The 72,089-nt window shown below is 49.0% G+C and overlaps 1 long non-coding RNA gene across 1 annotated transcript; it reads left to right on the top strand.

Moving 5' to 3' along the window:
• Window positions 1-16,041: 16,041 nt before the first annotated feature.
• On the top strand, window positions 16,042-46,749 carry LOC138249669 (uncharacterized). The gene is made up of 4 exons (XR_011194833.1): window positions 16,042-16,171; window positions 35,653-35,757; window positions 41,414-41,512; window positions 46,518-46,749. It is a non-coding gene; the product is annotated as an uncharacterized lncRNA (long non-coding RNA).
• The last annotated feature ends 25,340 nt before the right edge of the window (window positions 46,750-72,089 follow it).

Genomic DNA, 72,089 nt, shown 5'->3' with positions numbered 1-72,089 from the left:
TATTAGGTGATGTACATCTCTGTAATGAGAAGGGGTGTGGTCTAATGACATCAACACCCTATATCAGGTGTGCATAATTATTAGGCAACTTCCTTTCCTTTATCAAAATGGGTCAAAAGAAGGACTTGACAGGCTCAGAAAAGTCAAAAATAGTGAGATATCTTGCAGAGGGATGCAGCACTCTTAAAATTGCAAAGCTTCTGAAGCGTGATCATCGAACAATCAAGCGTTTCATTCAAAATAGTCAACAGGGTCGCAAGAAGCGTGTGGAAAAACCAAGGCGCAAAATAACTGCCCATGAACTGAGAAAAGTCAAGCGTGCAGCTGCCACGATGCCACTTGCCACCAGTTTGGCCATATTTCAGAGCTGCAACATCACTGGAGTGCCCAAAAGCACAAGGTGTGCAATACTCAGAGACATGGCCAAGGTAAGAAAGGCTGAAAGACGACCACCACTGAACAAGACACACAAGCTGAAACGTCAAGACTGGGCCAAGAAATATCTCAAGACTGATTTTTATAAGGTTTTATGGACTGATGAAATGAGAGTGAGTCTTGATGGGCCAGATGGATGGGCCCGTGGCTGGATTGGTAAAGGGCAGAGAGCTCCAGTCCGACTTAGACGCCAGCAAGGTGGAGGTGGAGTACTGGTTTGGGCTGGTATCATCAAAGATGAGCTTGTGGGGCCTTTTCGGGTTGAGGATGGAGTCAAGCTCAACTCCCAGTCCTACTGCCAGTTCCTGGAAGACACCTTCTTCAAGCAGTGGTACAGGAAGAAGTCTGCATCCTTCAAGAAAAACATGATTTTCATGCAGGACAATGCTCCATCACACGCGTCCAAGTACTCCACAGCGTGGCTGGCAAGAAAGGGTATAAAAGAAGGAAATCTAATGACATGGCCTCCTTGTTCACCTGATCTGAACCCCATTGAGAACCTGTGGTCCATCATCAAATGTGAGATTTACAAGGAGGGAAAACAGTACACCTCTCTGAACAGTGTCTGGGAGGCTGTGGTTGCTGCTGCACGCAATGTTGATGGTGAACAGATCAAAACACTGACAGAATCCATGGATGGCAGGCTTTTGAGTGTCCTTGCAAAGAAAGGTGGCTATATTGGTCACTGATTTGTTTTTGTTTTGTTTTTCAATGTCAGAAATGTATATTTGTGAATGTTGAGATGTTATATTGGTTTCACTGGTAATAATAAATAATTGAAATGGGTATATATTTTTTTTTGTTAAGTTGCCTAATAATTATGCACAGTAATAGTCACCTGCACACACAGATATCCCCCTAACATAGCTAAAACTAAAAACAAACTAAAAACTACTTCCAAAAATATTCAGCTTTGATATTAATGAGTTTTTTGGGTTCATTGAGAACATGGTTGTTGTTCAATAATAAAATGAATCCTCAAAAATACAACTTGCCTAATAATTCTGCACTCCCTGTATTGTTTTGGATTTTAATACCAGCAAAGAAAAAAAAAATTGGAAGTGCGCACCATCTTAGTACACAGCCACTGGCTATCTCTATGTTTAGTAAATCAAATATGGCAATGATGTCCTTGGGAGGACAGTCACCCATGCCTTAGTCACGAGCAAGCCCGACAACAGCAACGCCCTCTACATCGGCACCTCAACTAGGAACATGAAAAAACTTCAACTCATCCAGAACACCACCGCCAGACTCATTCTGGACCTCCCTCACAGAGAACACATCTCCCAACATCTGAGGACCCTTCACTGGCTACCGGTCGAGAAGCGAATCACCTTCAAGCTTCTCACCCACACGTACAAGGCCATACACAATGCAGGACCAGCCTATCTGAACCACCGCATCTCCTTCCACACCCCCACCAGATCCCTCTGCTCCGCCCAGATGACCCTGGCCACCGGAACCTCGCATTTGCAAAACCACCGCCAGAGGACGATCTTTCACCTACACTGCAGCAAAGAGCTGGAACACCCTCCCCCTGCATCTCAGACAAAGCCCGTCACTCACCATCTTCAGGAAGAACCTCAAGGTGTGGCTCTTTGGATGAGGCCTCTCCCCTCCCTCCTGCGCCTTGAGACCCTCACGGGTGAGTAGCCAGGCTTTACAAATATTGATTGATTGATTGATATTCTGGTTAACGAGATTGTAGGAGGCTGGCCTGGCTTATAGTGTGTACCCTGTGGTACTTACACCCTGTGCCAGGTCCAGTTATCCCTTATTAGTAGAAGAGGTGTTTCTAGCAGCTTAGGCTGATAGAAGATAGCTATGGCAAAGCAGCTTAGGCTGAACTAGGAGACATGCAAAGCTCCTACTATACCACTTATATCATATGCACAATATCATAAGAAAACACAATACTCAGAGTTACTAAAAATAAAGGTACTTTATTTTTATGACAATATGCCACAAGTATCTCAGTGAGTACCCTCCGTAAGAAGGTAAGTAATATACACAAGTTATATGTACACAAACCCAAAACAGGTAAGTAAGAGTAAGAAAAGTAATGCAAACAGTGTGGCATTACAATAGGTTGCAATAGACAAACATAGGTCTAGGGGCAACACAAACCATATACTCCAAAAGTGGAATGCGAATCACGACTGGATCCCAGACCTATGGGAGCTTGTAGAGGGTCACTGGGACTGTAAGAAAACTGTCAGGGTGTCCAAGATACCTCACCCCAAGACCCCGAAAAGTATGAGTAAAGTACACCTACTACCCCAAAAGGACACAATAGTCGTGATGGGGGATTCTGCAAGAACAACAAACACCAGCAAGGCACTGAAGGTGGATTCCTGTACCTGAGGACCTGCAAGGCAAGGGGACTAAGTCCAAGAGTCGCGATAGTGTCCAGGAGGGGCAGGAGCCCAGAAAACCCTGGATGAAGGTGCAAAGAAGCTGCCTCAAAAATGAAGAAGCTTGGATTTCTGCAACAACGAAGAGGACTAGGAACTTCTCCTTTGGATGGAAGATGTCTTACGTCGCGATGAAGGTTGTAGAAGTGTTCCCACGCAGAAATACCACAAACAAGCCTTGCTAGCTGCAAGGGTTGCGGTAGAGGTTTTTGGGTGCTGGTGGGGACCAGGAAGGACCAGGATGTAGCCCCTTGGAAGAGGAGACAGAAGGGGCACTCAGCAACTCAGAGAGCCCCCACAGAAGCAGGCAGCACCCATAGAAGTTCCTGAACAGGCACTTAGAATGTTTGTGAACTGGAGTCCACGCAGAGTTACAAAGGAGGGTCCCACGATGTTGGAGGCCAACTCAGAGGGTTGAGCAATGCAAGACGGAGTGCTGGGGACCCAGGCTTGGCTGTGCACAAAGGAAATCCTGGAAGAGTGCACAGGAGCCGGAGCACCTGCAAATCATGCAGAACACAGGTTTGCAGTCTAGCGTGGGAAGGCAAGGACTTACCTCCACCAAACTTGGACTGAAGGATCACTGGACTGTGGGAGTCACTAGGATAGAGTTCCTGTGTTCCAGGGACCACGCTCATCAGGATGAGAGGGGACCCAGAGGACCGGTGATGCAGTCTTTTGGTGCCTGCGCTAGCAGGGGGAAGATTCTGTCGACCCACAGGAGATTTCTTCTTGGCTTCCAGTGCAGGGTGAAGGCAGGTGACTCCCAGAGCATGCACCACCAGGAAACAGTCGAGAAAGCCGGCAGGATGAGGCGCTACAATGTTGCTGGTAGTCATCTTGCTACTTTGTTGCAGTTTTGCAGGCGTCCTGGAGCAGTCAGCGGTCGATCCTTGGTAGAAGTCGAAGAGGGAGATGCAGAGGAACTTTGGTGAGCTCTTGCATTCATTATCTGAAGAATTCCCCAAAGCAGAGACCCTAAATAGCCAGAAAAGGAGGTTTGGCTACCAAGAAAGGAAGATTGGCCACCAAGAAAGGTAAGAGCCTATCAGAGGGGGTCTCTGATGTCACCTGCTTTCACTGGCCACTTAGAGCAGTCCAGTGTGCCCCCAACACTTCTGTTTCCAAGATGGCAGAGGTCTGGGATACACTGGAGGAGCTCTGGGCACCTCCCCTGGGAGGTACTGGTCAGGGGAGTGGTCACTCCCCTTTCCTTTGTCCAGTTTCGCACCAGAGCAGGGCTGGGGGATCCCTGAACCGGTGTAGACTGGCTTATGCAGAGATGGGCACTATCTGTGATCATCAAAGCATTTCCAGAGGCTGGGGGAGGCTACTCCTCCCCAGCCCTTCACACCTATTTCCAAAGGGAGAGGGTGTAACACCCTCTCTTAGAGGAAATCCTTTGTTCTGCCTTCCTGGGCTGCCCAGACCCCAGGAGGGCAGAATCCTGTCTGAGGGGTTGGCAGCAGCAGCAGCTGCAGTGGAAACCCCGGAAAGGCAGTTTGGCAGTACCCGGGTGTGAGAAGGTAGCCTCTTTCTAGCCTTGTTACCCCCACTTTTGGCCTGTTTGTCAGTGTATGTCAGGGTGTTTGTCACTGTTTTCACTGTCTCACTGGGATCCTGATAGCCAGGCCTCAGTGCTCATAGTGAAAACACCATGTTTTCAGTATGGTTGTTATGTGTCACTGGGATCCTGCTGGTCAGGACCCCAGTGCTCATAGGTTTGTGGCCTATATGTATGTGTCACTGGGACCCTGTCACACAGGGCCCCAGTGCTCATAGGTGTGCATGTGTATGTTCCCTGTGTGGTGCCTAACTGTCTCACTGAGGCTCTGCTAACCAGAACCTCAGTGGTTATGCGCTCTCATTACTTTCAAATTGTCACTGACAGGCTAGTGACCATTTTTACCAATTTACATTGGCTTACTGGAACACCCTTATAATTCCCTAGTATATGGTACTGAGGTACCCAGGGTATTGGGGTTCCAGGAGATCCCTATGGGCTGCAGCATTTCTTTTGCCACCCATAGGGAGCTCTGACAATTCTTACACAGGCCTGCCACTGCAGCCTGAGTGAAATAACATCCACGTTATTTCACAGCCATTTTTCACTGCACTTAAGTAACTTATAAGTCACCTATATGTCTAACCTTTACCTGGTAAAGGTTAGGTGCAAAGTTACTTAGTGTGAGGGCATCCTGGCACTAGCCAAGGTGCCCCTACATTGTTCAGAGCCAATTTACTGAACTTTGTGAGTGCGGGGACACCATTACACGCGTGCACTACATATAGGTCACTACCTATATGTAGCTTCACCATGGTAACTCCGAATATGGCCATGTAACATGTCTATGATCATGGAATTGCCCCCTCTATGCCATCCTGGCATTGTTGGTACAATTCCATGATCCCAGTGGTCTGTAGCACAGACCCTGGTACTGCCAGACTGCCCTTCCTGGGGTTTCACTGCAGCTGCTGCTGCTGCCAACCCCTCAGACAGGCAGCTGCCCTCCTGGGGTCCAGCCAGGCCTGGCCCAGGATGGCAGAACAAAGAACTTCCTCTGAGAGAGGGTGTGACACCCTCTCCCTTTGGGAAATGGTGTGAAGGCAGGGGAGGAGTAGCCTCCCCCAGCCTCTGGAAATGCTTTGTTGGGCACAGATGTGCCCAATTCTGCATAAGCCAGTCTACACCGGTTCAGGGACCCCTTAGCCCCTGCTCTGGCGCGAAACTGGACAAAGGAAAGGGGAGTGACCACTCCCCTGACCTGCACCTCCCCTGGGAGGTGTCCAGAGCTCCTCCAGTGTGCTCCAGACCTCTGCCATCTTGGAAACAGAGGTGCTGCTGGCACACTGGACTGCTCTGAGTGGCCAGTGCCACCAGGTGACGTCAGAGACTCCTTGTGATAGGCTCCTTCAGGTGTTAGTAGCCTTTCCTCTCTCCTGGGTAGCCAAACCCTATTTTCTGGCTATTTAGGGTCTCTGTCTCTGGGGAAACTTCAGATAACGAATGCTTGAGCTCAGCCGAGTTCCTCTGCATCTCCCTCTTCACCTTCTGATAAGGAATCGACCGCTGACCGCGCTGGAAGCCTGCAAACCTGCAACATAGTAGCAAAGACGACTACTGCAACTCTGTAACGCTGATCCTGCCGCCTTCTCGACTGTTTTCCTGCTTGTGCATGCTGTGGGGGTAGTCTGCCTCCTCTCTGCACCAGAAGCTCCGAAGAAATCTCCCGTGGGTCGACGGAATCTTCCCCCTGCAACCGCAGGCACCAAAAAGCTGCATTACCGGTCCCTTGGGTCTCCTCTCAGCACGACGAGCGAGGTCCCTCGAATCCAGCGACACCGTCCATGTGACCCCCACAGTCCAGTGACTCTTCAGCCCAAGTTTGGTGGAGGTAAGTCCTTGCCTCACCTCGCTGGGCTGCATTGCTGGGAACCGCGACTTTGCAAGCTACTCCGGCCCCTGTGCACTTCCGGCGGAAATCCTTTGTGCACAGCCAAGCCTGGGTCCACGGCACTCTAACCTGCATTGCACGACTTTCTAAGTTGGTCTCCGGCGACGTGGGACTCCTTTGTGCAATTTCGGCGAGCACCGTTTCACGCATCCTCGTAGTGCCTGTTTCTGGCACTTCTCCGGGTGCTACCTGCTTCAGTGAGGGCTCTTTGTCTTGCTCGACGTCCCCTCTCTCTGCAGGTCCAATTTGCGACCTCCTGGTCCCTCCTGGGCCCCAGCAGCGTACAAAAACGCCAAACGCACGATTTGCGTGTAGCAAGGCTTGTTGGCGTCCATCCGGCGGGAAAACACTTCTGCACGACTCTCCAAGGCGTGGGGGATCCATCCTCCAAAGGGGAAGTCTCTAGCCCTTGTCGTTCCTGCAGTATTCACAGTTCTTCAGCCTAGTAAGAGCTTCTTTGCACCAACCGCTGGCATTTCTTGGGCATCTGCCCATCTCCGAGCTGCTTGTGACTTTTGGACTTGGTCCCCTTGTTCCACAGGTACCCTCAGTCAGGAATCCATCGTTGTTGCATTGCTGATTTGTGTTTTCCTTGCATTTTCCCTCTAACACGACTATTTTGTCCTTAGGGGAACTTTAGTGCACTTTGCACTCACTTTTCAGGGTCTTGGGGAGGGTTATTTTTCTAACTCTCACTATTTTCTAATAGTCCCAGCGATCCTCTACAAGGTCACATAGGTTTGGGGTCCATTCGTGGTTCGCATTCCACTTTTGGAGTATATGGTTTGTGTTGCCCCTATCCCTATGTTTCCCCATTGCATCCTATTGTAACTATACATTGTTTGCACTGTTTTCTAAGACTATACTGCATATTTTTGCTATTGTGTATATATATCTTGTGTATATTTCCTATCCTCTCACTGAGGGTACACTCTAAGATACTTTGGCATATTGTCATAAAAATAAAGTACCTTTATTTTTAGTATAACTGTGTATTGTGTTTTCTTATGATATTGTGCATATGACACTAGGGCCCATATTTATACTTTTCGACGCTAAACTGCGCTAACGCAGTTTAGCGTCAAAAAGTTTTGCGCCGTCTAACGCCATTCTGAAGCGCCAAGCGGGCGCCGTATTTATGGAATGGCGTTAGACGGCGCAATCAGACCGGCGCTGCCTGGTTTGCGTGGGAAAAAACCACGTAGACCAGACAGCGCCGGCGTAGGGGGAAAATGGCGCATGGGCGTCTTAAAATGGGGCAAGTCAGGTTACGTCGAAAAAATCGTCTTAACCCGACTTGCGCCATTTTTTAACGACGCCCATCCCCCATCAACATGACTCCTATCATTGTAAAGATAGGAGTCATGCCCCCTTGCCCAATGGCCATGCCCAGGGGACTTCTGTCCCCTGGGCATGGTCATTGGGCATAGTGGCATGTAGGGGGGCACAAATAAGGCCCCCCTATGCCACCAAAAAAAAATATAAAAAATAAAAAATTATACTTACCTGAACTTACCTGAATGTCCCTGGGGTGGGTCCCTCCATCCTTGGGTGTCCTCCTGGGGTGGGCAAGGGTGGCAGGGGGGGTCCCTGGGGGCATGGGAGGGCACCTGTGGGCTCATTTTGAGCCCACAGGCCCCTTAACGCCTGCCCTGAGCAGGCGTTAAAAAGTGGCGCAAATGCGCCGTTTTTAGCCACGCCAACTCCCGGGCGTCTCTTTTGCCCGGGAGTATAAATACCACGTAAAGTCCTGGGAGTCATTTTTTAGACGGGAACGCCTCCCTTGCATATCATTAACGCAAGGAAGGGGTTCACGCAAAAAAATGACGCACATTCCGGGAACTTTGGCGCTATTCGCCTCTAACGCCATAGTATAAATTTGGCGTTAGTTGGCGTTAGTTTTGCGTCGAAATTGCGTCAAAAAAAACGACGCAATTTCGGCGCAAACGGAGTATAAATATGGCCCTAGGTGGTACTGTAGTAGCTTCACACGTCTCCTAGTTCAGCCTAAGCTGCTCTGCTAAGCTACCATTATCTATCAGCCTAAGCTGCTAGACACCCTATACACTAATAAGGGATAACTGGGCCTGGTGCAAGGTGCAAGTACCCCTTGGTACTCACTACAAGCCAGTCCAGCCTCCTACATTGGTTGTGCAGTGGTGGGATAAGTGCTTGAGACTACTTACCACTCTTGTCATTGTACTTTTCATAAGAGAAAAATATACAAAACAAGGTCAGTGTATATACACATAGCCAAAAAGTTTTGCATTTCCTCTTTTCACTCTTTTCTAAGTCCTGAAAAGTACTCCTAAACTTTCAAAAAGTTCTTAAAAGTTTTAAAAGTTTTTTTCTGTCTTTCCAAAAAGTTCTGAAAACTTTTTTCTCTTTTTCTATCACTTTAACTCTCTCTAAAAAAATGTCTGGCACAGGCCAAAGTGTTGATCTGTCCAAACTTGCATATGACAACCTTAGCTGGAAAAGAGCAAGGAGTCTCTTTATAGAGAGAGGTTTGAGTGTAGGGAAGAATCCTGCCTTGGAACTGTTAATTAACATGCTTAGAGAACAGGATAAGGCCAGAGGTGGCCCATCTGTTGAAAAAGTACCTAATAGTTCCCAATCTGATTCAGGGACTCCCCCAGGAAAAGATTCAGGAAAGAAACTTCCTAGCCTGCCCATTACTAGACAATCTAGCATAGATGGTAATGATGATGAGCCACACCAAAGAAATAGTGTTGTCTCACATCATAGCAAAAGCATTTATTCTCACCATACTGGTAGTAATGTTTCTGAAAACCAAGCTGTTAAGTTGGCTTCTGTAAGGGACAGGTCTCCTTCTGTTCATTCCCATCATAGCTCTGTTTCTAGAAATGTCCCTCCCACCAACCCTGATGACAGAATGTTAGAGAGGGAACTCAATAAGTTGAGGGTGGAACAAACCAGACTGAAGCTTAAAAAGCAACAGCTGGATTTGGATAGACAGTCTTTTGAATTAGAGAAGGAAAGACAGAAGTTGGGTTTAGATACCCATGGTGGCAGCAGCAGTATTCCCCATAGTCATCCTGCAAAAGAGCATGATTCCAGGAATCTGCACAAGATAGTTCCCCCTTATAAGGAGGGGGATGACATTAACAAGTGGTTTGCTGCACTTGAGAGGGCCTGTGTTGTACAGGATGTCCCTCAAAGGCAGTGGGCTGCTATCCTATGGCTATCATTTAGTGGAAAAGGTAGGGATAGGCTCCTTACTGTGAAAGAAAATGATGCCAATAATTTCCAAGTTCTTAAGAATGCACTCCTGGATGGTTATGGCTTAACCACTGAACAGTACAGGATAAAGTTCAGAGAGACCAAAAAGGAGTCTTCACAAGACTGGGTTGATTTCATTGACCATTCAGTGAAGGCCTTGGAGGGGTGGTTACATGGCAGTAAAGTTACTGATTATGAAAGCCTGTATAACACAATCCTGAGAGAGCATATACTTAATAATTGTGTGTCTGATTTGTTGCACCAGTACCTGGTAGACTCTGATCTGACCTCTCCCCAAGAATTGGGAAAGAAGGCAGACAAATGGGTCAGAACAAGGGTGAACAGAAAAGTTCATACAGGGGGTGACAAAGATGGCAATAAGAAGAAAGATGGTGAAAAATCTCAAGATAAGCATGGGGATAAGGGTAAAACCAAAGATCCCACTTCAAATCTTAAACACTCTTCAGAGGGTGGGGATAAAACAAATTCTTCCTCTTCTTCCCAACCTGCACACATTAAAAAGCCTTGGTGCTTTGTGTGTAAAAACAGAGGCCATAGGCCTGGGGATAAGTCCTGTCCAGGTAAACCCCCTGAGCCTACCACCACTAATACATCAAGCTCTAGTGCCCCTAGCAGTAGTGGTACTAGTGGTGGGACTGCTGGCAACAGTCAAGCAAAGGGTGTAGTTGGGTTCACTTATGGGTCCATAGTGGAAACTGATGTAATCAGTCCCAAGACAGTTTCTGTCACACCTAGTGGCATTGGCCTTGCCACACTGGCTGCTTGTCCCCTTACAATGGATAAGTACAGGCAGACAGTTTCAATAAATGGTGTTGAGGCCTTGGCCTACAGGGACACAGGTGCCAGTTTCACTTTGGTGACTGAAAACCTAGTGCATCCTGAACAACACATCATTGGACAACAGTATAAGATTATTGATGTCCATAACTCCACTAAGTTTCTTCCCTTAGCTATAATTCAGTTTAGTTGGGGTGGAGTTACTGGCTCTAAGCAGGTGGTGGTATCACCTAGCTTACCTGTAGACTGTCTCTTAGGTAATGACCTAGAGGCCTCAGGTTGGGCTGATGTAGAGTTGTATGCCCATGCAGCCATGCTGGGCATCCCTGAGGAATTGTTCCCTCTCATTTCAAGTGAAATGAAAAAGCAAAGGAGAGAAGGCCTGAAAACTCAGGATCCCTCTCCATCAACAGGTAAAAAGGGTATCACAGTATCCCCGAACCACCCTACCATTCAGGATACTATTCCTGTGGTGGGAGAAACCTCTCCTGGGGTGGCACCTGTTCCAAGGGAATCATCAGCTGGCAAAGCTGGACTCCCTGAGGTGGAAGTACCTCTCTGTGGGATAACTAACATTGGTGAGAAAAACAGCACCATTTTAGTTAACATGGAGCATCCCTCCAACCCTCCCAGAGAAACTTTAGTGCAGAAACCCTGCACTACCTCACAACACTTAGGACAGCATCCCTGCCCTAGTGTGGAGCTCATAGGACAGCATCCCTGCCCTGCTCCAACTCAAGAGAAACAGCATCCCTGTTCTCTCTTCCAGCCAGATGGACAAAGTTTTTGCCCAGCTATGGCTTTTCTGAGACAGCATCCCTGTCTGGCATTTCCATCACTACAAATAGGTTCAGTGGACAATTCCCACTGCTCTAAACTAAAACTTACTGATAGAAACTCTGAAAATACATCTTCACATTGTTGCTTAGCTAAAAAACTTCAAACAGGGTGGTTTACATCCCCACAGGGAAGTAACCATATAGTGGATGATAAAGGGAGTAACCAGTCTATTGCAGAGCTACTCTCTACTTATCACCACTTAGACAATAAAGTCTCAACTGGCCAAGGTTAGCCTTATTGTCCTTCGTTTGGGGGGGGGTTGTGTGAGAAGGTAGCCTCTTTCTAGCCTTGTTACCCCCACTTTTGGCCTGTTTGTGAGTGTATGTCAGGGTGTTTGTCACTGTTTTCACTGTCTCACTGGGATCCTGATAGCCAGGCCTCAGTGCTCATAGTGAAAACACCATGTTTTCAGTATGGTTGTTATGTGTCACTGGGATCCTGCTGGTCAGGACCCCAGTGCTCATAGGTTTGTGGCCTATATGTATGTGTCACTGGGACCCTGTCACACAGGGCCCCAGTGCTCATAGGTGTGCATGTGTATGTTCCCTGTGTGGTGCCTAACTGTCTCACTGAGGCTCTGCTAACCAGAACCTCAGTGGTTATGCGCTCTCATTACTTTCAAATTGTCACTGACAGGCTAGTGACCATTTTTACCAATTTACATTGGCTTACTGGAACACCCTTATAATTCCCTTGTATATGGTACTGAGGTACCCAGGGTATTGGGGTTCCAGGAGATCCCTATGGGCTGCAGCATTTCTTTTGCCACCCATAGGGAGCTCTGACAATTCTTACACAGGCCTGCCACTGCAGCCTGAGTGAAATAACATCCACGTTATTTCACAGCCATTTTTCACTGCACTTAAGTAACTTATAAGTCACCTATATGTCTAACCTTTACCTGGTAAAGGTTAGGTGCAAAGTTACTTAGTGTGAGGGCACCCTGGCACTAGCCAAGGTGCCCCTACATTGTTCAGAGCCAATTTACTGAACTTTGTGAGTGCGGGGACACCATTACACGCGTGCACTACATATAGGTCACTACCTATATGTAGCTTCACCATGGTAACTCCGAATATGGCCATGTAACATGTCTATGATCATGGAATTGCCCCCTCTATGCCATCCTGGCATTGTTGGTACAATTCCATGATCCCAGTGGTCTGTAGCACAGACCCTGGTACTGCCAGACTGCCCTTCCTGGGGTTTCACTGCAGCTGCTGCCAACCCCTCAGACAGGCAGCTGCCCTCCTGGGGTCCAGCCAGGCCTGGCCCAGGATGGCAGAACAAAGAACTTCCTCTGAGAGAGGGTGTGACACCCTCTCCCTTTGGAAAATGGTGTGAAGGCAGGGGAGGAGTAGCCTCCCCCAGCCTCTGGAAATGCTTTGTTGGGCACAGATGTGCCCAATTCTGCATAAGCCAGTCTACACCGGTTCAGGGACCCCTTAGCCCCTGCTCTGGCGCGAAACTGGACAAAGGAAAGGGGAGTGACCACTCCCCTGACCTGCACCTCCCCTGGGAGATGTCCAGAGCTCCTCCAGTGTGCTCCAGACCTCTGCCATCTTGGAAACAGAGGTGCTGCTGGCACACTGGACTGCTCTGAGTGGCCAGTGCCACCAGGTGACGTCAGAGACTCCTTGTGATAGGCTCCTTCAGGTGTTAGTAGCCTTTCCTCTCTCCTGGGTAGCCAAACCCTCTTTTCTGGCTATTTAGGGTCTCTGTCTCTGGGGAAACTTCAGATAACGAATGCATGAGCTCAGCCGAGTTCCTCTGCATCTCCCTCTTCACCTTCTGATAAGGAATCGACCGCTGACCGCGCTGGAAGCCTGCAAACCTGCAACATAGTAGCAAAGACGACTACTGCAACTCTGTAACGCTGATCCTGCCGCCTTCTCGACTGTTTTCCTGCTTGTGCATGCTGTGGGGGTAGTCTGCCTCCTCTCTGCACCAGAAGCTCCGAAGAAATCTCCCGTGGGTCGACGGAATCTTCCCCCTGCAACCGCAGGCACCAAAAAGCTGCATTACCGGTCCCTTGGGTCTCCTCTCAGCACGACGAGCGAGGTCCCTCGAATCCAGCGACACCGTCCATGTGACCCCCACAGTCCAGTGACTCTTCAGCCCAAGTTTGGTGGAGGTAAGTCCTTGCCTCACCTCGCTGGGCTGCATTGCTGGGAACCGCGACTTTGCAAGCTACTCCGGCCCCTGTGCACTTCCGGCGGAAATCCTTCGTGCACAGCCAAGCCTGGGTCCACGGCACTCTAACCTGCATTGCACGACTTTCTAAGTTGGTCTCCGGCGACGTGGGACTCCTTTGTGCAACTTCGGCGAGCACCGTTTCACGCATCCTCGTAGTGCCTGTTTCTGGCACTTCTCCGGGTGCTACCTGCTTCAGTGAGGGCTCTTTGTCTTGCTCGACGTCCCCTCTCTCTGCAGGTCCAATTTGCGACCTCCTGGTCCCTCCTGGGCCCCAGCAGTATCCAAAAACGCCAAACGCACGATTTGCGTGTAGCAAGGCTTGTTGGCGTCCATCCGGCGGGAAAACACTTCTGCACGACTATCCAAGGCGTGGGGGATCCATCCTCCAAAGGGGAAGTCTCTAGCCCTTGTCGTTCCTGCAGTATTCACAGTTCTTCAGCCTAGTAAGAGCTTCTTTGCACCAACCGCTGGCATTTCTTGGGCATCTGCCCATCTCCGAGCTGCTTGTGACTTTTGGACTTGGTCCCCTTGTTCCACAGGTACCCTCAGTCAGGAATCCATCGTTGTTGCATTGCTGATTTGTGTTTTCCTTGCATTTTCCCTCTAACACGACTATTTTGTCCTTAGGGGAACTTTAGTGCACTTTGCACTCACTTTTCAGGGTCTTGGGGAGGGTTATTTTTCTAACTCTCACTATTTTCTAATAGTCCCAGCGACCCTCTACAAGGTCACATAGGTTTGGGGTCCATTTGTGGTTCGCATTCCACTTTTGGAGTATATGGTTTGTGTTGCCCCTATCCCTATGTTTCCCCATTGCATCCTATTGTAACTATACATTGTTTGCACTGTTTTCTAAGACTATACTGCATATTTTTGCTATTGTGTATATATATCTTGTGTATATTTCCTATCCTCTCACTGAGGGTACACTCTAAGATACTTTGGCATATTGTCATAAAAATAAAGTACCTTTATTTTTAGTATAACTGTGTATTGTGTTTTCTTATGATATTGTGCATATGACACTAGGTGGTACTGTAGTAGCTTCACACGTCTCCTAGTTCAGCCTAAGCTGCTCTGCTAAGCTACCATTATCTATCAGCCTAAGCTGCTAGACACCCTATACACTAATAAGGGATAACTGGGCCTGGTGCAAGGTGCAAGTACCCCTTGGTACTCACTACAAGCCAGTCCAGCCTCCTACACCGGGTACTGTGCTAGAGACCCGGGGGATCATGGAATTGTCACCCCAATACAATAATGGTATTGGGGTGACAATTCCATGATCTTAGACATGTTACATGGCCATGTTCGGAGTTACCATTGTGACGCTATACATAGGTAGTGACCTATGTATAGTGCACGCGTGTAATGGTGTCCCCGCACTCACAAAGTTCGGGGAATTTTCCCTGAACGATGTGGGGGCACATTGGCTAGTGCCAGGGTGCCCACACACTAAGTAACTTGGCACCCAACCTTCACCCAGTGAAGGTTAGACATATAGGTGACTTATAAGTTACTTATTTGTAGTGAAAAAATGACTGTGAAATAACGTGACGTTATTTCACTCAGGCTGCAATGGCAGGCCTGTGTAAGAATTGTCTGAGCTCCCTATGGGTGGCAAAAGAAATGCTGCAGCCCATAGGGATCTCTTGGAATCCCAATACCCTGGGTACCTAAGTACCATATACAAGGGGATTATATGGGTGTACCAGTGTGTCAATGAGAATTGGTAAATTTAGTCACTAGCCTGCAGTGACAAATTTAGAAAGCTGAGAGAGCATAAACACTGAGGTTCTGGTTAGCAGAGCCTCAGTGATACAGTTAGGCACCACACAGGGAACACATATAGGCCACAAACTTATGAGCACTGGGGTCCTGGCTAGCAGGATCCCAGAGACACATAACAAACACACTTATAACATAGGGTTTTCACTATGAGCACTGGGCCCTGGCTAGCAGGATCCCAGTGAGACAGTGAAAACACCCTGATATATACTCACAAACAGGCCATATGTGGGGGTAACAAGGCTAGAAAGAGGCTACCTTCCTACAGATATGTCTCGTACAATATTATGAGTACGACCTTCTTGCAGTCTCTAGTCTGACAGAGAACCATCGAAAGATGTGAGATGATCTGAGACAGAGGAAAGAGAAGCTTGATGAGATTGAGAAGAGTGGCATCAGACTGAGGAGGAGGAGGAGGAAGGGAGTAGGAGTCAAGAAAGTGGGATTTAGCAATGAGCCGAGGGCCTGGGCAGCTTAGACAAGTTTGGAGGAAAGGGAATGGGCCAAGCGTTTCAAGAGAGGCGTCAATACTGGGCTTCTCTCCAAATTACGAAATTCAGCCTGTTTCTACAGACGACCGAATGTGCCTGATTGCAAGGGACATTTATTTACGGCAGACGCCAAGGATCACACGTGGTACTAGGCGCTAGGATACTGCTCTTTTATTGCAACAGAAACACCTGTACAAAATTGGAAACCGTGAATTAATATGAAGAAATACTGCTCAGGGGAACAGCCAATGCTGCTGGAAACTGTTACTCTTGCAACACCTGGCCCTGGAGTGATATCACTCATGCAATGACTGTAAACAGCTAAGAGGGAGTCACCAACAACTCAAGCTGTGAAGGCCCCACCCAAGGGATCTATAAAATCCCTGCAAAGGTATACCCAGAGATTATTCACCCCTCTCCAGCACCACCATGAAGGCTGCAGGTTGCCTCCTCCTCCTCTTCACTGTGGTTGCCCTCTGGGCCGCGGAAGTTTTATCAGCACCTCAAGGTAAGAGACAGCATTGTTACTACGTTTTAGCACTTCAGACTGGAGGAGGGGGGAATGTTGCTTATATGACACAATAGGTCATCAGGACCAACTACAGGAGGCGAGGGGAGAGAGTGCGAGAAAGAGAGAGGAAGGGATATGGAGAAAGAGTCCCTGAGAGAGGGAGAAATGAATTGGACAGAGAGAGAGGAGATAGAGAGGCAGAGGTGGATAGGCAGACAGAGAGAGCCCTTCCTGCCTTACAAAAACCCGCCACAATCAGCATAATTCTTGGCAAAGCCAAAAGGCCTACCACCAACGCCAGACTTTGTTTGAGTTTGACGCTAGCGAAGGCAGAGTTATTTTAGTAAAATGACACAAATAATATAGTTATTCAGAGGGGTTGTCAGCCCGCGCTCTCTAGGCATCTCTCTGTTTTACTGTCACTCACATTACGTTCTACCTCGGAATGGGGAAGAGTCATTCCACTTCAGCTATTGGCTTACCTCGTTGTAACTGACAGCATTCTTCCCGAGCCCAGTGTGCACTTGTGCAAGTCATAATTGACCCAATGTGCGCTCTTTTCAAAGTCACTCCACCACTTTCCGTTTTTCATTTTATTTTTGCGAGGTCCGAACAAGTCCCTCACGACTACTACTGGGCTGCTTGCGTCACTTCACGTACATACATAGGGTCATATTTATAAACCCCTAGCGCCACCTTGTGCCACATTAGGGTATGTTTTTTTTACACTAATGTAGCCCAACGAGGCTAAAATCTTTGCACCATATTTACAAAGTGCCACTTTGTAACCCTTTGCGCTACATTATGCCTTCGCCAGAAATCTAACAGATTTCCTTGTATCATTTTTCACAGCTATATTTTGGCGCTACTCCTGCAGAGTACATCAATAGCATCAATAAAAATTCTCTTTCTGTGAGTGATGCAGAATGAGTCACACAAAGAACAAGGAAGTGACACAGAGAGATAAAGATATCCCTCCTTTGTCATGCCAGGGTCTGGAAGGCACTGCATTGTGGCACAATCCCAGAGTGAAATGACGTCAGTAAATCTGGTATGGCATCAGACTCAATGGGTGAATGCATGGTAGCGCCCATGCTCCACCCATGGAAAGCATCCCTGACGCAAGGTAGCGCAAAGCAGCGCATTGCACAGCCTTGTGTCACTTTTTATTTACTGACCCACACAAAGCCATGGAACGTTGGTTTGTGTCGCTTAGTGAATCCCAGACGTGAGTTGCCTCTTGAGTACCCGAGGTGTAAAAAGATGGCACAAGTCCTTAGTAAACTTGGGCCTTGAGTGCGACCTTGAGTGATGTGCCTGGTGCCCACGTCAAGTGCTTTGATTCCTTCGACTCCAGTGCGAACTGCAAACCAAGGGCTCATCAGCCGTGGACGGCGCCACCCTGGTGCTCACACACGTCACACGGACACGCAGGGCTGGCATCGTCTATCATGTGCGATGAAACTCACGGATTGCAGACTTCCTTCGTAACTTTGAAGTCAGCCAGCTCCTTCTGGTTCACCTAAACCGTAGGTTACGCCCTCTCTGCAGGTATGCAGGGGGTGTCATTATGTTTTTGTGTTTTTATTGCGGGAGGCTGTGGTAGGAACTGAAGCTGTTTCTAGGCCAGCTCTAAAGAGTCAGGTGCTCCAACTGAAGTGGATTTGGCAACGCGCTCCTTCCTGAAAGGTGTTATGGATCAGCTGGCTTCTATGAGCTTGTTATTCTTGTCAGACGTGTTGTTATGGTACCATTCAGAGTTCTGTGTGGCGGTGCGCGGATGTGAATGTTTCATGTAAGTACGGGTGATGTATGTACAAACTCCCTCCAAGCGAGGTGATCCCAGAACTTGTATCCTCAGTGCCTGTCAGTCCGCTGCTCTTCACCGCCCTCTAGGTGGCGCTCTGGGCCCGGGGACCAGCTGCCCTCTCCTCGGGCCTCGCTTGCAGTGTGGCAGGGCACCGCCGACCCTCCAGCTTGGCTGTGCTCGCAGAGGATGTGTTGGGGTGTCTGCACCTCTGGGGGAGTGGAAGTTTGCCGAGCCGTGTGTCAGGGAAAGGTGGCCGCTCAGCAAACGATTCAGCTTCGGGAAATAATTCAGTGACAGCTGATTTAGTGTAAAAGGTCATTTATTAGGACAGGATTGCATAAGTAACATAACCATTAACCTTTAAACGTAACCGTAACTTTAGTAAAGCCCTCCCATTAACATCTCCTCGCTCATCCTTCCCCTTCAAACCCTTATCTCGTTTCCATTCCCCTACGCACTCACCTTTTCCTTTCATGCCCCATTTGGTTCGCGCGTACCCCCACTCAGAGCCTTCACCTGCTTGTTTATTCCCTGGAAGGGTGGCCAAGCCCGCATCTGACTCACCACCCTCCCCCATCTACTACTCGCTCGCCCTTGCAACCTGCCCTAACTGACAATTACCCTCCCCCTTTGCTAATTGACTCTAACTTCCGTCCTTGCCAATCGCTCTTCTAATTGCCGGGTGGGTGGGAGGCCAAACTAAAACGCGCGATGGGAGCGCGGAAAGAGGCCGGTCCCTCCACCCCCAACCCCTTTTATTCCCTCCCCTTAAACCCACCCCCACTTACCTTTTCCCCCAATCCCTGTCCTCTTCGCCGTCACTTCCTTCCCGAATCGTCCCGCGGGAAGACTAGAGCGTTGCTCTTACTTCCCGCGGGCCCCTCCATCGGGAAATAATTCAGTGACAGCTGATTTAGTGTAAAAGGTCATTTATTAGGACAGGATTGCATAAGTAACATAACCATTAACCTTTAAACGTAACCGTAACTTTAGTAAAGCCCTCCCATTAACATCTCCTCGCTCATCCTTCCCCTTCAAACCCTTATCTCGTTTCCATTCCCCTACGCACTCCCCTTTTCCTTTCATGCCCCATTTGGTTCGCGCGTACCCCCACTCAGAGCCTTCACCTGCTTGTTTATTCCCTGGAAGGGTGGCCAAGCCCGCATCTGACTCACCACCCTCCCCCATCTACTGCCAACCAGCAGAAACCCATTTGGCGTTTTGCTGCCCCACCCCCCCCTAAGGCCACGCTACTGCGACCAGTACTCCTCATTTCTTGTTTGTAATCCACAAGTTCTCTCTCCCCAACTCTTCAACCAGCAGTCTCAGATCTGTCAGATAGTATGCATTTCCCAGTGTGCACAGGTGAACACCATTGTCTCCGAACAGTGCAACCTCCAGCTCAGTAATGTTCTCATGTTTCAATATTTTGCTCCCTTTTCCCCAGCAAAACCTTCCTTGCTCTGGTAAGTTTCCTTCGAGCCCGCTCCATGGCTCCATACTTTACTGCCCCTCTCCACACTCTACGTGGAACAAATTCTGGCCATACCACGCATGTACCATGCAATTTTTTCTTGAGACTCTCCAAATCCCTCTGCATGTGTTGCAGTAGCGTGAGTCCTGACAATTTTACGAGATCATTCTCTCCCAAATGTATGATAAACAAATCTGGACATCACCAGTTCAATAAGTTAGCAGTGATGAAAAGAAACGGGTTACCCCACCGCCTTCCGTTCTTTCCCCACCATAGCACCTCGTGCCACCTGCTGGACCGTCCAGGGCCCGACCATATATCTGTTCCTCCGCGAACTTCGCTGCCCAGTGGACAAATGAATGGCCGACCAGCCATGTACCCGTCTTGCCCTGCGATGGACCAACGCATCTCCTGCAATGGAAAAACAACTGTAACATGTGTCTTTTAACCTAACGAAAAACCCCTACCCTTTCTCCAAAACCCCCTACTGCTGTCTCTCCCCCACCTTTCAGGGTCTAACCTAACGTCCACAAAACCTTGATCGCTAGCGGCTTATCGCCCTGATCTTTTCCCAGTCCCCACCCCAACTGCGCAGCAGCCGTGGCTGCCCCAAACCTAACTGAAATGCGTGCCAAAAACCCATGGCCCGACAGCCCACCCGTCCCAACGCCATCCTTAACACTCGTAAAAGCTGAAAGCTAGTGAGCTTGGACCCTGATCTGTGCACAAAAAACCCCGGCTTCCTTGTTTGACATCCGTGAGGATTGAAACTTGCTCCCTTCCGTGACTAGGAAGGCCAATACATCGCTCCCTTTCTCTAACCTTACCCACTTTCCTTTACCTAGCTAATCGGTTTTTGATTGTCTAAAACCATGATCCCCACTCGATCGCCGTGCACACCTCTCTGTAACGTATCCCAACTTCTGCCCCCACACCCAACAATTCTGACACTCAAAAAGCTTCAAACATCCACACCATGCATAAGCGGAAAAGCGCTAGTTCGTATTCGTCTGCGCAACATACCGGCAGTATGTGTAACAACTTCAGTAACCAATCAAAATCAATGGGTTCCCTGGCCGTTCTAACCTCTACCGCTCTGATTCTGCCCCAACCTTTTAACATTCTTCCCAACAGATCATTTCTTGCTGGGTTGTGATCAAAACAAATTCCCCTAAAAGCTCCCCCCGCCAGTTTACCCCGATAGTGGCCGCTGATAAACCTCTACAAATCATGCACAGCGCAAAACGCAACGCCCGATGCTCTAGCTGTTTGTCACTCTGTCCCCCAAAAATTTCCTGTAAACCGCTCAAAAAACTAATAATACCCAGCCCGGCCAAACAGTAACATCTCCGAGTGGATTCCGCTAAAACATCTCCACCAGTCCCGTGATCATCATGCCCCCCAATTCCCAAATGTCTGCCGGGACCGCTGTCTTGGGCCACGCCTCTGCACACCATCTGCCATCCCAGAAAATCCCAAAACCATGCGCTCCTGCTGCATCTGAAAATATCTGTACCTGCCATACTGTCTCCTTTGCAGAAACACATGAATACACTGTAGAATTGTTTCAGAAATGTTTCCCCCGCCCTAACATCTTCTCTGAGTCCCATTGACACTCTTATTCTGTGGTGTGGCAAAAATGCGCCTGACACGGACAAACCTAGTCGCCTGCAAAAACATCCCCCCCCCCTAACTGCCCTACAAGCAAAGTTAAAGTACCCCGACAGCTTCTGGGCTGTTCTCAAATCAATTTTTTGTGCCTCCTTCACCATGACCAAGAAAACCAGCATCTCCGTTACTTTCTGTGCCGGTAATCGGGCCGTCCTTGTACTGGAGTCTAACTCAATACCCAGAAGGTGAGAACTGAATGAGGGACCTTCGGTCTTTTTGGGTGCCAACGGCAATCCCCTCTGCTGTGCCATGTCCTGAAAAATTTTCCAGCCGTCCGGCATTACCCGGCATCCTTCCTTCCTACAAAAGGAAGTCATCCAAGTAATGGGTCACCGCATAATGCCCCACTGCTCTTTGACAAAAACCCCACTGCATGAAGGTGCTAAACGCTTCGAACAAGGCGTATGAAATCGCACAACCCATGGGCAGGACCCTGTCCGCATAGATTGCTCCTTCAAACTGCATCCCCAGCCAATCAAAAAAACCCTTGGATGTATCGGCAATAACCTGAAAGCTGAATGTATATCGCATTTTGCCTGTTCTGCCCCATGTCCACACGCCCTGACCAATTTTTATAGCATCATCCACAGATGCATACACCGCTCTGGTGTCTTCCGCTGCAATGAAATCATTAACAGATGTGCCCTCCGGCCTTGAGCGGTGATGTTCCAACCTGAATTCACCGGGGCCTTCTTCGGCACGACTCCCAATGGGGGTATCCTCAAATTCTGACCTGGCCACTCATAACATGGGCCCGCAATTCTGCCCAATGACAGTTCCTTGTCCAACTTTCTTCTTTTACCACCTGTGGTATTTCCTTTGCAGACCGCAAGTTGTCTGCCCAGCATCATCCCCCGTGGGCCTTGGTGACTAACCCTGAAACCTTCTTGAAAAACTTTCTGCTAACTTACAAACAGTTGCCCTATCCGTGTATATACACAGCCGTGGTAAGATAAAGTCTAACCTAAATGACGTAGGCCACTTTTGGAGCAGTAGCGCCCTGTGTCCCTCTGCCTTTTGCCGCCCTCCATTGTTCGGAGGGACTGGAGAGTGAAAAGCATTGTGTGACCGGGTGACTGTTCCCGCACTTGGAGCAGACATGTTTAAATTTGCAAGGGTGTCTGTAGCATAAAACCTTGTTGAAATTCCAGCACGCTCCTGCCGTGTTAAGTGTTGTTCTTTGTCCCACACCCACCCCCCCACCGGGGCGTGACGTTCCTGAAACGGCTTATGTGCCACTAGTAACCCCCTGGCCTTATGTGTCCATGCTGCAGATTGTGATGATGCCATCCACTGCCTCCATAATTCTGGGTCTACGTCCCCCCATGGCTCATCTGGGTTAATGCTCATTCCAGCTCTGAACCCCCAAAAATGCATCTGCGCTTTCCTAATAATGTCCATGTATTTAAATAGCGCTATAGCCCTGTCAGGGTATTTCTTGCAATAAATGCTTGCAAAGATTAAACGCTGATGTCCAATTGTCCATCTTAATTGGCACCCTCGGCCTAAGGGCCAACTCCCATTCCTCTTCCTTAGCCCCTTCTGTGGCTTGTATGTCCCTATGTAATAGTTTTAAAAAACTTCTACGTACTCGTGTCTCCATATTCTGGCCTTGTTTTCCCCACTATGTGTGGGCCCAATGGCATAGCCAGACCCATCTAGGGTAGCCTCCTCTTGCGTTCTCCCCCTTCCTTTTCTTCCGTGCCTGACTTCTCTCCGCTGCCTTGTCCCCGCCCTAAGTTGTACCTCTGGCTTGCAGCTCTGTGCCTTTTTCCCCCTTTCTTATCTTTACCTGTTAGCGTGTCAAATATCGAACCTTCTCCTACCCCCACGGACTTGCAAATTGGAGTGTCGTCCCCTTTTGCACCGTCCCTCAAACCGACCACCATTGCCCTTTACCTCTGCAATGTGCAGCCACCGGCCACGAAACCTTTCGGCCCGTGCTTGTTCTTGCCTTCTTTCCTGTGGACCACTGCTGTTGTCCCGCTCCTGAAAAATAGAAACGGAGAGAGGGGTTGCGCCGCTCCTGCGTCCTCTTTCTCTCCCCCTTGTGCTGTGTACCTCTGTTTCCTTGATCTCCCCCTCTTCCCATTCTTCCAGATCCTCTTAATTAGTCAAATTCCCGCACATTCCTCTTCACACACATCCATCCGTTTTTCAACACTCCCACTCCTCATCATGTAGTTATTAGACATGTCATTGTGACCCACATGGCGTCCGCCATCTCTGTGTTGTCCCCGATCCTGCGGAGTAGAGAAGGCCGCCGGAGACCCCTCTAGCGCTTCTGACCAACGTGCTGGGGCCGTATTGCGCCCCGTTGGTATCGCCTTCTTTCTGCCAACCTCTTGCGTTGGCATTGACCTTCCACGCGCCGCATGGCCGTATGCGCCACTGGCTCCCATCGCGCTGCCTAAACCACCATCCTCCCTGACTTCTTGTCCCCCTCGGCTCCGGACCCATGCCCAGCTGCCGCTCACGCCCTTAGGTAAAGAGAAATCCCAGGGCGTAGTTCCTAACCTGCCTGTGCCCCCCTGCTGCAGGCCACAAAGGGCGTGCTGAGAAATGATACGTGGGCCCTGCGTAACCTGGCGCCTCCCGTGGGGTCCTGCGGGAGGCCTGGCAAGTGGGGGTCCCTATAGTGTTTTGGTTTTGCCTGGTGTGATAACATCCTTGTACAAAATTGTAATTAATAATTGTTTTTTTTTTTTTTTGCGGGGGGGGGGGGCTGTATTGTCCCTAAATCACTTAATTGTGCCTTAAAGGGCGGTGGCTAGGGCCCCACCCTGTAATGATGTGGGCTCCCCACCTAGATAATTGTAGTAGCCCAGCCTGAGTCTATGGCGTAGCATTATATCCATAGATATTTTATTTCTATTTATTTCTTCATATTTCCCTTTTTTTTTTTTTTTTTTTTTTTTTTTTTTTAGGCCCCCACGTGGTCAGAGCCAGTAATAATGTAATAATGTTTTTTTTTTTTTTTTTAAACTCTTCCAAGCCGGATACGAACCGGTGACCTAAAGATTTCTGTTCCTCCACTACAGTCCTCCGCTCTACCAAATGAGCTATCGGAGGATTGGGCATGAACAAGTGAAGATACCCTCATACCCCTTCCCCACCCTGGGCCCCCACCCTACCTGCACCTCAACAGATCCCTCAGCGAAGAGCCCCAGGGACCGGCCTCTCCAAACTAAAACGCGCGATGGGAGCGCGGAAAGAGGCCGGTCCCTCCACCCCCAACCCCTTTTATTCCCTCCCCTTAAACCCACCCCCACTTACCTTTTCCCCCAATCCCTGTCCTCTTCGCCGTCACTTCCTTCCCGAATCGTCCCGCGGGAAGACTAGAGCGTTGCTCTTACTTCCCGCGGGCCCCTCCATTCGGGAAAAAAACTCCCAGAACTAGAGTTTATTTTTCAAATACGAAAAATCTAAACCTCTGACTCCCCCGAGCTTTTTCTCCCAGTGTGGGCGTCATCTATATTTCAGGACCTTCAGAGTTTCCCTCCTCCTGTTGCAAAATCAAGATATGGATTTTAAAGCAACCCTCCCTGTGTGTTAATGACGAGGCAGCCAATCACAGGCAGACCACCACATGCACCACATGCTGCTGGTCCTTCCCCCGTGAAGGAAGGGCTTCATGTCTCACGGGAACACCAAAGCTAGAGCTGTAAGGTCTTGTAGAAGAAGGACTGAGAGGGCTCTGGCTCCACCCACCACTTGCCCTCCTTCCCAGATAATTCGATTGGGCAGAAGTTGTGTTCTTCTAGAAAAGAGTGCGTGTTTCAATCCTATTGGTTCCTGAGAGGTTTTCCATCATCTGACATGGCCAGAGTATTCCAATGCAATAGCGCAGTAGTGTGCAAGGGAATCCACGCATGACACTCTGGATTTCCGTCCCTTGACAGGAGCGTGAGTCACTCGGTTAATTGAACATGAGGCTGCTCTTTAGACACTACACCACACGGGTGCTCTTTAGACATTACACCACAAGGGAGCTCTTAGACACTACACCACAAGGGAGCTCTTAGACACTACACCACAAGGGAGCTCTTAGACACTACACCACAAGGGTGCTCTTTAGACATTACACCACTCAGGAGCTCTTTAGACACTGCACCACAAGGGAGCTCTTAGACACTACACCACACGGGAGGTCTTCAGACATTACACCACACAGGAGCTCTTTAGACACTACACCACACGGGAGGTCTTCAGACATTACACCACACAGGAGCTCTTTAGACATTACACCACAAGGGAGCTCTTTAGACACTAAACCACACGGTGCTCTTTAGACATTACACCACAAGGGTGTTCTTAGATACTGCACCACAAGGGAGCTCTTTAGACAGTGCAGCACACAGGTGCTCTTTAGACACTGCACCACACGAGTGCTCTTTAGACATTACACCACAAGGGTGTTCTTAGATACTGCACCACACGGGTGCTCTTTAGACATTACACCACAAGGGAGCTCTTTAGACACTAAACCACACGGGTGCTCTTTAGACATTACACCACAAGGGTGTTCTTAGATACTGCACCACAAGGGTGCTCTTTAGACACTGCACCACACGGGTGCTCTTTAGACATTACACCACAAGGGAGCTCTTTAGACACTACACCACAAGGGTGTTCTTTAGACATTACACCACAAGGAAGCTCTTTAGACATTACACCACACGGGTGCTCTTTAGACATTACACCACAAGGGTGCTCTTCAGACACTGCACCACAAGGGTGTTCTTTAACACTGCACCACACAGGTGCTCTTTAGACATTACACCACAAGGGTGTTCTTTAGACATTGCACCACACGGGTGTTCTTTATAAACTGCACCACAAGGGAGCTCTTTAGACACTGCACCACACGGGTCCTCTTTATAAACTGCGCCACATAGATGATCTTTAGACACTGACACACATTGGTACTCTTAAGACACTGCATCACATGGGTGCTCTTTATACGCTGCACCACATGAGATGCTCTCTAGATACTGCACCACACCAGAATTCTCTTTAGACATTACACCACAAGGAAGCTCTTTAGACACTGCACCACACGGGTGCTCTTTAGACATTACACCACAAGGGTGTTCTTAGATACTGCACCACAAGGGTGCTCTTTAGACACTGCACCACACGGGTGCTCTTTAGACATTACACCACAAGGGTGTTCTTAGATACTGCACCACAAGGGTGCTCTTTAGACACTGCACCACACGGGTGCTCTTTAGACATTACACCACAAGGGAGCTCTTTAGACACTAAACCACAAGGGTGTTCTTTAGACATTACACCACAAGGAAGCTCTTTAGACATTACACCACACAGGAGGTCTTTAGACATTACACCACAAGGGTGCTCTTTAGACACTACACCACACGGGTGCTCTTTATACACTGCACCACATGAGATGCTCTCTAGATACTGCACCACACCAGAATTCTCTTTAGACATTACACCACACGGGTGCTCTTTAGACATTACACCACAAGGGTGTTCTTAGATACTGCACCACAAGGGTGCTCTTTAGACACTGCACCACACGGGTGCTCTTTAGACATTACACCACAAGGGTGTTCTTAGATACTGCACCACAAGGGTGCTCTTTAGACATTACACCACAAGGGTGTTCTTAGATACTGCACCACAAGGGTGCTCTTTAGACATTACACCACAAGGGAGCTCTTTAGACACTAAACCACAAGGGTGTTCTTTAGACATTACACCACAAGGAAGCTCTTTAGACATTACACCACACGGGTGCTCTTTAGACATTACACCACAAGGGTGCTCTTCAGACACTGCACCACAAGGGTGTTCTTTAACACTGCACCACACAGGTGCTCTTTAGACATTACACCACAAGGGTTCTCCTTAGACACTTCACCCCACGGGTGCTCTTTAGACATTAGACCACAAAGGTGCTCTTTAGACACTGCAACACAAGGGTGCTCTTCAGACACTGCACCACAAGGGAGCTCTTTAGACACTGCACCACACGGGTGCTCTTTATAAACTGCACCACATAGATGCTCTTTAGGCACTGACCCACATGGGTACTCTTAAGACACTGCATCACATGGGTGCTCTTTATACACTGCACCACATAAGATGCTCTCTAGATACTGCACCACACCAGAATGCTCTTTAGACATTTCACCACATGGATGCACTTTAGACATTACACGACATGGACGGTCTTTAGACACAGCACCACATGGATGCTCTTTTAGACACTGCATTACATGGGCGCCCTTTAGACACTGCACCACATGGGCACCTTTTAGACACTGCACCATATGGTCTGCTCTTTAAAAATTGCACCATCTGACTGCTCTTTAGACACTGGACAATGTGGCTGCTCTTTAGACACTGCACAACAAAGCCTGCTCATTAGACACAGACCCACATAGGTGCTCTTTAGACACTGGACCACATGGGTGCTCTTTAGATACTGCACCACTCGGGGTGCTCTTTATACACTGCACAACATGGGATGTTCCCTAGATACTGCACCACATGGGGTGTTCTTTATGCACTGCAGCGCATGGGATCCTCTCTAGATTCTGCACCACATCAGAATGCTGTTTAGACACTACACCACCTGAATGCTCCTTAGACACTGCACCACCTGAATGCTCTTTAGACACTGCACCACATGGATGGTCTTTAGACAGTGCACAACATGGGTGCTCTTTAGATACTGCACCAGGTGGGATGCTCCTTAGACACTGCACCACGTGGGGTGTTCTTTAGACACTGTACCACATGGGATGTTTTTAAGACACTGCAATGCATGGGTGTCATTTCCTCTCTAGATACCTCACCACATCAAAATGCTCTTTAGACACTGCACCACATGGGCTGCACTTTAGACAATGACCCACCTGGGCTGCTCTTTATACACTGCACCACATGGTATGCTCTCTTGATACTGCACCACATCGTAAAGCTCTTTAGAAAGTAAACCACATGGATGCTCTCCAGACACTGCACCACATGGACAGTCTTAAGAGAGTGCACCACATGGGTGCTCTTTAGATACTGCACCGTATGGGGGGGTCTTAGACACTGCTCCACATGGGCTGCTCTTTAGTCACTACACCACATGCCATCTCTTTAGACACTGCATCACATGGGCTGCTCTTTAGACACTGCTCCACATGGGCTGCTCTTTAGTCACTGCACTACATGGCTGCTCTTTACACACTGCATTTCATGAACTGCTCTTTACAAACTGCACCACATGGGTTGCTCTTTAGCACCACATGGGTGCTCTTTAGCCACTGACCCACATGGTGCGCTTTAGACACTGCACGACATGGGGTGCTCTTTATACGCTGCACCACATGGGATGCTCTCTAGATAGAATGCTCTTTGGACACTGCACCACGTGGATGTTCTTTAAACAGTACACCTCATGGGTGCTCTTTAGATACTGCACCAAATGGGGGGTCTTTAGACAATGCACCACATGGATGGCCTTTAGACACTGCACAACATGGGTACTCTTTAGATACTGCACCACATGGGATGCTCTTTTGACACTGCATCACATCGGTATTCTTTAGACCCTGTACCGCATGGAATGTTTTTTAGACACTAGAGCACATGGGTGTTCTTTAAACACACCACCACATGGGGGCTCCTTAGACACTGCACTGCATGGTATGATTTTTAGACACTGCACCACATGAGTGTTTTTTAGTCACTGCATCTTTAGACGCTGACCGACATGGGTTGCTTTTTAGATACTGCACCACATGAGTGTTCTTTAGACACACCACCACATGGAGCCTCCTTAGACATTACACCACAAGGGTGCTCTTTAGACATTACATCCCAAGGGTGATCTTTAGACACTGCACCACATGGTATGTTTTTTAGACCCTGCACCACATGGGTGTTCTTTAAACACTGCATGACATGGGATGCTCTTTAAACACTACAGCACACGGGCTACTGTTCCTCTGGTTCTGCATCTTATCCTATACTAGCACAGTTTAGCAGCTGCATGGGGCAACAGGTGTAGCATCAAGGGCCTGTCTCCCAGCAGAGGAGAGCTTTCTAACCTACTGTGGATGGGTTACACCAGCTCTGTGCAGAGATGGAAGGCAGGAGGAGTGCCATGCAAACATTAGCTGCTGTATCTTTGGAGAGGATAGCATCTCATTGTGGGCAGCACTGTAGGAAAGTAGCCCTTTTCTAGACTTGTTACTCCCACATGTTGCCTGTATGTCAGTGTGTTTAACTGTTTGTCAGTATGTTTTACTGTATCTACTGGGATCCTGCTAACCAGGACCACAGTAGTTATGTTCTCTCCTTGGAAATTTGGTTGTAGGTTACTGTTAGCACAGTATTCGACTCCACATTAGGCATACTGGTACCCCCTTATAAGTCCTTAGTATATGGTACCTAGGTACCCAGGGCATTGAGGTTCCAGGGCATCCCTATAGGCTGTAGCATATATTTTGCCACCCATAGGGAGTCCATGCAAATTGTTCACAGGACTGCCACTGCAGTCTGCGTGAAAAGGTGCAAGCAGCCTTTCACAGCTATTTTTCACTACACCAGGACACTAATAAGTCACCCCTGTGGCAGGCCTTCTAGCCCAGAAGGCAGGGTGCAAAGTACCTGTGTGTGAGGGCAGCCCTGCAGTAGCAGAGGTGCCCCCACGTACCCCAGGTCCATTTTCCTGGACCTCATGAGTGCGGGGACGTCATTTTATGCGTGTACTGGACATAGGTCAATGCCTATGTCCAGCTACATAATGGTAACTCCGAATATGGTCACGTAAGGTGTCTAACATCTTGAAAGTATACCCCAATGCTGATTCTAGCATTGGTTGTCGATTCCACGCACTCTGGGGGCTCCAGAGTGGAACCCCAGCACTGCCATTCCAGCCTTGCTGCTGCTACCCCACAGACAGGTTTCTACCCTCCTGCTACTTGTACAACTCGAGCTCAGGAAGGCAGAAACAAAGGATTTCCTTTCGGAGAGCGGTGTTACACCCTCTTCCTTTGAGAATAGGTGTTACAGGCATGGGAGGGGTAGCCTCCTAGAGCCTCTGGGAATGCTTTGAAGGGAACAGATGGTGCCCTCCTTGTATAATCCAGTCTACACCAGGCCAGGGACCCCCAATCCCTGCTCTGGTGCAAAACTGAACAAAGGAAAGGGGAGTGACCACTCTCCTGTCCATCACCACCCCAGGGGTGGTGCTCAGAGCTCCTCCAGAGGGTTCCTGGGTTCTGCCATCTTGTTTTCAAGATGAGCAGGGAGCTCTGTGAGCATCTGAGTGGCCAGTGCCAGCAGGTGGCATCAGAGCCCTCCCCTGATAGGTGCTTACCTGGTTAGGTGACCAACCCCCCTTTCAGGGCTATTTAGGGTCTCTCCTTTGGGTGGTTCTTCAGATTCAGATTGCAAGACTCCAGCAGGAATCCTCTGCATCCTTTACTTCACCTTCTCACCGAAGAAACTGCATCTGAAACTCCAGGAACTCTACAAAACTGCAGCAACAAAGAAGCCAAGATGACTTCTGCAACACTGTATCTTCAGCTCCTGCCAGCAACTGCAACTGTTTCCCGGTCGTGCATCCTCAGAGGACAGCCAGTCTTCAGCCTGCACCAGAAGAGTTAAGGGATCTCCCTTGGAGTGAAGGTATCGCTACCCTGCTCCAGCAGGCACCCTCTGCATCGACGACCGGTGGCTTGGGTCCCTTCTCCTGATGAAGTGTCTGGATCCAGCATCACGGATGGTGGACTGAAGTGGCCCTGACGGTCCTGACGTCCAGCTGTCCAATCTTGGTGGAGGTAAGAGCTTGGCTCCCAACGCAAGGCAATACCCCCGTGCACTGCATGATTTGCAGTTGCCAAGGCTTGTGTGCAACCTTCCAAGAAGTTCTTGTACACAGCTCCGGCCCCCAGCAATTCCTCCTGTGACGCACAGCTTCCTCTGTGGTCCTCCGCCGGGGTGGGACCCTTTGTTATAGTGCTGTGTGGGCCCCATTTGCCCCCTTTTGTCCCCATCCTGTGGGACTTCTGGTCATGCTGCATGGTCTTCTGTGGGCTCTCTGGACTGCTGGGAGCCCCCTCTGAGTACCCCTCCTGGGTAAAGTCGACCTGGTCCTTCCTGTTACCGGGCAGCACCATTTTCCTTTAACTGCGAGCTTTGCGTTTACCAAGGCTTGCTGGCAGAATCCTGTGACGCAAGCCAGACTGCAATAATCCATCCAGCGTGGGACATCATCTACACCAACCAGGAACCCGCATCCATCTTCTTGAGTGCAGTACTGACTGTTGTTCTTCACTGGTGTTTCCACTTTTGCACCTTGATCCGGGTTAGCAGGGGCTCCTGTTCTTCCTGGACACTTCTGCACTTCTTGAATTTGGTCCCCTTCTTCCACAGGTCTTCAGGTCCAGGAATCCACTGTTGGTGTCTTGCAGTCTCTTCTGTTCTTGCAATATCTTTTTTGTTTTCTTCTGTGTAGTAGGAAAGTTCCTGTGATTTAATCCTACTTTCCTGGGCTCTGGGGTGGGTTCTATTACTTACCTTAGGTGTGTTCTAATACTCCCAGCGTCCTTCTACACACTACACTTGTCTAGGTGGGAAACCGACATTCGCATTCCATTTTTTTAGTATATGGTTTGTGTTCCCCCTAGGCCCATTTCTAACTATTGCGATTTTCACTATTTGCACTGTTTTCTAACTGTTTACTTGCCTGTTTTTGGATACTAGTGTATATATTGTGTATATTACTTACCTCCTGAATGGGTATAGTCTCTATGGTATTTTTGGTATTTGTGTCACCTAAATAAAGTACCTTTATTTTAGTAACACTGAGTATTTTCTTGTGTGTGAGTACTGTGTCACTACAGTGATATTGCATGAGCTTTACATGTCTCCTAGTTAAGCCTTGGCTGCTCATCCACACTACCACTAGAGAGCCCGGCTTCTAGACACTGACTACATACATTAATATGGGATAACTTGACCTGGTGCAAGGTGTAAGTACCTTTGGTACCCACCACAAAGTAGGCCAGCCCCCTACAAGCAGCATGGACAAAAGATGTTATTGATGGGGCTAGTCAAGGGGCTGTTCAGGTGATGAATCCGGGGGATGCGGCTACTCTTGCTCTGGGTCTGTCCCACAACAAGCAGAGCAGTTGGCAGATTCCCAGGTAGGTTGGTGCTCTGGTACAGGGTTTACATTTGTTTAACTAACCTTAATAGAATAGTGAATTGAAAATGCTAAAATGTTATGACATAAAATGAAAGATAAAGAGGAAAGGATGCAGGAGCACCAAAAAGTATCAGGCTCCCCAAAGCACTCTGAAGCTGCTGGGCCCTCTGGCACAAATACTGAAATAAATCTATTAGGAAAACAGAGAGTGGGCACGGATGGTTGGTGAAGCACTACTGAGCAAAGGACGATGGCGAGGTGGAAGGAGTTGAAGAATGGAAGCAGCAGGGGACAGTACACGAGACATTACAAGAAAGGGCTGCACTTGGCCCAGTTTGCACAGTTATAGAAGAATGGACACTAGTGACAAATGACCTCAACCAGCAGAGGTGAAGTCCAAGAGGCCCTTCTACTCTGTATTCTTTCCCCCAAATGAGGTCTGATATGTTTGATATCACTTTTTACATTAACTGGACTGACCAACTGATGCATAATTCTGTGTTACTGGATGATATATGCTTTACGTCGACTTTACATTAACTCTTGCTGCCCTATTAACTGTCCTTGGCATTGGGACAGGCCCTGCATGGGTCCTTGACTCCCAGAATCACTAGTTCTCCATCATAATAGTTTTCAATTATCAGTTCCAGGTGGACATTTCCTAAACTCTGCCTATAAAGTTCATAGTCTAGTAGTTACTAATAGTAACTTAGCAATTATATTTCGAGCTGTGTGTCCCACCCTCTCAAGAGAGGGGATGATGAAACATATACTTACCACTGTGCATAGCTTTTTATCTGGAGTTTTTGCGTTACATCTGGTGGGAGAGTTACACCTAGGCATAAGCATTAATGTATCTGGATGGAAATCTCTGCATATCGATTTACTTCTTTGAATTGGGTCCCAGAAGCCAGGAGTAAACATTGATTACTTTTAACATTAAGAGGTAAATCAGGAGTACTACACCTGCTCATAGCTTAATGACTGTGAATCTTCCCCATTGCACTTGTAAGTATATGAAGTTGTACTAACTGTTTGGCGCTTTCATGCCCACCACTTAACATTTTTCTTATGTAAATCTCTCCACGACTACTAATCAGAATGTCATTAAACCAGGCAAAGGTACTTTCTTGGGTTAAGTTTTATTCCTGTGCCAAGGTTGGTGTAATTCAGATCAGACGCACAAATGCCCCAGGCAGTTGGAATGGGAAATGCCAACTTTTATTTCAAGTCACAAAAATGAAGATTAAAGTGATTTTATTGTTACATTTGCGTATAATTCCTTCACATGCCATTAGAAATTTCCAAATGTAATTGAGAAAACACAGATAAAATGCAGTAATGGTTATAAAAGCCTACAAACTGAAATTCAACAGTTATCATGACCTGATGCACTACACCACTTATACCCTAGTTCAGACCTGCCAACATACACAGTGCCACGGGTGACACGAAATTGGCTCCCCTCACACAGTCACCTGATGAGGAGCCAATATCACACGGTGGCAGGGAAAACAGAGGTTTTCAGCTCGTTTTAGGAGTCTTTCTATTGCAGATGTCCATTGATGGGTTGGAAACCACCCCAGGACATAGGCAGCAGCCTCAGCAAAAGTTCTTAATTTTTTTAGAGGAGGGGGTTTGGGGCCAGGGTGGGGGCAAAATTGCCTTTTAGGTGCTTCTCAGCACGCGGCCACACCCCCTCTAACACCACGCCCCCTCCTCACACTGTGAGGTTTTTGGTGAAATTGGCAGGTCTGCTAGTTTTATATTGATGACATCACAGACACATCTCTGATACTTCTATTGACATTACACTGTGAACTATACACAAATAAAAAAAATAGGGAAAAAGAAGCCAAAGGTGTTGCAAGTGACCTGAGTGAAATTGTCAGCGATATGAATGTTCGTCACTCTGAAGCATCGGGAGGTGTGTGTGCAGCTCTTCACCTCTGTTCAGCCCAGGAGGGAACCAGAAACAGTGTGAGAAACTGACCATAGACAAATTACTCAGGAGGTGTCATGCACCAAAGGGATTAATACTTAAGTAACACACCAAGAAGATGAGGTCGGGGGAATCCAAGGCTCAGTGAGCTGATAGTGTCAGAAGGTCCAAAGCAGGTGATCTTAACATCAACTCGAAATTTATGTTACTCTGGAACGTAAAACATCTGGTGAACAAGGGTGCCTTTGGTAATGCCCAGCATAAGAAGAAAACATTGACATTAATTTCAATACCAAGTTGGAAGTTTTGTTTCAATGGTGATGAAATTGTCCTCCTGCATCAGTACATAAGTGGAATTACTTTAAAGTTGCTCTTGTGTGGATCCCTTGTGAACTTTTCTGTGATGACTTACACGACTCTTATGAAAACTGAAGATGGCATCTCTGAAGCATTTTGTAGTTTGGGGTATTGTATGTGTTTGTTGTGAGTTAAGAGGGCCAGCTTTGATGCTTCCTGCCTGAGAGTGCTGTTTGAAACAATGAGCTGGTTGGGTCTCTAGTGATTGTTTGGAGACCTTCTCTAAGCGCTGGGCCGCCATTGTCCAGGATGAACAACCATCTGTGTTTTTGTAAAGAAGAGCCAGTGACATTGATGAACACTAAGACCGTGCTGGGCTGAGGGTGTTGAAGCCAGAAGTCCTGCAGGACTGGGGCTATTGGAAGCTGAAGGACATACTTATCATGAAATCACGCTGCGCAGTATGTCACCTTCCGGCGCTGCGTGATATGGAAAGGGCAGGAATGTGCCATACTTAACACTGTACTGTACATTCCTGGCTTTTCCCAGCACTGGCACACAAGGTGCTGCCTAGCGCCAACACAGATTGCCTTGCACCATGATGCAAGGGTGCCTGCGCTGTAGCAGCATTGTTTTTGTACAGGAAGGCATACCTTCCTGCACAAAAACAATCCTGAGGGGCATAAAGATGTTTCTCTTTGTTACACTGCACCTGGGGAGACTTAGGAGTTTCTAGGTCTACCAGTAATGGTAAATCTGGGAATGCACCAAAATCCTTGGGTGGGTCCATGGGAACACCCACTTTCCACCTATGGAATGCCTTCCAAGGGCAGAGTACGCAATACAATGATATGCACTGTGTTGTGTTACTATATTTATCAAGCCAGACAAGGCATGCAAGGTGGCCTTGCCTGGCTTGATAAATCTAACGTGAGTTGCATTTCTATTGCAGTGCATTGCGCTCCTACTGAACTGTGGGTTGGTGGTATTGAACTGAGGGTGTTGAAGACTGATGCTCACACTCGAGAACATTGCATAACACAAGCATTACAAACATGTTTTAAATTCTTACTTTTCAATATTTTTCATGTTTTTCTGTTAGATGTCGGTCACTGCGCAATACTATGTGCGCCTGATAAACCATGTCCCAGTGGTAAGACCTGCGTAAAAACACCTTGTGGTGGGACGTACTGTGACCTCGAAGTAGGTGAGTGTTCATAGAATTAGGTAGAAGGAGATAGGTGATGAGAGATTGAGTGATTACTTATTTTGTATTGATTGGTTTTGATGAGAAGAGAGGCTTCCAATCTAAGTTTAACTTTGTGAATTGGGCCCTTAGACTTCAGGTCTAAACTTAGACTTCAGGTCTGCTTTGTGAATCAGCCCCTCAATGCTTAAGACTACATTCCCACCCTTTAGCCCTCGCGCACCCTCAACTAACTCCCTACAATGCCTCTTTCTCTGCACTTCACAACTCTGTTTCCATCTCAACTCCCTTTATGTCTTTTCCATCTACTTCACCTCTCCCTCCTCTTCCTTACCTCACCTATCTCTCTCTGTGTCAATCACGCCTTTCCCACCCTCACCAATCTTCCCCAACACTTCCCTTATGTTTCCATCTCATGTCTCCATCATCTATGTCAACCCCATTTCTCTCTCACTCGCTACCTCGGCCTACCTAACCTCTCAAAGTACCTCCCCATTCATTCACGACTTTACGTCTCCAAATCACCTCTCTTTCTACCAACCTCACCTCTGCCTTGTGATATTTTCTCTTTCTTTCTACAACACATTTCTTTTCTATTCTTCATCTCTCAGCCCACATTTTGTCTCTGCGTCACCACTCTCAATACCTGACCTGTTGTTCTTTATCACTCACGTCATTTTGGCACTCTGCCTACCTCATCCCTCATTCTCTGCCTTGAATTTACCATTAGCTCTCTTAATATCTTACCTCTAAACCTCCTCTTTCTCTAAGTCACCTCTCATTCTGCCCTCACCTCCTTCTAAATTGTCTGCTTCTTATCTCTTGCTCTCTCTACCTCTCGTTCCCTGCATACCTCTTCTTCTTCCTGCTGGAAATCATTGTCTAGCATGAAGAGTTTACACAGAGATGAAGAAGGGAGGGCAAGACAAGGGGGGAGAACTGGGGAACAATATCAGATTAAACCCAATGACTGTTGAAATTCTCAGAGCGGAGCTTTGACTTCCAGTGATGAAGCAAATATGCCAGATGTGAAAAGGGATTTATTTGTCATTCCAGATGTCAATTAAAGCAACAATTTCAAGCACAATGTGCATATCTCATACTTTGGTATGATGCACTATCCCACTAAGTATCCACCAAGTCAACAGTGAGAGGAACACTCTGGTTGAATTACTGCTCTTACTTTTTGGTTGAAGATATTGGCTGGTTTTGTGTGCCCTCATTTTTGGTGTTTCACATACATTTTGCTATTACTTGGCATCATGCAGGCTTGAATTAGCAAGAAATGAGTAATACATTCAAAGTTGATTGAGCAAGGGGCCCCAATACAGGCATTCCCCATTATTACACTGCATGGTTACATCAAGACGTTTTTGCCTTAGGTAGCTCAATCTTCTCCTTACATTGGTAAAACAATTGTTGGGGAATTTATAAACTAAGTGAAAAGGCATTTGTAGGAAAGTACAATCTTGCCTGGCATGCTACCCCCATAATTCACTGTATATATGTTGTTTTAGTCTATGTGTCACTGGGACCCTGCCAGGCAGGGCCCCAGTGCTCATAAGTATGTGACCTGTATGTGTTCCCTGTGTGATGCCTAACTGTCTCACTGAGGCTCTGCTAACCAGAACCTCAGCGATTATGCTCTCTCTGCTTTCCAAAATTGTCAGTAACAGGCTAGTGACTAAATTTACCAATTCACCAATTCACATTGGCATACTGGTACACCCATATAATTCCCCTGTATATGGTAATGAGGTACCCAGGGTATTGGGGTTCCAGGAGATCCCTATGGGCTGCAGCATTTCTTTTGCCACCCATAGGGAGCTCTGACAATTCTTACACAGGCCTGCCACAGCAGCCTGAGTGAAATAACGTCCACGTTATTTCACAGCCATTTACCACTGCACATAAGTAACTTATAAGTCACCTATATGTCTAAACTTCACCTGGTGAAGGTTGGGTGCAAAGTTACTTAGTGTGTGGGCACCCTGGCACTAGCCAAGGTGCCCCCACATCGTTCAGGGCAAATTCCGGGGACTTTGTGAGTGTGGGGACACCATTACACGCGTGCACTATACATAGGTCACTACCTATGAATAGCGTCACAATGGTAACTCCGAACATGGCCATGTAACATGTCTAAGATCATGGAATTGTCACCCCAATACCATTCTGGTATTGGGGGGACAATTCCATGATCCCCCGTGTCTCTAGCACAGAACCCCGGTACTGCCAAACTGCCTTTCCGGGATTTCCACTGCAGCTGCTGCTGCCAACCCCTCAGACAGGTTTCTGCCCTCCTGGGGTCCAGGCAGCCCTGGACCAGAAAGGCAGAACAAAGGATTTCCTCTGAGAGAGGGTGTTACACCCTCTCCCTTTGGAAATAGGTGTGAAGGGCAGGGGAGGAGTAGCCTCCCCCAGCCTCTGGAAATGCTTTGATGGGCACAAATGGTGCCCATCTCTGCATAAGCCAGTCTACACCCGTTCAGGGATCCCCCAGCCCTGCTCTGGCGCGAAACTGGACAAAGGAAAGGGGAGTGACCACTCCCCTGACCAGTACCTCCCAGGGGAGGTACCCAGAGCTCCTCCAGTGTGTCCCAGACCTCTGCCATCTTGGAAACAGAGGTGTTGGGGACACACTGGACTGCTCTGAGTGGCCAGTGCCAGCAGGTGACGTCAGAGGCTCCTTCTGATAGGCTCTTACCTCCTAACCTGGTAGCCAAACGTCCTTTTCTGGCTTTTTAGGGTCTCTGCTTTGGGGAATTCTTCAGATAATGAATGCAAGGGCTCACCAGAGTTCCTCTGCATCTCCCTCTTCACCTTCTAGCAAGGATCGACCGCTGACTGCTTCAGGACGCCTGCAAAACCGTAACAAAGTAGCAAGACGACTACCAGCAACATTGTAGCGCCTAATCCTGACGGCTTTCTCGACTGTTTCCTGGTGGTGCATGCTCTGGCGGTAGCCTGCCTTCACCCTGCACCAGAAGCTCCGAAGAAATCCCCCGTGGGTCGACGGAATCTTCCCCCTGCTAACGCAGGCACGAAAAGACTGCAACACTGGTTTCTGGGTCCCCTCTCACTCTGTCCAAGTGACTCCCACAGTCCAGTGACTCTTCTGTCCCAGTTTGGTGGGGGTAAGTCCTAGCCTCCCCACGCTAGACTGCAAAGCTATGTACCGCGTGATTTGCAGCTGCTCCGGCTCCTGTGCACTCTTCCAGGATTTCCTTTGTGCACAGCCAAGCCTGGGTCCCCGGCACTCCATCCTGCAGTGCACAACCTTCTGAGTTTTCCTCTGGCGTCGTGGGACTCCCTTTTGTGACTTCACGTGGACTCTGGTTCACTTTTCTTCTAAGTGCCTGTTGGGGTACTTCTGCGGGTGCTGCCTGCTTCTGTGAGGGCTCTCTAAGTTGCTGAGCGCCCCCTCTGTCTCCTCCTCCATGTGGCGACATCCTGGTCCCTGCTGGGCCAAAGAAGCACCCAAAAACCTCTACCGCAACCCTTGCAGCTAGCAAGGCTTGTTTGCGGTCTTTCTGCATGGGAACACCTCTGCAAGCTTCATCGTGACGTGGGACATCCGTCTTCCAAAGGAGAAGTCCCTTTTCCTCTTCTTTCTTGCAGAACTCCAAGCTTATTCCAACCAGTGGCAGCTTCCTTGGACCTTCAGCTGGCATCTCCTGGGTTCCTGCCCCCTCTCGACACTGTTGCGACTATTGGACTTGGTCCCCTTGTCTTACAGGTACTCAGGTCCGGAAATCCGTTGTCATTGCATTGCTGGTGTTTGTTCTTCCTGCAGAATCCCTCTATCACGACTACTGTGCTCTCTGGGGGTAGTAGGTGTACTTTACTCCTACTTTTCAGGGTCTTGGGGTGGGCTATTTTTTTAACCCTCACTGTTTTCTTACAGTCCCAGCGACCCTCTACAAGCTCACATTGGTTTGGGGTCCATTCGTGGTTCGCATACCACTTTTGGAGTATATGGTTTGTGTTGCCCATATACCTATGTGTTCCTATTGCAACCTATTGTGATTCTACACTATTTGCATTACTTTTGTTGCTATTACTTACCTAATTTTTGTTTGTGTACATATAACTTATGTATATAACTTATCTTCTTACTGAGGATACTCACTGAGATACTTTTGGCATATTGTCATAAAAAATAAAGTACCTTTATTTTTAGTATATCTGTGTATTGTGTTTTCTTATGATATTGTGCATATGACACCAGTGGTATAGTAGGAGCTTTGCATGTCTCCTAGTTCAGCCTATGCTGCTTTGCCATAGCTACCTTCTATCAGCCTAAGCTTCTAGAAACACCCACTACAAGCCAGGCCAGCCTCCTAACGCATTATTAGAAGGTTTGGCCAACATCAGTTCTCTGCCTTCAAAATGTTCATACTGCATGCAGCCTGTTGTATGAACCTACATCAAGAGGGAGGAGAACATTTTCAGGGGAATTAGATCTTTACAAATACACAGATAACAAGGAACCTATATAGCTTCAGGATACAAAGTAGGATCTGCTGCCCACTCTGATTGCTTAGAGCACCGAGTCCCAGGCTCTTCATGTTCTTTAACATGCTGGAAGGGTCTCACTGGTTTGGTGCCATAGGCCCTAAAGAACACCCTGCATCCAGGCCTTAAACAAATACCAATCTTCGAGTGCTTCGGGGGGGTTAGAGGGGAGGGAGCTGAAGACCCCTCTATTTGGTAGGTAGGATCAGCCCTCTGTCCTAGCATCTCTTTCCTGCATGGTCTCTACATTTGCGGTTGGGTGTGTAGAGAGAATTCACTATGTACTGCGAAGCCCACAGTGTAAATAAAATAAATACATATATCAAACTCGTCCCTAAACAGACCCATTTCAGAAGATCCTGAAGACCATCTTTAAGGAACCCCTCAACCTGTAAAAGCATGATTTCATTGGGTACCCCAAGTTGATTCAAAGGATGAGACCCTTCTTTTCTGCGTCTTACTTGCTGCCATGTTACCCCCCTTCCATTGAAGAGCACAGAGTTCCTCCACAGCAAGGATTGCTCTATGAAAGGGCCCACACATTCTTAGATTTCTTTGGGTATTGTTCTATTTGAATGTTTTATATAGTCAGTGTCTTTCCATTTGTTGGTGCTCCTTGGGCCCATTGCAATGGAAGAGAGGTCTATCCTGAGTGACTGCAGGGTCTACGACAATACAGGCAACCATGGGCTTATTCCAGCCCCAATGGGCCTCATAGGTGAAGGACAGTTTGAGCATGGAAGCCAGGTGTCCATCCAGGGGTCCTGTGCCAGGGCACATCCTTCTCACTTAGGTGACAATTGCCACCTCCTGATGAGGAGCTATGAGACTTCATTGTGGTTACAGGGAAATGGGCCTAGATGTTTGGACAGACTCGCAGTCCCCTTCTGTAAGGACAGATACAAGCTCAAAAGTTGAAACTGAATGCTATGCAGAGCATATACCTTTGCTTTGGGAGCACCGTCTCCAGAGTTCCTTCCACTATCTTTTGTGATTGCAATCATTTTGTATATTGCACATTAGTTGTTATAACCACTAGTGCACATAGAACCTGATTACCACCCTGTCACAACAGTTCTGGTATTCTTGCCCCCAGTTTTTAAATTTCTCATCTTGCTTCTTTCTTGTTTTAATCAAGGTGTATGTGCAATGCTGTGTTCGGAAGACATCCCATGTCCCAAGGGTCAGACGTGCAGGCCAACATCTTGTGGCGGGACATCATGCCAATGATGTGAAGGTGAGTGTTGATCAATATTCAAAACTGGACAATAATAGAACAGAAGAATGTCATCAAGTGTAGAGGTTGGCCCAGGATAGGATCCCTCCCCTCAAGTCTTTCTGTTGGTGGTGAGTGTCCTACTCTGAATTTTGCTGCTGCTTTGAGAGTTTAATTTTGCACTAACATGGAAGAATGTGACATGGTGAAATCACAGGAAACTCTTCAGTGCTTCAGTGAAAACGTACCAAAAAGTCTAGATAAATAGTGGTCAGAGGTAATATTTGCTGTCCTTGTTCCCTAGCAGGAATATAAAATGTGCTCCACCTGTGAACCCAATCTCAGACCATCCACCTCGCTCTGTCACATGAGATCTGTGAGCTTCACAAGGGGCTGGGTTAAGACACGTTGAGACTGATTTAGAGTTTGGCAGACAGGACACTTCATCACAAAGATGACGGACGACCCTGTCCTCAAAGCCCTTGCTCACCTCATCTCTGTTAGAGACAGTGGACCATAAGCATTCTGTTGTTGAGCCTCAGAGGCTCCATGGATGGACAGCCAACTCCAATATAGTAGGGGACATCAGAAGAAAAGCCATCAGACCACACGTTCTACTCAAAGCAGATGGTGTGATGTTTTTTTTGTCCATCACCATCAGGAAAAGCCTGGCAGTAGGGGACAGAAAATGACACAATGGTGATGTGTGGGGGTCATTCGTTTTTTTTTCCAAACGCAAACTTCTAGTTTGAGAATCTGTTCCTCAAAAACAAAATAATTAGGCTTGTTGGACATCAGCCATCCCCCGGTGGTTTTGTACCTTGAATGGAATCTCCATGATGGTGGTTCCTCTCAAGGTACAGAGATCACTGCGGGTAGGCATCTCTAGATTTGGCAGATGGAGTAAGGTTGGGATGGCAGAGGTAGTGTGCTCCATCACCCTGATGGATTATAAATGAGGCCCCTTTTCCCTTTGGGAACACTAAGGTTGGATGGAAAGCCTCACACAGCTTTCCAGCTCATGTACTCTCCGCATCACCATCTGCTACAAGCTCTGCGGGTACCTTCAGGAGCGGCTTAACCCGATGCTGAGGTTCACCAGGTCTGATAAGGCCCCTTGGGGCCCTTTGCGCCACAAGGGCACCGACACTCAGTCGAGGAAAGTTAAAGGAACATTAGTTAAGCATTATTATATGTTCTCTGAATATGAGTTTCTCTGTGTGCAGATGTTAGCATGCAGAGATCACAGGTGGTACCCGGGAGGTATTAGCGGGTGGTACATTCACATGCAGAAGAACTGTAAACTTGACTAATGAGTGGCATAGAAGCAAGTCCTCGTGAGGTCTTACCGCCCAAAAACTCCTCTTACCAGAGCAGATGGTAATTGTGATAAATGTAACAACCACACGTATTTTGACATATGTTATCCCCAAAAATAATTATAATCTATTCTTTTTTAAATAAAATTAATAAAATATTTATCTACGTAATAAAGATAGAAACATGCACAGTAAAAATTATAAATATATAACCAACCAGGATCCGAAATTACACAGGAGTTCAAATACAAATGTGTATTTGTGAGTGTAACAAAACACAAAAGGTATTTATAATTTCCGATGTTACTCTTATAATACCAACAGTCATGGAACATTTAAACTACACCCCCAGTGCCCACCCACCTCAAGTCATCGACACTGACTGAGTGTATCTCATTCCCTTCCAAATGATGAGCATTGACCCACCCGAGCCCAGTGAAGAAGGTTCAAGGCGCCGCCTCTATTAACAAAGGCTTCTTTCCAAAGGAGGCCTACATTGGTGAGGAGTATGAGGATGAATCCAGGGCAGTTTGTGCCAGAGGTTGCTGCGGGGTCATGGGTGTAGGATGTGCACACAACCTTTACTGGTGGCTGGTGGCGCTATTTGTGGCCGGAGAGATAAAACACTTTTTCCACTTTCAGAGCAAGGATGTGGCATTCAAGAGAGCCACGTGACCACCAGCCACCGATCTAGCAAACTCACTGAAGCGTGGGTCCTGTGTCAGGGCCTTTCCACTTACCCTCTGCTCAGCTGAATCAGCCAGGCGCATGAAATCCCGAGCGTCGCGGGGCGCTGTGTTTTGAAATATTTTATGGTTTCAAATAAATGTGCTGTAGAGCTCTTTGTGTATCCAGCAATTTCCAGACTACAATAAAATATGTCAAGATACCTCTGGTGATTAATGTACCTGCTGGAGAATCAGCGTGTTTTGTCGAGTGCAGTTTTGACTTATCATAATGTAGCAGAGAGGGTTAATGTGCCTGCTGCGAAGAGCATGTACCATCCAGGTCACAGAACTGTGCTCTCTTCATAAAGCACAGTGGATTAGTACAACCTTCGCCAACCAGTGTCACATTTTAAATCCTGACTTTGTGCTTCTCCAGGCTAAGGGGCAGATTCATGGAAAGTGGGCTGCACCGAGTGCAGCAGCGCTTTCCCTGCGCCCCTTAGCACCCGCTACCGCCACCATGTGTGCGCTGTATTTGAAATACAGCGCACCATGGCGCAGGGTAAGGGGCGATAGTGTCATTTCTCATGACTCTATTGATGTACTGTCGAGGAGCAGCGCCAAAATGTTAGCCCTCCTCCTGCAGAGCACATGGGGGCCCACTCTGAAGAATGGAAGCCCCTTATAACGCCTGCTCTGAGCAGGCGTTAATAGTGCAGTAAAAAATGGCGCAAGATTTCCTTAAGCTATTTTTCCGGCTCCCCTAACGGGGGAATGCCCCCTTTGCATACTTTATGGCTGGGGCAGGCATAATGTAGCGCAAAGGGTTATAAAGTGGCGCAATGCATGCATTTCCCCACCCTGAAAATACGGCGCAGGGATTTCGGCCTTGTTGGGCCACATTAACAGAAAAAATAATGATGTTAATGTGGCACAAGGTGGTGCTAGAGCACTATATATATCCCCCAAAGTACCCTTAAACTGAACTGCCTGCCAGCATTGTTGTCATGTAATTCTTAACCCTTGAAATCCTCTGTGTGTCATGTAACATTTTGTGTACTTATTATTCTTTCTTTCTGTATAATGTGTGTATGTTGTAAAGTGCTCTGATGCCCTACACCGGTATACTTAGCACTATAAAACAAATGGAGTAGGTGTGAGAGAAGGACTATGGGGAGGGTGGTGATGAGGGAGTCCATGGAGGAGGTCATGCGGCCTTGGGTGCAAGCAGCAGTAAATGCGCCCTGCATGGTTGATCTCTCATCTCTTTGGTGGGATATGATAAGCTCAGTCAGTGGTCAGAGGCCCCTACAATGCCCCCTCTAGACCCTGCTGGATGTCCATGCAGGTGCTCATGTCCACGCTCTGTGGCAGACTCCTCCTGCCATTGGCGCTAGGGTGTGCTCCACAGTGTGGCTGCTGCTACCACGACTGGTGTGTGGTATGTGGTTGGTGGTGCAGTCTCATCCTCTGGGAGAGGCGTTATCACTCAATGAGTTTAACACTCAGTACAGGTATCGCCGGCTGAGGGCCAGGGTGTTCCCCTCACACCAGCATTCTTGCCTTACCTTTTCTCTGGGTATTTAGCGTAGGACATCATTTGGGCCAGTATTTGTCGAATCATAGCTGTAGCAGAATCCTTGACTCAAGGCTGCGTAGGAAGAGACTGATGGTTTTTTGAGCCCTGACCTGTGAGAGGGTTTGTGTTTATTTAGAGCGGATAGTGGGAATAAAACCTTCTGACATTGGTCTTGAACTCTCGAGTCGTGCACAGTTCTGCACACCGCCACCTGGCCCAGACATCCAAACCAGGGGCAAAGGCATTACTAGGGCATCAGGGGCAGTCACGCGTTGGCCAAGAGGGGCAGGGGGTAACTTCTCCCCACCACAGCTGCTGTTTGTTTCCTCACTGCACTGGTGCCAGGACCCTCCTCACCACCCATCGCTGCTGTCAGTGCTTCTGACTACGGTGACAACAGAACCACTGACCATCACATTCCTTCAGCTGTGACAGGTCACACTATTCCAGGCCACAGAGCTATGAGAATGGCTTTGGTGCCAAGTGTTAGTATATATTGAATTAATAAACAACGGTTGTTGTGCTCTGCTCTAAACTAGACAAACAGTGCTGGTGTTGAAAAATAAGTGCTGTGCCGAGCACCGGTACCCACTGGCTCAAATGAAGCACTGCCTTACTGGGAAGGATTGTATTTGTGTTGCTTAAACCAGGGCCCTTGGCCAGAACATCCTGTTCTCACACAGTTATTTCTGTCATGCCAAGGGTACCCAACTCTCCTTGCTACAACGCTCGCCCTTTTCTAGACACAGCCACTTCTCTGCATGTCTCTGTGAGCCAAGGTGACAGCATGGACAGGATTAGTGTGGGACAGCTGCCTCCATCCTGAGTCCATACAGTGACTCTCTGTTCCCTAAGTGTGCATCCCTTGGACACTGACCAGCTGTGCCCCACACAGGGCAGGATCTACACAACAAGGAAGAGGCAGGTGAGCTTAGGAAACCTACTGACGTCAGCATCCCACCAACAGTATCCTCAGCATCTCTGTCAGATGAGAGCCTTTTATAAGAACAATATGGGAGCAGAGCACACTCAGACCTCAGTCCATTTCACATGAAGAACCACTTGCTGGAGGAAGTGCTTCCAGAGATGTCCCCAACCCAGTCCATGTAAAGCAAACCCTCATCCAGTGATCACTTTCAATGAGGAAACACACTCTGGTCCACAGGACAATTCTCTCAGACCAGTAAAAACTGGGACAGGCAGGTCATGCAAGACCTAGACAGATGCATGGAATGTGAACCTCCTGTGTTGCCATCAAACGGGTATTGCCTTATCTGTACACAGTGGCATCAACACTTCCTAAAGACAATGAAACCCATGGGAAGGTGCTAGTTTGGAATACACCTTGGGACACACCTGGGTGAGATGCTCTGGGATTCAAGTACATGACTCAATGTTTGCTCATAAATTCTCATCCTGCCACTCGTGGTCTTTTGTTAACTCTGTCCTTTTCTTTCCAGAGTGAAGGGCCACCAGACATGTCTCTTCGCCTCCAAGGATGATGCTTTCCGCCAGTCGCTGGCTCGTCCCTGATTGGCTGATCTCCACAACGACCCTCATATCTGTTCATTTTCTTCGGTCTCTTCTGTCTTTGTAACAAGAGAGGATATACCAGTGGTTGCAGTAATGTGTCATTGTGATGTTACTTGTTACTCTGATGTGGAGTGTGTATAATAAAGAGACAGCCAATAATATATGCCTCTTCCTATTTATTAAAATACAGATTTGTTCCTAGGCTGAAGGAAGCCACAGTGTGAGCAGAGGTTCATGTCCCAAGCCACCTGTCCTCAGCCAGGTCTCGACACAGATTCTTTGGTCCATTTTTGATAACGCCTCATATTAGTTCAATGTCTTTTTGTTAAGTTGTGTCTCATTGGAAGACTCATCCCGCGGTTCATCATCTAAGTTAGAGCCCCTTCTTGATACGTTGGAAGGATGACCCTTGAAGTGAGCTTTCTTTTAAGATTCTTCTTCTGTACGTGCTTTTATCTTGCGTTGTCATTTCTGTCAATGGTGCCCTGACCAGCCAGAGCTTCTGAAGCGGGTCCTTCGAGGCGCTACATACATATGGCGCCAAAGGGCTTCTGGACTCCCACACAGGAAACTGAAGTCCAACTTGGCCTTTTCCAAGACGAAAGACGAAGCCTTCACTCAGCACCATCTTCTCCTAGATGGTGGCCAAAACATAGGGTTTGATCTGGGAATCCCAACCAAAAAAGGAGCCTTGTCCATTTCCCGTCATGTCAATTCACTTTACACCAAGGGGCCTATTTACGAGTTTGTAACTCAACGCGGCGCAGCACGTCACCTTGCTGCGCCACATTACAGGGAAAGAGCAAGAATGTGCCGTATTTATTGCAACATGGCGCATTTCTGCCATTTCCTCCTGTGCTGCCGCACAATGGGCTGCGAGGAGCCAGCGCGGGCGCTCTTGCACTGTGGTGCGAGGCTGCCTGCATTGCATGCAGGATTGTTCTTGTGCAGGAAGGGGAACCTTCCTGCACAAAAACAATCCCCTGAGGCATATTCCTCTTTCTATATGTGCTGCAGAATGTGCACATAGAAACAGGAAGTAACAAGGACAAATAAAGGTATTTCTCCTAGTTACATCTCCCATGCACAGATAGTCTCCCCTGAGAAGGCGTATCTATTTGGTGCATTTCCAGGTTTACCAGCTCTGGTAAATCTGGGAATGCGTCAAAAAACCTGGCAGTTTCATGGAAACTCCCACGCAAAGCCCATGGAATGCCTTCCCGTCGTACAGTAACGTAATGTAGCAACTTGGCCTATGTGGCTTTATTCCAGAATTATAGAGCCACTCAGGGCCACCCAAAGCGGCCTTGCTCTGCTTCATAATCTCTATTTTAAGTTGTAGCACGCTTGCACCAGGGATCATAACTATGCCCCCATGTATGAGGTGGCAGTCCTGCCTGAAGGATGCATTGCAACACATTTGGGGGCATATTTATACTCCGTTTGCGCCGAATTAGCGTCATTTTTTTCAACGCAAATTCAGCGCAAAACTAACGCCATATTTATACTTTGGCGTTAGACGCGTCTAGCGCCAAAGTATGAGGAAAGAGCGTCGTTTTTTTGCGTGAACGCCTTCCTTGCGTTAATGAGATGCAAGGTAGGCGTTCCCGTCCAAAAAAATGACTGCGACACAAATGCGTCGTATTTATACTCCCGGGCAAAAATCACGCCCGGGAGTAGTCGGGGCAAAAAACCCCGCATTTGCGCCTCTTTTTAACGCCTGGGTCAGGGCAGGCGTTAAGGGACCTGTGGGCTCAAAATGAGCCCACAGCTGCCCTCCCATGCCCCCAGGGACCCCCCCTGCCACCCTTGCCCACCCCAGGAGGACACCCAAGGATGGAGGGACCCATCCCAGGGACATTCAGGTAAGTTCAGGTAAGTATAATTATTTATTTTGTTTATATTTTTTTTTGGCATAGGGGGGCCTGATTTGTGCCCCCCTACATGCCTCAATGCCCAATGACCATGCCCAGGGGACATAAGTCCCCTGGGCATGGCCATTGGGCAAGGGGGCATGACTCCTGTCTTTACTAAGACAGGAGTCATGTAAATGGCGTCTGGGCGTCGTTAAAAATGGCGCAAATCGGGTGGAGGCGATTTTTTAGCGTCAACCTGACTTGCACCATTTTTAAGACGCCCTAACGCCATTTTCCCCAACGCCGGCGCTGCCTGGTGTACGTGGGTTTTTTCCACGCACACCAGGCAGCGCCGGTCTGCTAGCGCCGGCTAACGCCATTCAATAAATACGGCGCCCGCATGGCGCTTCAGAATGGCGTTAGCCGGCGCTAAACTTTTTGACGCTAAACTGCGTTAGCGCAGTTTCGCGTCAAAAAGTATAAATACGGGCCTTGATCCCTATCTCATCCCATTGGGTTTCTCTATTGTCCCAGATTTGTGCTCCATGCTGCAGGAACCTGAAGTGGCTTGGCTCTTTCCTCCTGTCCATTCTTTCAGGAGGTCTTTGGCATTAGCTCCTCTCATTGTTGGGGTGAGACCGTTCAAATGTCCACTCCTCCACAAACGCCAAATCAAACTCAAAGAGTAAAACATCCACCCAGGTCCTTGTCCTGCCCGTTTTATCCAACAACACAGCCTGCATCAGGCTTGAAGCACGATGGAGCATCACTTCTGAGTATTGGTGGATCACAAGCAAGCATAAAACACCTGCAACATCTATCAATCAATCAGTTCTTTATTCGGGTATACAATAATAACCATAAATCACATAAATACATAGCACTTTACATACAAACAAACAAAAAAGTAAAAACTCACATATTTAAAATCTCAAAAGCTTCCCATTTCATTTACAGTTAAAATTCAAATATAAAAATATTTAATAAGTAAAATATTTTACACTATTCCGCCAACTTATAGCCCCTTTTAAGAAAGGCCCCACCGCCGCACACCAACACATCAGGGACCATACGTAACCACAGGCAGGCTGGGCGATACTGCACAAAACCTTTTTTTTCAATATGGGAAGTAAAAATCTTTGTATAAAAGGTGCATGAAAATCACAAAACATGGTAAAATGGATTAAAGACTGTAAAGACACAGACAAATTTGTATGGATTTCAAATCGTACTGGCCAAGCAGGAAGCACAGATTACTTCTAATTACTACTAATTGAAAGCGGCCACAACTGACCTTTCCCAAACATTTTGTACGGTCAAAAGATACATTTCTGGACCCACCTGCAACTTTGGCATTGAGAAATCCCTCACCATTGGTTTCCTTAATTCCCCTGCTTCCCTTCTTGCTTCTAGCATTTTAAAAAAGTTTTCCTTTACCCAACTTTTATCGATATGTGTTAAACGGTGTGGGGCATTTAACATTTCAGGGTGGCCAAGGGATGAAGTGGTCTCCTTTATATTTGCCAGCCAAGGGATATTCAAAGCTCGATCACATGCCAGACAATCACGCAGCATTTCCCTATTTAGGGAGGCACAATCATTTGACCGAATGGAAATCCACTGCAGATGAGCCGCAAACTTAATATCATCTTCCGCACACTCCAGATTCAATTACTCATGAAGGCAAAATCCGGAAATATTTTGTCCCAAGCCCAGTAACCTTCTGCAGAAGCGATTTTCCTCTATCTGGGGAGCCAAACTACCCGAATAGACCTAGAGTGATGCCCCATACATAAAAACCGGAAGGCATTTTCATCAACACCTCAAGCAGAGGCTTTATAGGCTTATTTCCTACTCTTGCAGCAAACTCAGAAGTAGCTCCTACAGCGGCATTTAATCATGCACATCGCCTCAAGATGCAGGGCTTCCAAGTTCTTTGTCATCAAAGTAATCCCTAGATATGGAAACTCTTGCAAACGGCTGATGATTTGATCTTTCATCTTCAAAGCACCCCCTTTGCTCAGTGGCTAGCCACAGACCATAAAGTGTGACTTGCTGCTGTTAACCTCTAAATCTAAATCAGACATAAAATTGTCATATGCTTTAATCACCTAGCAGAGACCACTCATAGTATGGGCCATAAGTACCTCATCATCCGCGCATATCAGGGTCGGGATACTCTTACCATTTATTTCAGGAACATCTTTACAACTTTTCACCCAAAAATTGTGCAAGCCATTTGTATATAAGAAAAACCAAGGTGGGGGCCAAAACATACCCCTGTTTCACGCCTCTTTTATTTTAAAAGAATTCTGTGCATTCCCCAGGACTCCCATATCTCCCGGATGTGCTAATCCCCGACTGTAAATACCAGAGCAATTCCACAATTTGGGGCTCCATGCCCATCGAGGTTAGACGCTCCCATAACTTGCTGTGATTTACTTTGTGAAATGCACAGCTGAGGGCCATAAAAACAAGATACACTGCTTCACCTGCGTATGTCTACCAATCAGCATGAGCAAGTTCAGACATTACTCCTGAGTCCACTGCGTATATCTACCAATCAGCATGAGCAAGTTCAGAGATTACTCCTGAGTCCACAGCCCTTCCCTAAAACCATACTGCAACTTACTCATCACATCCTGCTCTTTCATCCATTCCTCAATACACCATATAATAATTGCCTCAGTATTTTCACAGAGTAGTCTAAGAGTGAGATTGGGTGATAGAATTTAGGATTGAGAGAGCGCAGCTTATATACTTAGAAATTAATATGAAATGTTTATGAACTAATGCATCATAATGCCGCATAGAAAATGTATTAATGTATTTTGCTAAATGTGCACTTGAAATGTGCCCATGGGGAGTGGCCGTCAATATATACAATGACTAATGAAACTGATAAATAATGATGAAAATGTTATGTTAGAATATGATTTGCACTAATAATAAAAGATTATGGTTGTCATTACAACATTGGCGGTAAAAGCCGCTTACCGCCGTGCAGAAGACCGCCAACCCACTGCCGCGGCCGTGGAATTCCACCACAGCTATTATGACCCACATCTCGGAATCCGACAAAATTCAGACACCCACACAAGTCCGCCACACCAAAGGTCAGTGATAAACTAGTGAAAACAAAACCTCCACCGTCACGCCAACAGAAATACGCCCACGCTATCACGACCCACGAATCCACTCGGCGGTCTTTCAACCGCGGTATTCCATTGGCGGTACACACCGCCGCGCTCAAAATACACACACATCTCCAAAACAGAGCCACTTTGGACAATTCCAAATACACACACCTGATACACATACACACACCACTCCCACACACCCAATGCAATATAAAACACACACCCACAAACCCCTACGACCACAATTACAGAGAGAAGGCCAGAGAGAGACACCACCATCAACAAACTAGCATCCACAGGCACACAACACCATCACCCACATAACTTTCACGCACTTCACACTACACACCACTACATATCACCACACTTATCACCACACACACCACCCCACACATCACCTACACCACCCCATGCCACGGCAAAGACACCCAAGGTTCTCGGAGGAGGAGCTCAGGGTCATGGTGTAGGAAATCGTCCGGGTAGAGCCACAGCTATTTGGATCACAGGTGCAGCACACCTCAATTGCAAGGAAGATGGAGCTATGGCGAAGAATAGTCGACAGGGTCAACGCAGTGGGACAACACCCAAGAAATCGGGAGGACATCAGGAAGAGGTGGAACGACCTACGGGGGAAGGTGCGTTCCGTGGTCTCAAGACACCACCTGGCAGTTCAGCGGACTGGCGGCGGACCCCCACCTCCTCCCCCACAACTAACAACATGGGAGGAGCAGGTCTTGGCGATTCTGCATCTTGAGTGCCTCGCAGGAGTCGGTGGAGGAATGGACTCTGGTAAGTCAAATCTTAACTATTACATCCCCCACCCTACCTGCATGCTATCACATACCCCACCCTCGCCCCCACCCCTATCACTCCAACTCCTCACAAATGTACCAATATCACAAACCACCCATCCCAACACCAAGCACTGCATGCAACAACAACGCATGGACACCCATCACCAAAGCATGCCCACTGCACATACCCATACACCCCCCTAAACCATCATCACACAAGCTCCCACACAGGAATGCCAGCACTGGGGTACACGGTCACCCACCCATTGCACAACATGACACACACAGATGCAATAATCATGCCTTTCCACCCCTGTAGGACCACTACCCAACGTCACCAGACAGGAAGGTCCAGACATGTCCACTCCACCCACAGAAGAGGCCCACAGTGATGACAGTACCTCTGTCCACCTGGATCTAGATGACCAGCCCCGACCATCGTGGGCCTCGGGACAGTCGGTTCCCCTCACACAGGCACAGGCCACCACAGACCTTCCCCCCTCTGGAAACACCAGCACAGCACCCACCCAGCGGGCCCATACCTCCGTCCCCAGGACACGTCAATCAGCTGTGTGTCCACCACTACAGGAAACCCAGGATAACCCACCACCCCAACAACAACAGGGACCTGGGGGCAGTGGCAGTGGGCACACAGTCCAGGGGTAGGAGGCCCAGGAACACAGGGGAACGGGGAGGGCTGCTGTGCGACAGGGGGCGGACAGGCCAAGGGAACCCACTCTCCACAAGGCCCTCTCCTCCATCATGGGAGCATACCACCACTCCCAGGAGACGATGGCAACGGTACTGGCCAAGTTTCAGGAGACCCAGCCCATGCAGGAGGAACAGTATTTGGGGTTCAGGGAGGAACTCAGAACCATCAGCTCCACCCTGGGCACCATCGTAGGGGTGCTGAAGGAAGTACTCAACACCAGGAGGGACACTGTGGTACTCCAAGGGGCCCCTTACACTAGCATGGACGATGAACTGCCCACCACCTCCGCCGGCACTAGTGGACAGGACGCCCTGCCACAGGACCACGACACCAGCACCCCACCCACTGCAGACGGAAAACCACCCCGCAAACAGTCCCTGAGATCCAGGAACAAGACAGAGCACGATGCCAAGACCCCCGCCAAGAAATGAGACCACCCTGATTGTCATCCCACTGTCCCTCTTTGTCACCCTGTCCATGTTGAAACTGCCCCAGCTCCACTTCCTATGCCCATATTGGCAATGCACCTGTGAGACTAATAGACTGCACTCTGCCATGGCATTCCTCCACCATCACCCCTGACCATTTTACTACCCCCTCCAATATTGAGCACTTCAATAAACACACTTAAAGCACAAAACAATCTGGAGTCTGTCTGTGATTTCGAAATAGTGTAGTAGCAATTACAGTGACAAAATGCTCTTTCAAATGTTATGTCAACATACCTATGTCACACAGCTCTAGTCCATGAGGAAACAAAGCAGATGTCACACAGTGGGACCCACATCTGTGAAATCGTGAGGGAAAGTGAAAACTCAGTGACCATACACTGGCTGAAATCGACAGACAGGATAGAGGTAGAAGTGTAAAAGTACATGTACTAGGCAGGAATGTATTCTCACCTTTGTTTCACTGGAAATATTGCTGGATGACTGAGTCCCTGTTCTGCATGTCTTTTTCCTCAGCTTCCTCCTCATCACTGTCCACAGGCTCCACAGCTGCCACAACACCGCCATCTGGACCATCCTCCTGCAGAAAAGGCTCTGTCATCGCAAAGCCAAGTTGTGAAGCCTACAGCATGCCACAATGATCTGGCACACCTTCTTTGGTGAGTAGAATAGGGATCCACCTGTCATATGCAGACACCTGAATCTGGCCTTCAGGAGGCCGAAGGTCCGCTCGATCACCCTCCTAGTTCGCCCATGGGCCTCATTGTAGCGTTCCTCTGCCCTTGTCCTGGGATTTCTCACTGGGGTCAGTAGCCATGACAGGTTGGGGTAACCAGAGTCACCTAATAGCCACACACGGTGCCTCTGGAGTTGACCCATCACATAAGGGATGCTGCTGTTCAACAGGATGTAGGCGTCATGCACTGAGCCAGAGAACATGACATTCACATGGGAGATGTACTGGTCTGCCAAACATACCATCTGTACATTCATGGAATGATACATTTTCCGGTTCCTGTACACCTGTTCACTCCTGTGGGGGGGGACCAAAGCCACATGGGTCCCATCAATGGCACCTATGATGTTGGGGATATGTCCAAGGGCATAGAAGTCACCTTTCACTATAAGCAAATCCTCCACCTGAGGGAAAACGATGTAGCTCCGCATGTGTTTCAGCAGGGCAGACAACACTCTGGACAATACGTTGGAAAACATAGGCAGGGACATCCCTGATGCCTTGGCCACAGTTGTTTGAAATGACCCACTAGCAAGAAAATGGAGCACTGATAGCACCTGCACTTGAGGGGGGATTCCTGTGGGATGGCGGATTGCTGAGATCAGGTCTGGCTCCAACTGGGTACACAGTTCCTGGATTGTAGCACAGTCAAACCTGTAGGTGATAATCAAATTTCTTTCCTACATTGTCGACAGGTCCACCAGCAGTCGGTACACCGGAGGACTCCACCATCTCCTCACATGTCCCAGCAGACGGTGCCTATGAAGGACAACATCGAGCACAGAGTCAAACAACTCAGAGGTATGTACCCACAGTCTACACAGAACACCATTCATACACAAAATGTGGCCTGTATGTGTGTTGAGACTAGGCCTAGGTATGTGTGATGCAGTTGGTTATTAGGCCATGTGGGTCCCTGAAATGGCGGCTGCCTGACCTGTAAAGTGGGACAATGGGATGTGAGGTAGCTGCGCTGGCGTTGTACACCATCGCGGTAGGCGGTCGAAGACCGCGGCGCAATGCTGCATTGGTTAACATTGGACCCTATGGGTCCCAGGAGCCAATGACGATGTACGCCGGCGGTGATGGTATGCACCACCGTGGACGTGACTGCCATATTCTATCACTTCAATCACTCGATGCCTGATCTTCGACAGGAGAGGACCTACACTGCAAGTGCTGCTGTGACCTCGGTCTGGAAGAGACAATGGCTCGTGCGTCTGGGGAAAGGGCCCCTGCCTTCACATCGGAGGAGTTGGAGAAGCTTGTCGATGTGGTCCTCCCCCAGTACACGCTACTCTAGGCTCACAGGGAGCATTTTGTATGGGCTATGCCTGTGTTGAGAGGGCTGGTTGTAAGAAGGAAGGGGGCAGAGTTCTGAGTGCATGAAAGACAGTGAGTGCATGTGCCACATGACAAGGGTAGGGATGGGGGTCACTCACTTTGACGGCGCAGTCGGTAATTAATTCCCTTCGTACCCTGTACATTTCATGTAGGTCAGCGCCCACCAGAAGAAGGATATTTGGCGTGCCATCGCCAAGGACGTCCAGACCCTGGGGGTCCACCACAGACGGAGCACGCACTGCCGGAAGAGATGGGAGGACATTCGCCGCTGGAGCAAGAAGACGGCGAAGGCTCAGCTGGGGATGGCCTCCCAACGTGGGAGGGGTGCCCGTCGAACCATGACCCCCCTGATGTTCAGGATCCTGGCGGTGGCCTACCCGGTGTTGGATGGGCACTTGAGGTCATCACAGCAGACACAAGGGGGTGAGTACACTCTCATTCAGCTGACTTTGCGCGCAGTGGAGGTGTCTGGGTGGGGGAGGAGGGCTGTGGGTTTCCCTAGGCCAGGGCGAGATCTGTAGGCTAGGCCTCTCCTGTAGCCCCCCACCCCACCTCTGTAGAGTGCCAAGTACAGCTATTCATGCACCTGTGTCATCTATGTGTGCAGATGTTGTCCATTTCCTTGTAGGCCATTTCCCAGGAACTGCACTGTAGAGCCCAACAGCGTGTCGTAGTGCAGGGGGCTTCTGTGTCTGTCTTGTCCGCCAACGGTATCAGTAATCTATGCACTCAACATGTCTTTCTTCTGCCCCCCCCCCTTTTTTTGTGGTCTCCCTGTTCTTGTGTGCATTAGCATCATCAGGCGGAGGAGCAGTGGCACCGGAACACATGGAGCTGCATCCCACATGGCCATGGAGGGCCACACTACGGACTCAGAATACACCAGTGGGACGGAGGGCGAGGGGAGCACCACAGCAGGGACAGGAGCTGAAACCAGCGACACGGACTCGTCCTCCGATGGGAGCTCCCTTGTGGTGGTGGCAACATCTGTGCCCCCCACTTCTACAGGTACAGCCACCACTCCCCCTATCAGCACCGCCCTCCCAGCAGCCCCTGAGCCTTCGCCCAGTGCCCGCTCACCCAGGAGGGTGGGCATCACCTTCGCCCCAGGCACCTCAGGCCCTGCCCCAATCACCCCTGCTGCCCTCAGTGAGGAGGCCATTGACCTCCTCAGGTCACTCACTGTTGGGCAGTCTACCATTTTTAATGCCATCCAGGGTGAAGAAAGGCAGTTACAACAAACTAATGCATTCCTGGAGGGCATTCATTCTGGTCAGGCGGCCGTTCACCGATCCTTTCAAACTCTGGCCTCAGCACTGATGGCAGCCATTGTCCCTGTGTCTAGCCTCCCCCCTCCAACTTCCTCCACCCAGACCCAATCCCCTGTACCTCTGCCTATCCCAAGCACACCATCAGACCAGCCTGCACACACCTCACCACACTAGGGAAGCTCAGGCAAACATAAGCACCACACATCCCACAGGCACTCACGCAAGCAACACACACATACAGACACACCAACATCCACTGACTCCACTGTGTCGCCCTCCTCGTCGTCTCCCTCCTCCCTCCCAGTCTCGTCTACAATCACACCTGCATACACTACCTCTACAGCCACTACGTCCTGCACCAGCACACCCACCACCACACCTGCTCACGTCCCCTGTGTCCTCTCCCAGTGTGTCTGTGACACCCCCTCCGAAGATACACAAACGCAGGCCCACACCCACCCAACATACATCCAACTCACCACAGCCTCCAGCGCATGCACCTGTACCCAAAGCCACAAAACGTACACCTTCTACAACCACCACCTCTTCCTCCACTCCCAAACCCCCTCCAGCTACCCGTCCCAGTGTGTCCAAACAACTTTTCCTGCCCACCCTTAACCTATTTCCCACCCCCCGTCCAACTCATAGGTCCCAAACTAGCACCTCAGCCACAAAATCTGAGGTGTCACAGGTATGTGGAGTGCACCGGCCACCAGGACAGCCAGTGTGTCACGGAGCCACAGCACAGCCAGTCCCCCCCCCCTGTGAAGCACCAGAAGTTGGCCGGTGCCCGGCAGGAGAGGGGAAGACTCCAGCCACCCAAGCCGCTCCCAGGGGTCCCGGTGGGAGTGTGGACTCATCTGTGACTCCTCCCAAGGTAGGGACAGGCCACAAGAAACCCGGCAAGTCTGGGAGGAGCAGCACAGCGAAGAAGCCCGCCATCATCCCCGCTGCCCAGGAGGGCCCGCCAGCCCCATCGTCGCTGCCCAGGAGGCCACCGCCAGCCCCATTGTCGCTGCCCAGGAGGCCACCGCCAGCCCCATCGTCGCTGCCCAGGAGGGCCCGCCAGCCACAGCCCAGCTGCCCAGGAGGGCCCCGCCAGCCACAGCCCAGATACCCAGGAGGGCCCCACCAGCCACAGCCCAGGTGCCTAGGAGGGCCCCGCCAGCCACAGCCCAGCTGCCCAGGAGGGCCCCGCCAGCCACAGCCCAGATGCCCAGGAGAGCCCGCCAGTCACAGCCCACCTGCCCAGGAGAGCCCCGCCAGCCACAGCCCAGCTGACCAATGAAGGACCGCCAGCCCCAGCCCAGCTGGGCAATGAAGGACTGCCAACTCAAGCACCGCTGCACAGGGTAAGCACCGCTGAACAGGGCAAGGACCGCCAACTCAAGCACTGCTGAACAGGGCAAGCACAGCTGAACAGGGCAAGGACCGCCAACTCAAGCACCGCTGAACAGGGCAAGGACCGCCAACTCAAGCACCGCTGAACAGGTCAAGGACCGCCAACTCAAGCACCGCTGCACAGGGCAAGCACCGCTGAACAGGGCAAGGACTGCCAACTCAAGCACCGCTGAACAGGTCAAGGACCGCCAACTCAAGCACCGCTGCACAGGGCAGGCACCACTGAACAGGGCAAGGACCGCCAACTCAAGCACCGCTGAACAGGGCAAGGACCGCCAACTCAAGCACCGCTGCACAGGGTAAGCACCGCTGAACAGGGCAAGGACCGCCACCTCAAGCACCGCTGAACAGGGCAAGGACCTCTGAACAGGTCAAGGACCGCCAACTCAAGCACCGCTGCACAGAGCAAGCACCGCTGAACAGGGCAAGGACCGCCAACTCAAGCACCGCTGAACAGGGCAAGCACTGCTGAACAGGGCAAGGACCGCCAACTCAAGCACCGCTGAACAGGGCAAGTACCGCTGAACAGGTCAAGGACCGCCAACTCAAGCACCACTGCACAGGGCAAGCACCGCTGAACAGGGCAAGGAACGCCAACTCAAGCACCGCTGAACAGGGCAAGCACTGCTGAACAGGGCAAGGACCGCCAACTCAAGCACCGCTGAACAGGGCAAATACGCTGAACAGGGCAAGTACCGCCAACTCAAGCACCGCTGAACAGGGCAACGACCGCCAACTCAAGCACCGCTGAACAGGGCAAGGTCCGCCAACTCAAGCACCGCTTAACCGGTCAAGGACCGCTGAACAGGGCAAGGACCGCCAACTCAAGCACCACTAGCCCATGAGCGGCAGGGGCACTGACGCAACAGGGAACGTCACGGGGTGAGTGATGCACTCTGGGCACCAGTCCCCCTCCAGAACCAGTGGAGAAAGACATCCACTACATCAGTCCTTGGCAGGATGAAGCACTCTTGGCACCAGTCCCCCTCCAGAACCAGTGGAGAGATACATTCACTACATCAGTCCTTGGCAGGATGAAGCACTCTGGGCACCAGTCCCCCTCCAGAACCAGTGGAGAGATACATCCACTACCTCAGTCCTTGGCAGGCTGAAGCACTCTGGGCACCAGTCCCCCTCAAAAACCAGTGTAGAGATACATCCACTACATCAGTCCTTGGCAGGATGAAGCACTCTGGGCACCAGTCCCCCACCAGAACCAGTGGAGAGATACATCCACTACCTCAGTCCTTGGCAGGCTGAAGCACTCTGGGCACCAGTCCCCCTCAAAAACCAGTGTAGAGATACATCCACTACATCAGTCCTTGGCAGGATGAAGCACTCTGGGCACCAGTCCCCCTCCAGAACCAGTGGAGAGATACATCCACTACATCAGTCCTTGGCAGGATGAAGCACTCTGGGCACCAGTCCCCCTCCAGAACCAGTGGAGAAAGACATCCACTACATCAGTCCTTGGCAGGATGAAGCACTCTTGGCACCAGTCCCCCTCCAGAACCAGTGGAGAGATACATTCACTACATCAGTCCTTGGCAGGATGAAGCACTCTGGGCACCAGTCCCCCTCCAGAACCAGTGGAGAGATACATCCACTACATCAGTCCTTGGCAGGCTGAAGCACTCTGGGCACCAGTCCCCCTCAAAAACCAGTGTAGAGATACATCCACTACATCAGTCCTTGGCAGGATGAAGCACTCTGGGCACCAGTCCCCCACCAGAACCAGTGGAGAGATACATCCACTACCTCAGTCCTTGGCAGGCTGAAGCACTCTGGGCACCAGTCCCCCTCAAAAACCAGTGTAGAGATACATCCACTACATCAGTCCTTGGCAGGATGAAGCACTCTGGGCACCAGTCGCCCTCCAGAACCAGTGGAGAGATACATCCACTACCTCAGTCCTTGGCAGGATGAAGCACTCTGGGCACCAGTCCCCCTCCAGAACCAGTGGAGAAAGGCATCCACTACATCAGTCCTTGGCAGGATTAAGCACTGTGGGCACCAGTACCCCTCCAGAACCAGTGGAGAAAGACATCCACTACATCAGTCCTTGGCAGGATGAAGCACTCTGGGTACAAAGCCCCCTCCAGAAACCAGTGGAGAATGTTATCCACTTGAGAGACTGTGGCTTTGCACTCCCCAGGATGGAACAGTGGGCAAACCACCCACTGTAGAGACTTGTGAGACTGTGGCTTTGCACTCCCCAGGATTGAACAGTGGGCAAACCAGCCATTGTAGAGACTTGAGAGACTGTGGCTTTGCACTCCCCAGGATGGAACAGTGGGCAAACCACCCACTGTAGAGACTTGTGAGACTGTGGCTTTACACTCCCTAGGATTGAACAGTGGACAAACCACCTACTGTAGAGACTTGAGAGACTGTGGCTTTGCACTCCCCAGGATGGAACAGTGGGCAAACCACCCACTGTGGAGACTTGAGAGACTGTGGTTTTGCACTCCCCAGGATTGAACAGTGGGAAACCACCCACTGTGGAGGCTTGAGAGACTGTGGCTTTGCACTCCCCAGGATGGAACAGTGTGCAAACCACCCACTGTAGAGACTTGAGAGACTGTGGCTTTGCACTCCCCAGGATTCATCAATGGGCATGGAGGCCCCTCGTGGATCTGGCGTCGTGCACTCATCCGGCTGAGGTGCCCCCCCTTCCCTTCCCCCTGAGGTGCCTGTTGTATTTCTATCTGATGCCCCTGCAGTGTTCTCTCTGTTTTGATCTGGTATTGTGTGTTGGCCTCGCCCATGCATTTTGGGCCCAGTGGTCCACGGACTATGAATGGTGCAATACCTGGACTAATAATCTTGGTGTATATTTTGTTAATAGTGTATATATGTATATTTTTGCTTACTGAATTTTGATATATTACAATGGTTACACTCATTTCCTTTTGTCTTTGCATTCTTCCGGGGGGGGTTGGGGGTGTAATTATAATGTATAAATATGTATTAGTGTGTGTGTTGTAGTGGGTGAGGGTGGGGGTGGGGGTGTTGCGTGTGTGTGTCCCTCTTTTTTTCCTCCCCCCTCCCCTGTGTCGTAGGTGCAGTACTCCCCGTGGTCTTCGCCGCCGGCGTTGGTGCTCCTGGTAGAGGAGCAGGAAGACTATCGCAGGGAGAATTTGGAGTTCCGGGTCCATGGTGTCCTCCTTCCTCGTGGAGTGTGTAGAGGTGAGCGTTTTTTCTTCAAAATACCTGTTTCCGCCGTGTTTTTATCTGCGGTGTTTCCGCCCGGGAAAAGGTGGCGGATTGGCCTGTCATAATAGTGTGGGCGGTACACTGTCCTCCGCCTGTCTGTTGACGGTGACCGCCGAGCTGTTTGTTTGTACCGCCGTTGCGGTCGGAGTGTTAAAGTGGCTGTCTTAGTTGGCGGTTTCCGCCACGGTCGTAATTCCAAACATTTTTCCGCCAGCCTGTTGGCGGTCTTACAGCCACTTTAACACCGTCCACCAGGGGTGTAATGACCACCTATATGTTAAAGTTTTGCTAATAAATCATTCGGCCTTAGTTAGCATGAGTCGAGGCCTAGCTGCCTGGTTTCATATTAAATGTGTTTTTCTAACGTGCAGTGTGCTGACTTGCTGAAGGACAGTGTAGTGTAGACTACTCGCAGGTACAAGGTCGCCTGAACCGGTACGGACAATGGAACCACTGAATAAAGATGCAAAGAGGATCACAAGAGTATGAAATCATACCGGACATTCTACCCGCTGAAGACGTCAAGCATAAGGACCAATAAACTACGTGAGAACTGTTATGGGGTGACAAATTTAATGAAGTCATTAAAACCCTATTGGAGAGAGATAGTGCGGTACTGACCCGAACCAATAAAATTTTAGGGGATTGTACAACGGAAAAAGGATAAAAACCCTCGTTACAAGGAAGTAAATCAGAATAGGAGACTAGGAGATAGAGGAGAGGGAGATGCTGTTGCGTTTTGCTAAGACCCAGGCACTTTGTTACTCTGCATAGAGACTTTGCTGTTTGGTTCTTCAAACCATCCTTGCCCTTATATTGCCCATTTACACTTTACCTCCTTATGTGGGAAGTGCCCTTTATCCGGCTGCTAAATTCCTGATGGCAAATCAACTGATGTCCTGAGGACGAAGACCGAACCTGAATGCTGACCCAATACGGAGGGTAACTACGGAGGGGAAATTGTAATTGTCTGTTTGCTTTTCCTTTCTAGGTACCAACTGCTTCTTTTGACAGAGACCCTAGTCAGATGTTTTCTAAATTGGTGTTGCTAAATTGTTTTGCATGAAGCCCAACATGCCAATGCTAATTCGAGGTTAGATGAGGGGTTCACCAAACAGACGCAAATAGAGAAATGAATGAATTTATGCTTTGTTGAATAATGTGATAATGATACTCTGCTAAGGAAAACCTAGGTAGATGTCGTGCTATATTCTAATATTCGTAATTCTTGCCTTTATGAAATCTTATCAGAGTTGCCATATTGTGACTATGCTAATGTGTTTCTTGGTTTTGAGACTAAGGGCCATATGAACGAACACTTTTTCCCATAGACACAGAATGGGTAAAAACCTTTGCTACATCTGGCCCTAATAAACTTGCTAGTAGAATTGTAATCAATAGGGAATAAACTTCATATAATAGTACTAAACGGGTGTGGTTACTCATGACTGCAAGGTCATGGTAGTTTCTGAGTTTTATTAATGTCTTTGACTAATTTGAATTGCCTTATTATGGTAAAAATTGATGTTGTTATTGACATATTGATTAACATGCTGATTAGTTATCTCGTCCTAAGGTGTCTTCAATCAGGGTCAAAAGATTCATTGGCCTACAACGAGTCCCAGAGTGAGTAAATTAGTGGATTTCCATGAGGAAGGGATTCCTGCCATCATTGCCACATTTAAAACATCTGAGGATAGCTTTCGTATAGGTCCAATGGAATTGCTTCAGGGCCCGGCGCTTTGTGGCTTGAGCTCTCCTGCATAGCCAACAACACGTCATCTATTGTGAATCTGATTGCCAAATTTGGGGTATAGCCTGATAGCTCATCCATTTCCTCCCCTTGAATTTCACCCATTAAAATCCTACTAAAGTAAATCACCCACATGTCAGGGGGAACATTGGAGCCCAGCCCATCAGTTTCTGCCTCAAAAGTACCCCTGTTTACTACCTTCCAGAACAGGCTTGAGTTTTTGCAGCGCAACGCCTGCTCCAGATCCTCCCAAGCCTGCTCCTTGATCTGCTGTTTTCTCACCTTCAGAGCGAGTTTATAGTGAGCCCACACTCTACACACATAGGGGGTTATTACAACTTTGGAGGAGGTGTTAATCCGTCCCAACAGTGACGGTAAAGTGACAGATATACCACCAGCCGTATTACGAGTCCATTATATCCTATGGAACTCATAATACGACTGGTGGTATATCCGTCACATTTGGGACTGATCAAGACCTCCTCCAAAGTTGTAATAACCCCCATAGACCTTATCTCTGGGCTGTACCTTCAATGCCCTCTTCAGGGTTCTCCTCACCGCATAACAAGATTTGTCAAAGCATCCTCCCTGATGCTTAGGAATGGCCTCTTAATTTTTGGTCCCGTTGTGTAGCCATTTTAGTTATAGCTCCATGCACGTAATTTTAGCATACTGGGCTTGCCGCTGTGCACTTTAACCTAGATATATTTTATTATTCGTACAATAGCCACTTTTGCGGTCTTGTTTTATTTCTCTCTATCTAGCTGTTTTTGCCTAGGCCAGCACTACGTTCTCAAACGAGACATTCTTGCTCACTCTGTGCTTCTTCCAAGGCTGCAGTAAGATCGGTTGCCGGTAAACGTGGTACAAGTTTTGTCTCTGACATTCAATCAAAAACACACATCCTTATGTAGGGACATTTTGTCAGAACATCAGCTGTTTTATTATAAAAACACTTCCCTGTCCCTTACACGTTAGAGGGCGGTTCCAGCCAGAGAACCACAACTGTATGTTGATTGCTAAATGCTTCGCTACAGCTGCCTATGTAGACCTCAGGCCTTTGCTCAGGTATGGGGAATGATGTCTTCCCAGGGGAACCTGAAGGGCAGAATTAGAGCTTAACATGCTGTGCTCTAATATAGCCTTGGTAGGAATTAGTCTATTGACTCTAGTAACAACATGGTAGCGTTATTCCTATGCTTCACTCTCCTTGTCACAATTTTAATCTTGTCCTGCTGTATTGACCTCCCTATTGCAGCACATGCTTTGCTATCTAAGACGCAAGCGGTCCATTAAAAACCTTATTGAAACATATACTGCCTCTGTTTGTCATTGTGTATGTGAGACTAATGTAACTGAGAGGGAGAAACGGATGAGACCTGAGTGACCACAGTTTCCCTGAGAAATCAATTATGTCATGCGCTCGGCTGCCCAAACATCCCTTCCCTTGAGTGGATATGAGGCACTGCTAGTTAGCCAGAGCAAAACCCAGATTGTAGCGACCAGTGTCACCTGTAGTGGGTCAGACTCAGTCTCCCACACCACAGGCGATTCCGTCGCACAAAATCCAATAGTCTCATTAGGATAATGAGAGCCTACCCGACAATCCTCCCTGATGCTTAGGAATGGCCTCTTAATTTTTGGTCATGGACTCCTTGATGGCGTCATTTACTTTATTCGCAGCCTCAATCACTTCCCCCTGTGGTGGAGATTTGGCCAAAAGACTCTCCTTTATCAGATTTACATTTTGGCTCACCATCCTCTTCACTACTTGTGGGATGCTTTTCTGTCTCCAGCAAATTCTCCTGCCCTGATCTTTTATTCTCAGACGTACCAGCCCACCAATCGCCGATGTGCACTTATTGCATGAAAAGTTTAGGGAGACAGTAAGGGGTTGTGATCACTAAAATACTGCCTTTGAACCTCTCCATACTGACCCAAATTTCTCACTAATGGGGATACAAAGATATAGGCGGTCATGATGAAAATGCCGGGAAAGATTGCCGACCGCCGTGTCGGCGGTGAACAGAATTCCGCCGTTGGCGGTGAATGGAAATCTGCCATATATTGAACGCAAAACCCCAACCCAGCCAAAAATTCCCAGACCACCACTCCCCGCCAGGACTCTGTCGGCTGGAATGACGCCCCCCTCCCACATCCCTTCCTCCAAATAATGATGCACAAATCACCTCGACGGACAGTGGAGGCCGGACGACCATTAGCGGCTGCGACCACCACGGGCGGCAAGTGGACTCAACAGCAACAAGTGCACACATTGGACAGGCGTATCACCCACACACCTGACACACATCCAGAACCCCATAAAACACCCCAGGCATACCCCACAATCCCATGCAACGAAAGTAGGCCAAGAAGACTGAGAGCACCAGAGCCAGACAGCGAACGGCAGCATACAGGAGACGCACATCGACCCGATGAGGAGCACCCTTACCCCGTCCCCAGTCCCGACACCATCCACCACACTCACCATGTCCCCCCCAAAAAATCCATGCTTCACTGAAAGGGAGCTAAGGACCATGGTGGACGAGATCCTGAAGGAGGAGCCACAAAATTCGGGGCCGAGGTGCAGCACACACCCATCGCCTGGAAATAGGAGCTGTGACTGACCATTGTCAACAGGGTGAATGCAGTGGGACACCATCCACGCATCAGGGACGACATCCGGAAGAGATGGAACGATCTGCGGGGGAAGGTCAGAGCCATGGCATCTAGGCACCACATCGCAGTGTAGAAGACTGGGGGAGGGCCGCCACCAACACCACCCGACTACACTGACTGGGAGGAGAAGGTCCTCGCCATCCTGCACCCAGAGGCACTCACTGGACTCACTGGAGGAATGGACTCGGGTAAGTCATCTACAATTACCCCATATACACCACAGCTGCAATGCATGCACCACCAAACCCCACCCACACCCACCTGGACCTACACCCCACCCAGCCATTACCCACCATATCCACCACCCTGCATGACCTACATCCCACTAACAGGCACACATCACTCCCACTGTGCACAGCCACCCACCCCTGCATGTACCCACAATGGAACAATACCCCCCACCACAATGTAACCCATCCACTGGCGCTGAATGCTATGTCAGCCTCACAAAGGCACCCTGGAAGGCCACTGAAAGGAACACCAGCACAAAATAGCACAGTCCTGTACACCTCAAGCCTACGTGCATAAGTAACAGACATGTGTATGTCCCCCAACAGGCACCACCACCCATGCAACCCTAACAGACGGGACAAGGAGTGCCACTGCCCTCCAGGGAGACAGAGCCACCTCACAAGACATTTGCGAAGGATCCCTGGACACTGATGAGCAGGCAGGCCCCTCACACAGTCCAGGATTTTCACCATGCAGCAGCCCCACCCAGGAAACAACTGTCACCCCTAACACCCAGTCAAGACCAGCAGGCCAGGGGAGGCATACCCACACCAGTGTACCCAGGGCACAGACTGGTGGAACACAGCTACAGAGGCGACAGTCTCCCACTCCCAACATGCAGGTGGGCGATGGCCCCAGTACAAGTGGCATGTCCAGACCTGTGCAGGGGACACAGGCACAGGGGGCTAGGGCAAGTTCAAGTGTCCCAGTGGGCCAGGGGGAGGACACAGGATGGATTCAGCAGCCCAGGACGTTATTGCAGAGGTATTGGGGGCCTACCAACATACCCAAGACAGGTTGGCACAGATTGTGTCCACCCTGGAGCAAAGTCAGAGGATGCAGCAGCAACAACACCAACAGACCATGGAGCAGTGGAAAGAGCATAATGCCACAATGGCCACCATTGCTGGAGCACTGCTGCAGTTCGTAAAAAAACAGTCTGACCACCACACAGGACAAGAGGCCCCCACTACAGCCCAGGACAATCAGAATCTGATGACCTAAGCAGCAGAAACATCCCAGGAAATACTCTCCCAGGAAACCCAAGGGCCAACCATGCCACCCCAAGAAGCTCCACAGCAGGCGCCCACACGTACTCTTAGGCCAGGATATGGCACTGCAAACCCAGCTAAGAACAAGGCCCCCTCCAACAATTGACTCTGCTACTAATGCAAAGCAACCATCCCACCCATTCACCAACAACACCTAGCTGAGGGCAATATGAAGTACTATTCGACAAAATTGACCCATCTAAACCATCCAACAAGGCGGCCACCAAGTTGGTTTTGAGAACACCCAACCCTTACCACTCCCATCACTGTATATATCACAATTCACTCAATTCTACCAATAAAACACATTTCACACCTGTAACACTGTCCCCTGTCTTAAATTGTGAACAAAGTGGAGTATAGATGCAACTGGCAGAGAACAAATTTATTGTCAATTTGTGCATGATGGTGGTACTGTGTGCCCAAATGGTGGCAAGGAGGGAATGCATATATTTTCTGTCAGTACCATGCAGAAGTGTTCCATGTATCGCCTATCATGACCAACCCCCCCCCCCATATGACACTGACAGAATTGGTCACTAACCCCAATGACAGGCTTAAGTCCCACAAACGTATTGGAAGTACAGTTGTATCAGTTGGTTCATGGAATGGACATCTTCCCCTTCCTCATCCTCACCATCACTCTCCTCACCTCTCTGAGGTAGCTGATTAGGACCTATAGCACCCTCCACCTCCAAGAGGGGGATAGAATGTCTCACTGCCACATTGTGCAGCATGCAGCAGGCCACCACTATTCTACACACCTTATCAGGCACATAGGCCAGGGAACCCCTAGATATCTGTAGACACCGGAATCTAGCCTTCAGGCGACCTATAGTACGCTCTATTACCCTCCGAGTACGTACATGGGCCTCATATTATTTCCTCTCTGCAGCCGTCCTGGGATTCCTCACTGGTGTCAGGAGCCAACGCAAGTTTGGATAGCCAGAATCACCTACAAAATGGTTCAGTAGAGACTTTTCATTGTTATGTCCCTTAGTCAGACAGGCTGGTTTTCTGCAATTTGTCAGTTATTGACAGGCAAACTTACCTATGATCCACCCTCTGTCCTCTTGTAGTTGTTCCATCTTCTGTGGCACACTGTTGCTCAACACAAATGAATCATGGACTGAACCTGGAAACATGGCATTCACATGGGAAATGTACTGGTCTGCAGTACATACCAATTGGATGTTCATGGAGTGAAAGTTCTTCCTGTTTCTGTACACCTGTTCACTCACTCTTGGGGGGATGATGGGTATGTGTGTGCCATTGATGGCACCTATGACATAGGGAATGTTTGCAAAGGCAAAGAAGTCAGACTTGATGGCAGGAAGGTCAGTTCTTTGGGGAAACCGCGCATAGGATTGCAGATGTTGTACAAATGCATTCAGAAATCTTGTCAGTACCTGGCTGAACATTGGCTGTGAGAAACCAGCACCCATGCCCACTGTCACTTGAAATTAGCATGTGGCCAGGAAATGGAGTGCGGAGAGCGCCTGCACCTCAGTTGGAATGGATTACGATTTCCGGAGTTAGTGCAGGATCCCGGAATGCACTAAGGTCCTGAATAGTTGCACGTGTGAGTCTGTAAGTGATTATGATCTGACGTTCCACCATGGTCCCCATATCCACAAGTGGTCTGTACACCAATGGGGCCCTTCCTCGCCACAAGGGTTGGTACCTACAAGGGCGTTACAAAAAGGAGTGATGAAGACACATACAAAGGCACACTTCTCATTATTTCTGCACTGCATTGTTCATTGTAGTATCTCAACAGTAACTGCGATCTGACAGATGTACATGTACCACACTAGGAGGGAACAGAGTCATTCATGTGTGCAACTATACGGAATGGATAGAAGCCTAGGTGCTTCCTGTGGCTAGAAGGCCTTGCATTGTGAGTAGAAGGAAATGCTACATGCGTACTGTAGGAAAGTACCATCTTTCCTGGCATGTTACCCATTTTTCACTGTATATATGTTGTTTTAGTTGTATGTGTCACTGGGACCCTGTCAGCCAGGGCCCCAGTGCTCATAAGTGTGCCTGAATGTGTTACCTGTGTAGTGACTAACTGTCTCACTGAGGCTCTGCTAATCAGAACCTCAGTGGTTATGCTCTCTCATTTCTTTCAAATTGTCACTAACAGGCTAGTGACAAATTTTACCAATTTACATTGGCTTACTGGAACACCCTTATAATTCCCTAGTATATGGTACTGAGGTACCCAGGGTATTGGGGTTCCAGGAGATCCCTATGGGCTGCAGCATTTCTTTTGCCACCCATAGGGAGCTCTGACAATTCTTACACAGGCATGCCACTGCAGCCTAAGTGAAATAACGTCCACGTTATTTCACAGCCATTTTACACTGCACTTAAGTAACTTATAAGTCACCTATATGTCTAACCTTTACCTGGTAAAGGTTAGGTGCAAAGTTACTTAGTGTGAGGGCACCCTGGCACTAGCCAAGGTGCCCCCACATTGTTCAGGCCAATTCCCCGGACTTTGTGAGTGCGGGGACACCATTACACGCATGCACTACATATAGGTCACTACCTATATGTAGCTTCACAATGGTAACTCCGAATATGGCCATGTAACATGTCTATGATCATGGAATTGCCCCCTCTATGCCATCCTGGCATAGTTGGCACAATCCCATGATCCCAGTGGTCTGTAGCACAGACCATGGTACTGCCAAACTGCCTTTCCTGGGGTTTCACTGCAGCTGCTGCTGCTAGCAACCCCTCAGACAGGTTTCTGCCCTCCTGGGGTCAAGCCAGGCTTGTCCCAGGATGGCAGAACAAAGGACTTCCTCTGAGAGAGGGTGTTACACCCTCTCCCTTTGGAAAATGGTGTGAAAGCAGGGGAGGAGTAGCCTCCCCCAGCCTCTGGAAATGCTTTCATGGGCACATTTGGTGCCCATTTCTGCATAAGCCAGTCTACACCGGTTCAGTGACCCCTTAGCCCTGCTCTGGCGCGAAACTGGACAAAGGAAAGGGGAGTGACCACTCCCCTGACCTGCACCTCCCCTGGGAGGTGTCCAGAGCTCCTCCAGTGTGCTCCAGACCTCTGCCATCTTGGAAACAGAGGTGCTGCTGGCACACTGGACTGCTCTGAGTGGCCAGTGCCACTAGGTGACGTCAGAGACTCCTTCTGATAGGCTCCTTCAGGTGTTGCTAGCCTATCCTCTCTCCTAGGTAGTCAAACCCTCTTTTCTGGCTATTTAGGGTCTCTGTCTCTTGGGATTCCTTAGATAACGAATGCAAGAGCTCATCCGAGTTCCTCTGCATCTCTCTCTTCACCTTCTGCCAAGGAATCGACTGCTGACCGCGCTGGAAGCCTGCAAAACTGCAACATAGTAGCAAAGACGACTATTGCAACTCTGTAACGCTGATCCTGCCGCCTTCTCGACTGTTTTCCTGGTGGTGCATGCTGTGGGGGTAGTCTGCCTCCTCTCTGCACTAGAATCTCCGAAGAAATCTCCCGTGGGTCGACGGAATCATCCCCCTGCAACCGCAGGCACCAAAGAACTGCATCACCGGTCCCCTTGTTCTCCTCTCAGCACGACGAGCGAGGTCCCTTGAATCCAGCAACTCTGTCCAAGTGACACCCACAGTCCAGTGACTCTTCAGTCCAAGTTTGGTGGAGGTAAGTCCTTGCCTCCCCACGCCAGACTGCAGTGCTGGGAACCGCGACTTTTGCAGCTACTCCGGCCTCCGTGCACTTCCGGCGGAAATCCTTTGTGCACAGTCGAGCCTGGGTCCACGGCACTCTAACCTGCATTGCACGACCTCCTAAGTTGTTCTCCGGCGACGTGGGACTCCTTTGTGCAACTTCGGGTGAGCACCATTTCACGCATCCTCGTAGTGCCTGCTTCTGGCACTTCTGCGGGTGCTGCCTGCTGCTGAGAGAGCTCCTTGTCTTGCTTGATGGCCCCTCTGTCCCCTGACGCAATTGGCGACATCCTGGTCCCTCCTGGGCCACAGCAGCATCAAAAAACCCTTACCGCACGATTTGCAGCTAGCAAGGCTTGCTGCCGGTCTTTCGGCGGGAAAACACTTCTGCACGACTCTCCACGGCGTGAGGGATCCGTCGTCCAAAGGGGAAGTCTCTAGCCCTTGTCGTTCCTGCAGAAACCTAAGCTTCTATTGTCCAGTAGCAGCTTCTTTGCACCCACAGCTGCCATTTCCTGGGCATCTGCCCATCTCCGACTTGCTTGTGACTTTTGGACTTGGTCCGCTTGTTCCACCGGTACCCTCGACTGGAAATCCATTGTTGTTGCATTGTTGGTTTGTGTCTTTCCTGCAGAATTCCACTATCACGACTTCTATGTCCTTTGGGGAACTTTAGTGCACTTTGCACTCACTTTTCAGGGTGTTGGGGTGGGCTATTTTTCTAACCCTTACTATTTTCTAATAGTCCCAGCGACCCTCTACAAGGTCACATAGGTTTGAGGTCCATTAGTGGTTCGCATTCCACTTTTGGAGTATATGGTTTGTGTTGCCCCTATCCCTATGTGTCCCCATTGCATCCTATTGTAACTATACATTGTTTGCACTGTTTTCTAATACTATTACTGAATATTTTGGTATTGTGTACATATATCTTGTGTATATTTGCTATCCTCACACTGAGGGTACACTCTGAGATACTTTGGCATATTGTCATAAAAATAAAGTACCTTTATTTTTAGTATAACTGTGTATTGTGTTTTCTTATGATATTGTGCATATGACACTAAGTGGTACTGTAGGAGCTTCACTCGTCTCCTAGTTCAGCCTAAGCTGCTCTGCTAAGCTACCATTATCTATCAGCCTATGCTGCTAGACACCCTATACACTAATAAGGGATAACTGGGCCT

This window comes from Pleurodeles waltl, chromosome 8 (genome assembly GCF_031143425.1).
Source record: "Pleurodeles waltl isolate 20211129_DDA chromosome 8, aPleWal1.hap1.20221129, whole genome shotgun sequence".
Taxonomy (NCBI): Eukaryota; Metazoa; Chordata; class Amphibia; order Caudata; family Salamandridae; genus Pleurodeles; species Pleurodeles waltl.
The sequence above is the reverse complement of the archived record's forward strand: the minus strand, read 5'-3'. Positions and strand labels throughout refer to the sequence as shown.